General features: G+C 37.9%; 1 long non-coding RNA gene across 1 annotated transcript; it reads right to left on the minus strand.

Annotated features, from left to right (window-relative positions):
• Positions 1-14,391: 14,391 nt before the first annotated feature.
• Positions 14,392-51,029, minus strand: LOC125184478 (uncharacterized). Its single transcript, XR_007168560.2, has 4 exons — positions 50,501-51,029; positions 21,192-21,284; positions 16,446-16,988; positions 14,392-15,162 (listed from the first exon to the last, which is right to left on the minus strand). It is a non-coding gene; the product is annotated as an uncharacterized lncRNA (long non-coding RNA).
• Between the last annotated feature and the right edge of the window lie 21,060 nt (positions 51,030-72,089).

The raw sequence follows: 72,089 nt of genomic DNA on the forward strand, positions 1-72,089 counted from the left end.
CTGTTATGTGACAGAAATGTAATTCACCAGTACAAGCAGAAAGTGTTCACATCATCATGTTGTTGAATTTGTTCTTGACTATTCAGTCAGGGGGTTTATCATACTGAAATGTCTTCTGTGTAGCCAAGCAAAAGAATGGACTTCAACATATTTGTTACAAACCTGCTGTATAATAACATCCAACACATCTACGTGCCTTATTTCTACATACATGCCTATTGAACACACACATTAATAATATTCATAAATTGGACCATGACAAACATCATTGATATACAAATTGAAACGAAAGTCTGTCTGCAAGAAATGTCAAGACAATGCTTAACTAAACTACATAATATTTTTGGCTCAGAGTAACATGGAATTATGGGATGTTTTGGTTGGAAAGGACCATTAAAGTTCACCTAGTCCAAAACCCCTGCCATGGGCAGGGACAGTCCTGTATTATGTATCTGCAGCAATATACACTCCTCAGTAACAAACACAACTTTTAAAAATGAAGCTGTCATGGAGAAAAGGATGGGTTATAACTCCCAAGTGATCTTAATTTTTTCAAAGTCACTTTCAAATTAAGTAACAGTGTAAATTGCAATAAAACCCTTGTCCTCATTTACCGTGCACTGGTTTATCACACTAGATTGCTTGCATGAACACAAATTAGATTCCCTCAATAGGAAATCAAATTTAAAGCTCTGATTCAGGTGTTTAAAAAAAATAAAATAAAATAAAATAAAATAAAATAAAATAAAATAAAATAAAATAAAATAAAATAAAATAAAATAAAATAAAATAAAAACCTACTGTCTATTCCCTAAGACTGATTCAAATACATCATCACATACATGATGGAGACATTCAGCCCAGAAGTAAAAAAGACAAGATTAAATCTAGCCCAAAGAAAATCCCTGAGTGGTACATACCATAGATGTAGGGCCCTCAGCTTCAGTCTACTGATTCTGTCCTACTGTGAAGAATTACATGTTGATGTAGACATAACTGAAGTCTCCTAACCCTCTGGCCAACAGCCAGATCAGCCCGATGAAATCCTAGCTGATGCAATATGGCTGTCAAAGAAGAGGCATACAAAACCTTGCCAAAGATTTGTCTAGCCCTGTATTCAGTCTTCAGCTATGGTCAGAGTTCAGGTACAAATAAAGTAGGTATTGCTATCTCCTATGAATACTTTTCAATTTACAGCTCAGTAAAATCTTGAGACAGAAACACTGTGCTTGTAGGAATAGGAGGAATTCTTTTAGATTCATTTCTTTAGAAAAAAAAAACTCTTCTTTTTCATAAATAGTAAATATCCACAACAAGCAAGGTGTTGTAAAGGTTACCTACAAGCTATGTGCATGTTAAAGAAAAAAAAAAAAAAAAAAAAAAAAAAACTACCACTGGTTTGTTATGAGTCTTACACATGAATCATCCAATAGACCTGTGGAGAATAGTCAGACTTGTTAGTGCAACTGATAAGCACTGGCTTTGGCAAGGGGGGGAGTTGAGCAGCTTGCTTGTGCTCGTCTCATATAAACTTTGTGGATGGAGGTCCACAAACTTGGTATGAGAGACTGCCGAAGGAGGAAGTCCTGTGGTGGCGGGATGGCCCTGTTTTGGCAGTAAAACAGAATCTTGAAGGCCATGGTGCCTGGAGTGAAACCTTTTGTTTGATTATTTGTCAAATGAATATTAAAGTTAACACCGCTGGTTATAATAATGAGCTTAATGAAGTACATGTTAACAATATATAACTATAGTACTGAACTCTCCACACAAATTATGCTAAACATCACCGCAGGGTGGGGGGACAGATAAGGTTATGATATAAAGAAAAACAATTAGTGTTATGGAAAATAGTTACTCTTAGGAAAAATAGTTAGTGTTGGGGTGGGGGTGGGAGGTGGGCAGAAAGAGATTGCAGACCCAGAAGAGGCAGTCAATTCTTCTCCACCAAGACAGGGATGCCTTCTTGGAATGCTCTGCACCTTCACCTTTTGGTGAGGAATACCCAAGATGGTAATTTACTAGCACTATTATTATACATTAGCACTACTGCAGTAAGTGCATTTATCAATGGCAATTCTGAGTCTGTCATAACTGTCACCTTATTAAATACTTTCAAATTTGTGAAACTGTCTCAGTGAAAGTCTTTGGCAGGGCTCTGAACCAAGTAAATGCTTGACTCCCCTTTAACGCGACTGCTCCCTACACTTTCTGTGCAAAGAAAGAAGGTATACCTCTTTTTACCTTTATGAATTTATTGCCCTTTGCTATATAGATTCTTCAATTTTCTTGAAAGAACAGGTAGCTGGAATTTGTCAAAGCACTAAGCAACACCACAATAAAGAGAAAGGAAACATAAAGAACTGTGATACACCTAACCTGACACAGACACTGTTGGTTCCCAGACACTTCCTGGGTGCCATATTTTTTTTCTCCATCAGTAAAAACTGTTATACTGCCCTGCTTTTTTATTACTAATGCAGTTTTTACTTCTCAGTTTCCCAATCACAAAAGTGTATACAATTTTCCCCAGTTTCAGGCTGGATCTACTGTGATTCACAGAGTGATGTTAACCTGCCACTTTGAGGTAAAATTCCCAGCTATGTCTGTTTTTTTGTTTTGCTTTTTTTTTCCTCCGACAAAATGTATTGATTTGATTGAGGCACTCAACCATAAAGTTCTTATTTAGGATGATTTGGAAGTTTATTGCATTAGACAAAAAGACTAGGAAAGTAGGTAGAAGGAAGTGAACATGTATTTGCATGTAGTTTCAATTAGTACTTCTAAAATCTAACCATTTTTCCTCATCCTAGAAAAGACTCAGCATTGCAAAAAATGTTGTCATTTTTTTTACCTGATTTATTCCCCAAATCATTACAAAAACATTGACCATTAGTATTCTCACACTTATCTCAAGGGAACCTACATCGTATGTTGCTGCACTTGCTTTCACTTTGGTGAGAGATGTAAGAAGCCTTCTCAGTATAGGTCGCTTTTTATCCATCCAACATTAGGCACTATCACTGCTTCTGCCTGCCAGCCTACAATTTTTGTTAGTCATTCCTCAGCCATAGAATCACAGAATCACAGAATCACAGAATCGTCTAGGCTGGAAGAGACCTCCAAGATCATCTAGTCCAACCTCAGCCCTAATACTAACAAGTCCTACACTAAACCATATCACTAAGGGCTACATCTAAACGTCTTTTAAAGACCTCCAGGGACGGTGACTCAACCACTTCCCTGGGCAGCCTATTCCAATGACTAACAACCCTTTCAGTAAAGAAGTTCTTCCTAATATCCAACCTAAACCTCCCCTGGTGCAACTTTAGCCCATTCCCCCTCATCCTGTCACCAGGCACGTGGGAGAATAGGCCAATCCCCACCTCACTGCAGCCTCCTTTAAGGTATCTGTAGAGTGCGATAAGGTTGCCCCTGAGCCTCCTCTTCTCCAGGCTGAACAAGCCCAGCTCCCTCAGCCGCTCCTTGTAAGACTTGTTCTCCAGACCCCTCACCAGCTTCGTTGCCCTTCTCTGGACTCGCTCGAGCACCTACATGTCCTTCTTGTAGCGAGGGGCCCAAAACTGAACACAATACTCGCGGCCTCACCAGAGCTGAGTAGAGGGGGACAATCACCTCCCTAGACTTGCTGGCCACACTGCTTCTTATGCAAGCCTCCCCCTCCTGAGGGGGGGGGAGGGGGGAGGGGGAGGGGGAGGGGGAGGGGGAGGGGGAGGGGGAGGGGGAGGGGGAGGGGGGAGGGGGAGGGGGAGGGGGGAGGGGGAGGGGGAGGGGGAGGGGGAGGGGGAGGGGGAGGGGGAGGGGGAGGGGGTGGGGGGGGGAGGGGGAGGGGGAGGGGGAGGGGGAGGGGGAGGGGGAGGGGGAGGGGGAGGGGGAGGGGGAGGGGGGGGGGGGGGGGGGGGGGGGGAGGGGGGGGAGGGGGGGGGAGGGGAGGGGAGGGGAGGGGAGGGGAGGGGAGGGGAGGGGAGGGGAGGGGAGGGGAGGGGAGGGGAGGGGAGGGGAGGGGAGGGGAGGGGAGGGGAGGGGAGGGGAGGGGAGGGGAGGGGAGGGGAGGGGAGGGGAGGGGAGGGGAGAGGGGAGGGGAGGGGAGGGGAGGGGAGGGGAGGGGAGGGGAGGGGAGGGGAGGGGAGGGGAGGGGAGGGGAGGGGAGGGGAGGGGAGGGGAGGGGAGGGGAGGGGAGGGGAGGGGAGGGGAGGGGAGGGGAGGGGAGGGGAGGGGAGGGGAGGGGAGGGGAGGGGAGGGGAGGGGAGGGGAGGGGAGGGGAGGGGAGGGGAGGGGAGGGGAGGGGAGGGGAGGGGAGGGGAGGGGAGGGGAGGGGGGGGGGAGGGAGGGGAGGGAAAGGGAAGGGAAGGGAAGGGAAGGGAAGGGAAGGGAAGGGAAGGGAAGGGAAGGGAAGGGAAGGGAAGGGAAGGGAAGGGAAGGGAAGGGAGGGAAGGGAAGGGAAGGGAAGGGAAGGGAAGGGAAGGGAAGGGAAGGGAAGGGAAGGGAAGGGAAGGGAAGGAAGGGAAGGGAAGGGAAGGAAGGGAAGGGAAGGGAAGGGAAGGGAAGGGAAGGGAAGGGAAGGGAAGGGAAGGGAAGGGAAGGAAGGGAAGGAAAGGGAAAGGAAAAAGGAAAGGAAAGGAAAGGAAAGGAAAGGAAAGGAAAGGAAAGGAAAGGAAAGGAAAGGAAAGGAAAGGAAAGGAAAGGAAAGGAAAGGAAAGGAAAGGAAAGGAAAGGAAAGGAAAGGAAAGGAAAGGAAAGGAAAGGAAAGGAAAGGAAAGGAAAGGAAAGGAAAGGAAAGGAAAGGAAAGGAAAGGAAAGGAAAGGAAAGGAAAGGAAAGGAAAGGAAAGGAAAGGAAAGGAAAGGAAAGGAAAGGAAAGGAAAGGAAAGGAAAGGAAAGGAAAGGAAAGGAAAGGAAAGGAGGGAGGAAGATATATCTGAGAAAATATATTTCTTAGGATTGATGACAGACCCAGTAGCCAATTTGGAAACCTTCGCCAAGCAAAACCTCAGCTGGTTTTCAGTGGTGTTTTGCTTGCATAGATCCCAAACAGTCTGATCCTGACGCATGCTGAGCACATCTGCTAAGGTGCTGAGTGCAGTCAATTACAGTCAGCCCACCTGCCAAAGCCACCCTCAGTTCTGGTATAGAAAAGGTTGGCTCAGGTCATGTTCATGCCTACTTCCAGCCCAGCTGGGGAGTACTTGAACTCATTGCTATACCACAGATACGACAAGTTGTTTCAACATAGCAACAATAACTACACAATGTACAGCTCCATGTGGTAGTTGTAATTGCCTGGAAGATTAGTGTTAATTCTTAACACCTTCATTTTATATTCAATTATCACACCTTATTTGTAGGACTTAGTCTCTGTATTTATATGTTATCAAGCTGTAAGCTTTGAAATAACAAGGATTTCATTAACACCTAAATTGTACCATCGAATTCTCCTCCATACATTTGTTGCCTTTACTGAGAGCTGTGATGTATGATGCAACTACACTATTTAGTGGGGGCTTTTGGCTTTTTTTTTTTCTTCTTCTCAAATTCATTATTACTTTCGAAAAGCACAACATAATATGCAAACAGGTTTGCTTACAGTTATAGCAATGCATATCAAAACTTGTTCTAGTTTAACTGCTTAGATATGTGCATTTGTGTAATGTCTCTTCAGGCAGCTCTAGGACTCTGACAGATGGTAAGTCTGACACACAGCTCTGTGAGTAAAAACTCAGCTTTGCCAAGGGGAGGGAAGGGAAAACTGAGAGGGAGTGAACTGAAATGCAACTTGTCAGCTCTGGAAGGCAAGTGATATCTTTTCTCATTTCATATTAATTGCTTCATTACTAGGAATCTCTGATGAATTGATTTAGAACTCTTACCCTAGGGTATCCGTTCATATTTACATGGTTTGATGCACATTATTAAAGCTACCTGCTAGGTTTTAATACTAGTGTTTTATTTTAATACAAACTGTCAAAAGCAGATGCATAACAAACAAAAAATACTCTTTCCTAACTTGTACAGAAATGTTATAGCCTAATTTTAATAGTCAAATAGTATTAATTCTTGTGTACTCATAGTCCACAGCAATGCTCACAGAGCATACATGTCTATCTATAAGCAACACTGGAAAACAACCTTCCCTGCAAATAATTTCTTCCTCACCATGCTATCAGGAGGACTACATATTCTACAGCTGCAAAATGTTCCCAGATGTCTGATGTTAATCTACAATGTACCTCAGAGGAACTTTAATGAAATCAGTACTTACTTCCTCAGGAGATTAACACCTTCAAAGCACTGACATCATTTAATATATTTAAGTTGCTTGATATGACAGATAACAGTAGATTCAGCTGTTTCGAGAAGGAAAAGCCTTTTTTTTTTTTTTTCTGTGTGTGTGTGTATGTGTGTGTGTGTAATGACGCTTGTCACATGGCAGAGAGCAGGGATTACTGAAAGCAGCAGCTATGGTACAGCCCTAAGGGCTTAAAGAATATATTTTTTTTAACATTCAAATCCTTTACAAATCTGATCTAATAAAGTCCCTAGCATGGACAAAGGAAGCAGCATTATAAATCCATATGAAATGTCAAGAACTATAAGGCAAGTATGTTAAATGATGTCCTAGACACTGGATTAGAACTGAGTCAATACTACCGGTTTCCAGACCTGTGGTCTACTACTATTTTTCAGTTAGTGACCCTGATGGAGGGGTGGTCTATGAACATATTCTGAGTAATCTATGAAAGGAGACCAGAAAAAGCTAGTTAATTTGTATTATTCAGCAATGTGGACAGGTGACAACTCTAAAAGAGTCCTCACCTTTCTTGAAAAATGTAAGAATACAGTTTGAAACAAAAGTTTGCTCTCTTGTCTTGAAATCTACTAGGAGCTGTTTTTGATAACAAAAATCTGCAAGAAAAAATATCTCCACAATTAATTGTTCTGTATCCTTTTGACAAGTCATGTGCTCAAATCTATCATCCTATATGCTCGACACACTGCTTAGATGATAATACAGTTTGTGACTCTTGAGCAAGAGTCTCCAGTCTTTTTTCATCATGGTTTCATTGTTGCCCATTGTACCAAGAATTAACAGCCCAAAGTAACAAGATTAACAGGACAGAGCCATAGAATTTATTTGTTTGAGACTGTACTGAAATTCATATGCCATAAAAGATGGAAAGAAGGATACTTGCAGTGTTAGTGGAAGAGTAGGTGGTTTAGAATGAAGAATTATATGAAATAGGGATATCTGATTATGTGACAGGGACAAATATCCAAGATTTCAGAAGGAAGCCAGTGACTGGTCAACTATACATTGAACTGGTCAACAGCACTCAATACAAAAAGGGGCAAAACAGCCTCACCTCCTGCATTATTTGTATGTAATCAAAGCACTGTAAGCTAGGGGTGAATCAGTACAATTTTTCATGACATTTGCTTTCCCTTTTCATGGTGACAGCCCCAGCACTAAGAGGATACAGTCTGTGTCTAGTTCTGCTTTCTGTTGCAATGCTACAGACAAATAAAAATAAATAATTGCAAGCAAATCCTGAATTCCACCTCTTAGTGAGCTGCTCACAACCTACAGAATAAAAGCAAAATATAAATGAATACACAATAGTTCTGTAAGATACATGTCTTATCTCATATAGAGTAGTTAACATTCACATTTCCAGACAAAACATTTATGATGCATGGTCTGTAATCTTTGTAAAATAGATCTTCAGAACAAATCTAGTTTAATATAAAACCCCTCCCTCCGACAGCAAATCACAAGTTATATTTTCTTTTTATGCCAATTATTTGTGGAACATCTAATTCTTCTAAAAATTGGTACAGCCACATGATTAGTCAGTGAACATTAAATATAAACGATCTCTTTGTAAAGAAGTACTCTCTAATCTAATGGTCTACTGGTTACAACTACATCAAATTAATATGCCCTGCAACAATATACATTATCAACTATACAGTGTGACAACATGCATTTTAATTGCTTTGACTTATTTTAGGTGGGTGAGTTTCTTGTTTGTGCACATATGGCTCTAATTTAGTTTATTTTTTAAAGCAGTTAGTTTTCACAGTTTTTCTTCAAGCTCTTTTAATTAGTTAAGAGACAGGTGATTCTTGGCTAGTCTTGGCTAGGGCATGCTTGGTGTCATTGACACTAACTAGGAGGCACCAAATAAAATTCTTGCAAACCACAACTTCCAGCATAGACTACAGAGTTTTGGAAATACTCTGACACACTCCATCATTACAGACGAAACATAGCTATAACAATGATTCATTAAAAGCAATGAAACAACAGAGATTTACTGTTGACTGAATGCATTATTTCTCTTTGTTCAACCTTCTACTCCTTTTTTCTAGCTTATATATTTCAACTATCAGTTGGGGAAGTGGGGTGATTTCCTTACTAATATTTTTATATCACAACCATACATGAGGAGCTGCAGTCTCCTCTGGATCTCAGCCAACAACACTGCAAATGTAGGTAGTAAGAATGGCACTTTTCACATGCCTAAAAAGCCCCTATTGCTAAACAGCTGACTGTAGATTTAGCTTCTATGCATCTCATGCAGATACTAATATATATCAGAGCCAATCAAAACCACTGATTATGGTTTCGTATATAAGAACACATTGCACATATAATATGTGCCATGTGAGGAAATATACTATGCTGGAGTCCAGGATTAACAGTTTTCCTACTTTTATCTATTGTTCAACCCAAAATGTTCAGGATCTCTTTCCAAAATTAATCAAACAGGAAAAATAGAATTCACAAAGTGTTAGTTTCACTATTTTCATCCCAGGACAGGACTGCTTTCCTAAGTGTTAAGGATTCTAATTTTAAATATGCAGGATATTTTTATGCCACTGTCTCCCATGGTTATTTCCTCAGCCCAGATGAACGATTTGCTACTTTGCCTGAACACCCTTTTAAACTTGAACTATTTTAAATTGCAAGACATCTTCTCTTAGGCTTAAATAACTATCTGCTTTGCTGTTTAATCAGATGTTCACACCTATTTTAGATTAACCAATGCATATTTAATGCATCTAAGCCTCCTTGTAAACTAATTCTCTAATTCTTCCTAATCTAAGTATAATTAGCCACTGATTACAATTACATCCAATTAATTAATCTTTAACAACTACACATCATGAATTATGTTCTAGGAAATATGTGATAATATTCACTCTAATTGAGTGGGCATATTGATTTCATGTGTGTAACTGTGTAGCTGTGTTTTCTTCCCCCTTCTCTCCCCACTACCCCCTTACGTTTTTTTTAAACAAAGTCAGTTCTTACATAAATTATTGCTGAATTCTGGAGTCTGACAGCTTCCATTATTCAATATGAGAAGGATATATAGAACAATGTCAGATGCAAATTCACTTCAGGGATGAATCTACAAATTCACATCTGCTGTCAATTACACTGCTGTTATCTGCATGCTGGCAATTTTTCTGAGACACTTGAAAGAAACTACCGTCTAACTGTGCATAAAAACCCTTCACTCACACTTCAGAAAAAATGACCTAGGAGTGAAAGTTTTTCTATTTTTTTTCCTAAGATGTCAAGTTTACACTCCTGCATGTTTTCATGTTTCCATGAAAGAAGACCAGGAAAAGCTAGTTAATTTAGAGTGCAACTCTACTTTGATCTACAGATTCATTAAAGTGTTAAAATAATGTATTTCCAGCGTGTATTTTCAAAACTATATTCTTTGGAATAAACTCACAGCCTGTTCTCTCTCTCTCTCTCTTTCACACACTCTCTCTCTCATTTTCTGCTAAGAACTTTAACTGATAAACAATATTTTAAATTCACATAGACCTACAGATATAAGTAATATTTTGTCTAAAAACCACCTAAGGTAGACTCAAAAAAATAATTTTATTCTTTAACTTATGATTGAATAAGGTAATTCCAGCTGAAATGCAAATATGCAGCAGCATACACAGCAATATTTATGAATTATGTATTTTGTATATATATACGGTGTATGTGAGAGTTGTAATGCAGGGTCATTTTCAATGAGTTTGTAAAGGATGTTCTAAGTCTTTCAAAGGACAAAATTTAATCCTCCTCAGGTTAATGATGGGCAAGTTTCTTTCCTAGAAATAATTTAATATTGAGATAAATTTAATATGAGATGAAGCTGAAGGTGCCCAGACCATAATGACACCCCAAACATACAGTTTTAAAGATGGCAAAAAGAAAGACAATATAAATTTCAGCCACCTCTGCATGAACAATGAGGAGCAAACATGTAATACAACTATCAAACAAGAGCCAGCTCACTGAATTTATGCTGATTACTCTTCTGCCTGAAAAAATGCTTGCAGCCAGAGACAGCTCAAGATCAAAATTACTCCATGAAATTTATATACAGCCAAAAAAAGCAGCAACTAGTAGTTCCAACACCATGTAAGATATTAACAAACACATTGAAAATATACAAACATGAATTTGCAAAGCTGAAAAGCAGCAGAACAATGAAAGTGTTGAAGTTTTATAGTGCTTTAGAGAAATTTGCCCAGCAGATGAACTCTGAGGCTTAGCTGGGCAAATTTACTATGTGAACTGTGCACCGAGGATTCAAAAGACTGGCATTTATCATTCCAGGAAATCTTAATACAGGACTTGGAAAACATTCAGTACAGAGTTTAAAACACACACAAAACACCAACAAAACACTTCGCTAATTGGGCATTAAAACCAGTTACAGAGTTTCACTGAAACCAGAAAGGGGTATATTTGAAGTTTTCACTATCACAGGAATTTCAACTACTATAGTCTAGTGCATTCAGTTATGTTACAATCTAAGGCCTAAAGGCCTAAAGTTTCAATCCGAATGTTAAGTATTAAAAGGATAAAGCCAACTTGTGAAAGAGCTGAAATTGAATTTAAGATAATGCCATGAATACACTTCACCTAACACTTAGAATTGCATGAAAGAGCATTTTGATAATTAGTAGAAACTGCAAGTTCAGAAGACATACAATCTAGTTCACAACAAAGTATTTGATATTTGATGATCACTGCATGAGAAACAGCACTCCAAAACCAACTAACAATAGTTTAAGTGTCAACTAGGACAGATCTGTACATCTTGAAGTTTTATGAGGACTAAAGCATATTCTTCAATGGCAGAAGAATATCTGAACACCAAACTGAGTAATAACATATGCAGTTAAGCACTGTGGAATAACGAAGTGGATGAACTACAGCCACATAGAGACCAAAAAGAAAAAATAAATGTTCTATTAAGCACTTAGGAGTTTAAGCCACTAAGAATGCTAATTAACCCCCAATGTATGGTAGATTGAAGTGAACTGTTTACCCAGAATTACACAGTGTCTGTTATGGGCCAATGACGTTTTTTATCAACTTTCTTAACTGCAAACAGGATCATCATAAGCACCAGACTGAATGAATCAACACAGAATGATTTCAGTCTTCCTTCTACACATGGTAATATTTTCAGAGTAATATTATAAAAACTTACTATAAAAAAACAACATTTGTGGTAAGATTTGAACCATGTAGCTCAACCTGATTAAATATACCTTTTTCTACATTGAATAGAAATACGAAACATTAGATAGGTAAAAAATGTATAACCATCATCTGCAAATGAACACTATAATTTTAAGCTCCTATTTCTGTTACTAGTTTTTGAAGGAACTATCAACTTATTCTTTCGTAGATAACAGATGAGCAACTGCTCATGGTACAAGAAATCCCCTTTATGTTAGGACCACGTTAATGCAAACATTGTCACTAGGAGGGGAGCTCTGTGGGCTGCCAAGAAGAGATGGAGAAGGAATTTCTTAAAAATCAGCACTTGACCAAGTGAGGAGGAAGGGAACAAGGAATTCATACAGTGTGAGGTCCTGAATTTTCAAGGCCTCTCAGAACAGGTGGTCTTAATAAAATAATACTAAATAACAATGGCCAGGATATCAAATGGTCATCCAATCCATCCTCCATGCTTCCCTTTTCTTCACAGTGATAAGAATTCGAGGGAAAGTATATTTCCATAAACATGAGAAGCACATATTCTTCTAAGTTTTTGATATCCAACCAACTATACAGAACAGCAAGTGAGGAGACAGAGTGAAGTCAGTCTCTAGCCACCCTCCGCATACCTTTCTAGTCACAGAGAAATCCAGAGAGCAAGCCAGCCTTTGATAACCTTATGCAGGGATGGAGGCAAGGGAGAAAAATTGTTTATTTCACATAACCCAGACAGGCTGTGTCAAATAATAAATCAAATCATAAATCAAGCACTTGCAGAAATGTGTGTCTGATTTGTATTAAAAAGCAACTATTCTTAACTGTTATGGGTAATAAATGTAATATGAATAAGCATCATGTCTCAGTCTAATAAATTCACAGTCCATGGTGCATATATTCAAAACAAAACAAAACAAAAAGAGGAAATTTAGAAAAAATATCTATTTTGAAATTTAGAAATCGATAAAAAAAATTCCAAGACTTTCTAAATAAAATATTTACTTCCTTTTTTGGTGGATCTTTTCCTCAAAAGGACATATAAAAATTAGTCCTTTTTTTTTTGTTTGTTTAATCTGATGAGATTGAACAAAAAAAAAAAAAAGGTTTTCTAGTTTCAGTCAACATACAGCAATTCAAAAGGTATTCGTTCATATACTTTTTTATATGTTGGGTACATTCAGTCAGCACATTCAAAATGAAGCAGTCCTTTCTCTGTCTGCAAATATTGTAGCAGTAAGCACCTGAATAAAAAAATCCCTTACATATAATACTTATATTTTTCTGCTATGTTCTATTTTATGCCTCATTATTTAAACTTTTAAGCATGATTTTCATGCATTTTTTTGTCTTTTTTTTTTTTTTTTTTTTTTAAGCTATTAGGAGAGAAAAGCTTTATAACTGTAGAGATAAATGTAACCAGCAGACTCTTCTTGGAACAGACTTCTTACAAGAATCAAAAGTGTAGTAAAAAGAAGTAAAGTTGTTGATCAGAAATAAAAGAACAACCATGAGAGACATATGGGACTATATAACTATACAACACAAGTCTGTTTCACTACCTGTCTCTCCCATTCATACCAGAAAATAAAAATCCCAATTAGAATTAAAAAGTCGTATATTTATTGTCAGTGAGAAAAATATGACAAAACAGATATTCTCCTGTAAGCCAGAAAATAATTTTTTTCATTCTTGATCACAAGCATTCTCTCTTCAAGTAACTTGTCTGATAAGGGTTATTTTCCTAACAGCATTTACATTTATGTGTTTCTAGTCAGATTTAGTAGTGCTTATGCAGTACCACCAGCTGAATCTACTTGCTCAAAAATATGAAGAAATCATTAATAATCAAACCCTTAATGCACATTAGGCATTGCATTTACTGTTTGTTCCCTGGGCTGATTTACAATGAAACCATAGGAATCATTACTAACATATAAAAACACAGACACTTGCCCTTACTGCCAGATATTATCTGCTTAAATATGCACCAAGATTCCTTCTGAATCTAGTTATTTTATGCAGGTCAGACAGTCTCAAAAATACTATTTTCTCTGTAAGAGGTAACACACAGCACCACTTCACTCTAATAGTTTTAGTGGGCTGCAGGTCAGATGGCTGTGGAGCACGTAGTAAATTATGTCTAGGCTTACAGTGTAAGAATTTTTGTTTTGTATTGACTGCAATACCTGTTAAAGCCACACAGGATAACACTGCAAAAAAAATAAAAATAAAAATAAAGCAATAAAAAGGTATCAGAACAGCTTTAGACCTCTTTGAATACTGAGTAAAAAACAAAACAAAACAAAAAGTTTATTTTAAAAAATAATCTAAATTAATTACTCCAGCAGAAATACATTAACAATAATGTAGTGGAGGACTTGTTAGTATTAGGACAGAGGTTGGACTAGGTGATCTTGGAGGTCTCTTCCAACCTAGATGATTCTGTGATTCTGTGATTCTGTAATTAAAATAAAAATAAAAATTGCTTAGCCTGTATGGGTGATAATTCATTTAAAGACCATAGAATCATAGAATAATAGAATCATAGAATGGCTTGGGTTGGAAGGGACCATAAAGATCATCCAACTCAGCTTGGTGTCATCTGCAAACTTGCTGAGAGTGCACTCAGTCCCACTGTCTATGCCATTGATGAAGATATTGAAAAGCACCGGTCCCAAGAAAGATCCATGAGTGACACCGCTCATCACTGGCCTCCACCTGGACACAGAACCATTGATCACGACCCTCTGGGTGCTGCCATTGAGCCAATTCCTCATCAACCAGACGGTCCACTCTTTAAATCAATATCATTCCAATTTGGACATTAGGGTGTCATGTGGGACTGTGTCAAAAGCCTTGCAGAAGTCCAAGTAGATGACATTGATTGGTTTTCCCTTGTCAACTGATGCAGTCACTCCATCATAGAAGGCCACCAGATTGGTCAGGCATGATTTGCCTTTGTTGAAGCCATGCTGGCTGTCCCAGATCATCTCCTTGTCTTGCACTAACATTACCTCCAGGAAGATTTGTTCCATGATCTTCCCAGGCAGGAAGTGAGGCTCACCGGTCCGTAGTTCCCTGGGTCTTCCTTTCTACCCTTTTTGAAAATGGGAGTGATGTTTCCCTTTTAACAGTCACGGGGAGGGGAGGGGGGGAGGGGGGCTTTTTGTTTCAAACCTGCTCAAACCAGTCATTCAGAACAAGTGGTGTATTCACAAGCCTTGTAATATGACTGAGACTGAAACCAAGGCCTTAACACTCAAAAGCTACCTCAACATTTTTCTTCTAGTATTTCTGGGACTGCTCAAGAAGCTGTCTATCTATCTGACTTGTCCATTTCTCAAAGGTGGGCTAAGTTCTACATAAATCAGGAGAAAATAAAATGTGAGGAAAGGCTTCCTATGGAGGATTCCTCTTGAGAAGGTTTAAAACATCATACTAGTTGATCCAAGCTACCATCAATTTTTAAAAAACAGTATCTCAGGACAAATATCTAGTCTTATGCTTGCTTCTTCAAAAAGAAAGTGATCTTGGTGCATCTTGTTGCAAGCCCAGTCCTGGGGCTTTAGCCTTTCTTCTTACCTGCTATGCTATTTTGAACCTGAAAAGGTCCTGGAGAAAAAAAAAAAAAAAAAAGTAAAAAAAAAAAGTTATATCATTCTCCAAAGGAAGAAAAGGTGAATAGGAAATGCAGAGTTAAATATAAGCCACCCTCTAAGAGCACTGAGGGAATCCAGTGGAGGCAAAGGGGAGGCAGACATCAGGAGAAGTTTGGATATAATTAGATGGGACAGGGAGAAAGTCAAATATATTTGACCAGACCTTACAGAGAAAGCATCACTGACATATGGCCTAGATTAACGTTAACTGGGACTAAGAGAGTAAGATAAGAATTTCCAGGACTTGCAGTCAAAGATCACAACACTTTTTAAAGGAAAATTCTCCTTAAAACTTCTGTCATTGAATATATATACATATATATATATTAAAAAAAAAAAAAAAAGAGTATGATGCTGAAATACTGATTATTGAAATAATTATGGGGAATGTTCAAGGTTGGTGCTGGTAACAGAGGAATTGTTGACCTTTTGTTGTATGACTTAAGTCTACATTGGATATTTCTTTCCATACATCTCCAATGAAACATACGTAAGGTTTAATTTCTGTTATGAATACTTAACAATATGTACCAGAGTATTATGATGATTGTATAAAAAATTATCTCAAAAATATTTTATTGTCCATATTTAAAGGAGTTACATATATACCTTAATCGGGCTTGTAGCTGTTAACAAAAGTACACAAAATATAACCTGGATATCCATGTTCTTAAGAGATGCCCAGGTATAATCATGATTAGAGCTAGATAGTTATGTAAATAGCAAACATGGTTGCACGTAAATAATTATCCTCTTCCAGAACAGAAATATTGAGAGATCATTTATAGTTAAGATGTGGAGTATGAGATACTAGAAAAAAAATTACCATGTAAAACTTAATTTTCAGTAGAATTATCTGAGAATTAAACTAGTATAACAGTCACTCAAATTCCAGATCCTATTTTTTTCTATATCTCTTTTGTCCATGAATTAAACAATTTCACAACAGAGGGTCCTCTTACTTTCAAAAAACCTACTGATACAGTATGAACTCCTGATGTGTTATTAGTGTTCTTCATCTGCATATTTACTTAATATCATAACTTGTTTCATCCAGGTATTATAATAAAATTTTATTACTACACCAGTCATGGAATTCAGGCAATCACCTGCAGCTATGCCAGGAAGTAACTTTTGAAAGCATTCAATGTTATATTTTCTGTCCTTCATTTTCAAATTCCTTTCTTCAGTTTTATCTTCAGCCAGCCTACAATTGGCTTCAGAACTTCTACTCACCTTCTTGCATGCTTATATCCAATGTGTATCTTCTAGCTGCCTTCTTTTTCCTGGTGTTTTGCTTTGTTCTGTTTTTCTTTTTCTTCTATTTATTGATCCAGTTCTCATCTTTTTGTTTCTTTTACATTTCTTAACAATTTCTGTACAGTGTCACTTTAGTCAGTCTTTCAACATTTCAAAGTTATCTTCTTTTTGTTTCAGGATATATATGGATTAACATTTCTTATTTTTAAGTTTCTTCTGTATGGGTATTTTGCCTTCTTTTTCTCTAGGTAATTATTCTTTCCTAAAAGTGCTTCATCCATCCAATATTCCCATTTACAAACAAATAAAGTTGAAAAATCCAAAAATCCATCTAAATTCTTGTTTTTCCAAATCACTGTCTAGGGAAAAAAAAAAAAAAAAAAAAAAAGAGAGAGAGAGAGAATAATAAAAATAAAAAAAAGTTTTCTTTCTTCTCTGTGGCTAGATATCCAGTTTTGTCCAGATGGATGAACGTCATTCCAAATCTGTACCAGTATAAAACCAGGTATCTAGAAGTATCTGTGATGGAAGAAGAGAACAAATGTAATATCCCATATGACTTTATTCATTTTGTGATAGGCTGCTCTAAGTCTGGTCTGGTCATCAGTCTCTCTATTTTGTAAGCAAATAATAAGGTTCTGATCCCAAGTAAGACCAGACCACTAATCAGACCAGATCGTACAACTAATTCACTTGGAACAAAATTAAAGTCTCTCCCATTCTCCACAGTTCTTGTCCTACCTGTAGGATAAGAAAGAGAAGATTTATCTCCAGTATTTATCTCCTGATTCATTTACCCCATATTCCAGCAGTCAAAACTGCTACATAATTTTCCAATTAGTATACTTTGTTGAAATTTGGGGGATAAAGTATTTTTTCTTTACATATATAAATCTACTGTAAAGTCTACTAGACACTCTGTTGACATATATACCATCTCATTCCTAGGCATTTTCATTTCCCATGTGAAACTCAAGAAACTAGAACTTTTTCAACCTTTTCTTCTGCTTCACTCTCACACTTTCTACCAAACATGGATCCTTTACACTATCTTTAGACTTGACTGCAATACAACTCAATGTAAAAGTAGCCGATGAGCTATAAGTTATTTGTTTTAACAGTAACAGAAACAACACTATATTCTACATCCAACTTGGGTTCTTTTTTTTTAAAGTCTACGAACTAACAATACATGACCTAAAGTCATGATAATACACCTCGTATATTTACCACTAAGGTTAAATATTAAATTTAAAACATTGTTCTCATTGACATCACTTTTAAGAATTAGAAAACACAAAACAGGCAATTCCAAGTGCCTTATATGACTTCCAATTTTACATTTCAACAATCATCATAGTATTACTAAGTTTAGATTTATCTGTTCCAGGAAAGGCCTAAAAGATTATGATGCAGGATCTGTTTACTGACTGAAATAATAAAATTACTGGATTACTAGGTAGGAATCAGTATCCTTGCATGAAGAAAAACACTCTCTTCTTCTGATTCCAAGTCTGCTCAACTCTGTTCTAGACTGGAAATACATTAAAGCATGGCTACTTCCCATGGCTAGGCAGTATAATTAGTTACTAGGCAGTTCTAATATCTACCTCAATATTTTCATTCCAATATTTTCATTCAGTTGTTGAGCCCTAAGAGTCTCTATCCCAGTTATTTATGTGAGTGTGAGACAAAAGCAAAATCTCCAAAGAAAAGGATAAGACTCATAACTAGCTATTCAGGTCTACCTCTAGTGCAGGTAAGGATCTTCCTCTTTTCAAACTCATATTTAAAAAAGAAAAAAAAAAGTTAAGCACATAATTGTTTTACATTTAAATATTCATGCTACATATGGTCTTGTATCACCAATATGATCTTTTATTATAACAATTATTTGTGTTCTTGCTCAATGTTATGCAAAACTAGATTTCAGGTCTTTATCTAAAATCTCGGTTGAATAAAACAGGTAACCTGCAGAGAGTTTTAACCATCCAGCTCTTGTATAGGCTTTCAATGTCCAATGATTTCTGTGGTATCAGGATTTAAATATATTTAGGGATCTGTATCTTAGTCTCACAGTATCACCACTGTTTGCCAATTATAGAATGCTGCCCAAAATGACAGGGGAGACACAAGAATTACTAGGCACACACATGATATTTCTTTGATAAAAGCTTTTTTTTTTCCTTCTAGATTGATACAAGAAATCACTAGATTTCCATGGGAAACCAGTCCTTTTGCAACAGTCTCTGGAGAAAACAAAATCTCTATTGACAAGTAACATTTGCTCTTTTCCATAGGAAATACACTTCAACATGATTCTGATTACATCTTTGTCAGTACACTTACAGCTGTTGACAAACATACTGACTGTATGGTTCATTGTCCTAGCAAACACACTGGAAAATGAGCCAACAGTTTCTAGAACAACAACAAAATATACATATACATATATATATATATATGTATGACTAGGGTGGGACAAGTTCTCAAGTCCATAGTAATCCATATGCATGCAAAATGGTACAGATGAAAAGATGAAAAGTTTGTTCTGTATTCTCACTCTCAGCAAAAAACAAATGCAAAAGGTTTTTTTGAAATACACAGTGTGTTCAAGATAAAGATTCTAAAAGAAAGCACCACGTTGTCAGAGTGATTAAGAATGGTTTCATCAGAGCCTCCCAGAGTCCAAGCTCTATGACAGCCACAGATCCATTATAATTTGAATTTCACTGTTGTTTCCTGAGAAAAAGGAGATGATCAATTTCAACCTGCAATTTTCTTCAAGTACCTGGAGATTTCCTCTATACCTCTCAAAAACAAGCAAGAATAAAAGTAGGGGGGATGCTAAGGAAACTTTTTCTTAAAACTTTATTATTGGAAGGTTTCATCAGGAGCAGTGACTTTTACTCTCACCATTTCCATTCATTCTGGTCTCAAATTCATATTTCTTATCCTTCAGTTATTCTGTTTTAGTCAAGTTTTACACTTACCTACTATCCTGCCCCTGGGCAACCATTTCAAGGCTCACAACACTTTAAGCTTTGACTGGTTGTACAGTCTTGGGTAGGGTCAAAGTCCATATTTGCACTTCTGACCCCTCCAAGGTGAAAGGTCTCCAACTCATTTTCTTTAATTCATTTTATATTAAGACTGCGTCTCAGCATGTCTCTTGAAGCTAGTCAGACCTACACACCACACTGATTGCTGCTATGTAGTAAAAAGCACATTTCCTTTATATCTGGCTATCTTGTGGCCAGAAAAGTGACGATCTTACCCTAAACATTATACCATGTCAAAGTGACTAGCAGGCCATTTTTGACCGTTCAGCACCAGAAGTCTCTTTTTGAAGAGTTCTGTCTCAAAGAGACAGGAAAGGAGAGAGTCTGGATACCATGCCCTTAAAAAACAGACAACAGATATCAGAGAAGCTCATTTTTGTCAGAAGGCAGGAATCAGATTCTGAAACTGGTGAGAGCATCCCAATGGACTAGTTCAGAGACATAAAGTTTTTTCTTGGTATAAGTACACCGTGAAAACTTCTATTGTTAAATTATTATTGTTTTATTGTATATTTAAGTTTATTCAAATGTAAAATTACTTTTTCCACTTCTCTATAAAATTGACTCAAAAAATAGTAGAAGAAACAATTTTATTTTTTTTTCTGTGCTGGTACCTTGGGTTAACTCAGCCACTAGCCAAGAAACCAGGCTATTTTTTGACTTATCTTCTTTACTGTGAGCTGGAAGATAAGACTACAGATGGTACAAAACAATCAAGAGGAGCAGATAAAATGGCAAAAGAACCATTCTTACAGGACCAGAGCATGAGTAATCTTTGGTTGCATCTTAGCTCTATGTCTGTAATGATCCTTCAGAATCCATCATAAACCTGTTCCAAGAATTAAGCAAAATTTGGTATAGGTTGGCTTTTTAGAGAGGATGGTTTTTCATCTTTGCAACATATTTACAGCACTGGATCTACAAGTAAAATCTTTAGAAAGATATTTGAATGTTCATATGTGATAGCCAAAATATCACACCACCTCAAAGACTGACGCTTTGACCCACACAATAGAAAAATCAGCACTTATTTTTCAGGATTACAGCTTGACTAATTTGTTTTCACCATTGATTTTAATATATATGACATCAAGAGATTTAATTCCCCCATGACAAGACAATCATTTTGAAATTATCATATTGAAAAATTTTAATATAAAACTAAATAGATTGTGGAAACTTCTCTGATCGTGATGAAAATAAAACAGATTAAGTAAATAAAGAGAAATTTAAAATGGAAAAATAGGGATATGATGACAAATAAAGATATTATTTTAAGCATATGATAAAATTTACTGAAATAAATAATACTATTGTGATAGTAGGATTGGATTAGTATACACCTATCTACTTCTAAAATTCAAATAATTCTCTTTCTTTAGTTTTATAATTCATAATTATTACTTTTTCATTGTAACTGTGCTTTACCATCTTACTTGGAATTAAATCAACAGAACACTTGATTCACAGATTCAGAACTCTAACAATGGCATTACTGTAGAGTTTAATTATTTTAATTCAGACTAGTTCACTCAGTATGCATCTATATAATCTCAGATCACCAATGAATAAAGACCTGATTTTATTCTATTAGCTTATAAATGAATCAAGTAAAAAAATATATATTTTCACATTCAAAGTGAATGACAGAGTAAATTACCAAGCACCATCACCATTTTTTTTTTCATCAAGCTTCACTTATAGCTGTTCTTGGATTTTATTCAGGTACAGAATTTGCATTTAGATTGCTCTCCTGGAGGAAAAACAAACAAACAAACAAACAAAAAGATGAAAAGAAACAACAGAAAACAACTTCTGTAATCCTGTGAGTTCTTTTAACCTTGATGCAACAATAATCACTATGATTGCATGTGACTGAAAACATTTTAACACATCAAGCTGCATTTCAGTATTCCCCTTTTAACTAATCCAAAGTTTTTACCTAGGAATATTATTTTACCCTTTTGTTATTCAAACTGAAAAAAAAATGACAATGGACAAGATATTTTATATTATGAAAAGCTAGATAATATTTCCTCCTATGTTAAATATATAATTATAAACAAATAAATTTATGGATTCAATGATAAGAGCAACATGTGACACTTACCTATCTTGAACATTTAAAGAATACTGGTTAACCAGAAGGTCTTACAATTACTGAAATGAAAACTGTTCAGGAGGAAGATACTACAAATCCATCGGAAATTTATATTGGCAATAAATGGCAGACTTACCATGCTTTAGTTTAATTCTTCAAATTTAGATATATTGTCAGCAATGTTAATAATGTCACCATATGATATTATAAATACAGTATACAATTTCTTCTAATCTCTGTAAACTCCCTATAACAACCTGTCATCCCATTTTTAGCAATAAAGAAAATCTGATTAAAGCTTGTTTTTTGGTTCATTAACTCAACATGAAATGTCCATCAATTAACTCTTCCCGTTACTTTTGAAAATATAAAAAAATCTCCTATTAAAAAGTTCTTCAGCCACCATGAAAATATCCAGCAGATTGCACTATACTTTTCTATGAATTCAAGGAATATGAGACACCTATACACAAGAAAACATTCAATTAAAAAAAAAAATTTAATTAATTAATTTTAATTAATTTGGAGATAGAATCTCTATAAAAAAAAAAGAATTAATTAATTAATTTTAATTAATTTGGAGATAGAATCTCTATTACTGCATGCAGTCTCTTGAGGGAGTGTTCATCCCATTTAGAGAGATAAGGGATTGATAATCTGTTAACAGACTGACCTAGGACTTCATACTAATGTAAATAAGCACAAATAAAATTCTACGATGCAATTAAATGAACTGTTGTTACAAGCCAAATGTAAAATGTGGCACTATGCATATCTGTGTACAGAAAGAGAAAAATGAGGCCTCCTCCAGAAATGTTGGCCATTAAAACTAACAAAGGGATTAATGCTATGAGGGAACATATATTCTTTAGAAGAACTGAGTCAGCACAGTCTTGCGTACTGCCTTAAAACTCGATTCAAAATCCATTGAAGTCAACAGTAAAACTTTGCCCTGAAATCTGTTTGATCTGGATTAACTCCAAAGGCTCCACCTAATCGCTGGGGCCCGCATGCGCCAGTGGCCTCCAGTTGCCCCGACCAGCCTATAGCCCTCCTCCTCTGCAACAACTTCCCCTGCTCCTGTCCTGGGGTTTGGCTGCTGTGTGGAAGGCCAGCTCTCATATGGGACATCCGAACCACCCTTGAATGCACTGCAGTAGGAGATGAGCTAAGCTGTCGGCAGGAGCTGTGGGTAAGGCATCATTTTTCTGGAGCACAGTGGCACTACACTAGGTGTAAGAGGGTGATCCAGTCTAGGATCATCCCCAAAATCCTGGAGATGACTGAAGAACAGCTGATGTGTATCAGGTAGACTCAAGGCTGGTCAGGACAGCTGGAGCCTACTGGCAACCCTGGGTCTTGGTGGCTATAACCTGTCAATACTAAGAACAGCATTTGAGGTGCATGCACCCCTCTTTTATATCCAGTGATTCAAAACAACGTGCTAAACAGTACGTTTAGTAGTCATTTACAATTGTTTGATTTAACTAGCATAAGCTTGCTATCCAAGTTAATGTTCTGACCATACCAACAGGAAACATTTTTTTCTAATTTTGTTAGGTGTAGAACAAAAGTCCAACAACCAAGAAGCTACCAGCCACCATGTCATTGATTTCAGGTTAAAAATATAACATTTGGTAACAGCTGTTCATTGTTTATTACTGCTTCTTTTCACTGTCATCAGAATGTTCCTTCATCATTGCATCCTGAGCACCAAAATGAAGAGAAAAGGTCTGTTGTACCTACCCAAAGGAATATTACAACAGAGGCTGAGTTAAATTTGACGATAAGTAAAATAGATCTTTTCAGATTGGGATAAAACTAGTTTGAACAGATGCCATGTGTTGCATTTGGCACAAGAGCATCCACAATACAGCTTGCTGAAAGTACTTCTCACACTCTCAACAGGAGAACATTTATCAGAAGTAGCAGTCACAGATTCTGAAAGTTATAAAGCTGTCAAGAAAATGCTAATTTAATCAAGTGCGGGTTTCTATAGGGTAGAAATTCACCATGATCTCAGTGTGAGTGCTTCAGCAGTAGACAGAACTAGCTGTATATTATACTGCACCTGAGATTCATCCTTCAAATAAAGCAACACTTAAGTACTGAATAAACAGAGCCATGGAGATCAATAAAGTGCATACGATAGCTGATGGGTGACAGTGACAAGGCTGCCCAATATTCTGAAATCTGATCTGCATTATATAGATTTAAAAAATGAACCTTAACAGGTGCCAAGGGCTTGCCTTCCACAGACATAATTCATAAGTAATTTTACTCAATTTTAGTTTAATCAGTAGTTTTTAAGTTCCAAAGCAGCAGTTCAGCTGTACTGGGGATTATATGCACCCTGGATACAAAATAATCTCAAGTACTGTAAGAATGGCTAAATATGGCCTGTATGAGTAAGGGCTAGTACAAACTAGGCCCTCTTGGCTGCTCACACAATCCTGCTCAAGGGAACCAGCTCAGGAGCCAAGGTATCCCTGTAGATCACACTTGCATGCACACATCTACCAGAAAAAAAATCTGTTGAGATACCCAAATAGCTGAAAAATTTTTTTATCACTGGTGATATGCAATGTGCCTCTACCTGCCTAGGGCTAAATGACACTAAATATCTCCTGTAGGTGTCCTTAAAACCTACTCCCTAGGCAGACACAGTGTTTGTGTCCAAAAACATCTCCACACACAGAGTCCTCTCTCAAAATCTCTTCACAGCTCAGTACAGTTAACACATTATTTAAAAAATAAATAAATAAATTGATAACTAAAAATATCTTTTGAAACACGGGAATTAAATACTGAATCAGTTCATGAGTCCCTGAAAACAAGCATCCTGCCTTTAACACAGTCAACACAAAAGCTTCAGAAGGAAGCGTAAAATGTGCACAGATGGAGGAAACGCAATGAGCTTTCATTTCCACTACCTCTCACACTAACCTCTAAAAATTAGCTAGAGGAATAACTTGAGGTTTATTGTATATTAGCAAAACTATACTCATTTATACATATACTTTTTTGGATTTATCACTTGCAGTTGAAAATTAAGATGTACATTTCCCCAATCTTAATCATCAAAAACTATTATTTATATTTTGCTAAATAGTGTTCAACATAAACATCATATAAATGCAGTCAACAAGTTGTATAAGCATAATATGTATGCTTAGCAGCAGTTCACAACAGTATCATTAAAGCCTCAAGCTTCCTAAGATAAACTGAAGAAACATGTACCAGACCATATATATGTATGCATTCATATAAAGAAAACAATTTATTGTTCCAAACTTCTAATGTAACAAAATTGTTAGATTAATTTAGATGTAGGAAATAACACGTCAGTGAGATATACCCTAACATTGAACAAACTGATTGTGAATATAGAATCTGTTTAGAGGCTGTTTATTTTTATTTAATTTTATGTTTTCTAATATAGAAATGAGGTATGAAATTACAGGACAGCAGTTGAAGATTGAAAGGTTCCTTGGAAATACCTTAAGTGAGACTGTATTTCCCAATGAACTAGTAACAGCATTAGGAATTAGGTGAATAAATATGAGCTGACTTAAACTACATTTTTAGTGTTTCTTAATGCAAAGCATGATCCAATGTTTACTTTAGTTAACAACATTCATTTCATTTTACACCAGCAGATTTCCAAAGGGATATAAAGCACATTCATTTTCATTAGCATGATTTAATAACATTAATGTATGTATACTTAAAATCCAGTCTAATACTACAAAGGAAGTGATGCTGAGAAACACTGAAATTACTTTTTTTTTTTTTCTTTTTTTTCCCCCACATCTAATGTACTGTTTGTAATTTGCAGTGTTTCAATGGACAGTGGCAGGTACTGTAGCACCTTGACATTCTACTTCTGTTGTAAAATCAAATACCTAATGTTGCTGTGTATTTGACTGATCATACAAACACCGTATAACCAGATACATTCACGTGAAGCTCTTAAGAGAGTCAACTGTTTTATGAAACAGCTGTTGCCAACCATTTGCCCTTCTATGGATCTGGGATAATTTTATGCATCTGCAACACAAATTTGTGCACCTGTATACACAAATATATACACTGTGCTGACACCTTGTAAACTCTGATATTCATAATTTTTTACTATTTTATTTTTTATAACTTGCTTGCTAATTTTCTACTACTTCTTCAGTTCAGAATATTACTAAAAATGAAGACAGTGCTGATGCACTGCAGCAAAAACTTTCAACCCATGACCTGAAGTTTCTTTTTATGACTTCCTACCTCCTATTCATTCTGTCCCTTAATCAAATCTACAACTGCCATCTCCAATTTATGATTAAATATTCCAATTAGACAAACTTTAAAAAGTGCCCCCAAAAGAGCATGTAATTCCTTCAGCTGCTGTTTTATTACATTTTCTAACTTGCGTCTCACTCTTAGCTATTAATAAAATAGTTCATCATTTAATTAACTGGATTGATTGGCTGAAGACCTTGCTTAATAAGCAGTCAGTGTTCTAGGTGAGCTGACACTAGATCACTTTCCTAACATAAGCTTCAGCTAGTTCCTATGAACCTGGACACTACCGCACTCCGTCTCACTACAGAATCGCAAAATGCCAGCCCAAGCACTGCAGCTGGAATGCTGTTCACGCTTAAGAAACAGAGACAGCTCTGAACAAATTGTATTCTGGAAATTATATGCAGGAAATTGTCATCAGACACAGTACTACTAATTAGCCTGGCTGAACAAGAGTACTGTGATACTATTTCTACAGTAATATGTTTTGCCTTCTTAAATACATGCTATTGACATTGGTTTTGCTTTGCTTTTATTTGGATGTTCAGGTACATTTTTAATGAAGTGGAAGGCTGTGCTTAATGACTTAGGTTTAAATATTGGTTCAGAGAAGCACAAGTCTAAGACTTATTGAACATCAAACTTAAACTTATGAAGTTCAGCTTTTTTTTTTTTTTTAATAACAGCAAAAATAAAACAGGGATTTACTTTACCCGATAACATTAACAATCAGCAGCAAAGGTACAAACAGATAATTAATACAAAAAGCCATGTCTACAGACTCAGCTAGATAAGGGAAATGAGGAGATTTTTGGGGCCTCAGAGCTTTTTGCCAAAATTCTTCTAATTCTTCTGACAGTGAAATGGACCCAGCTTCCCCTAGAGCAACACCTTTTGTACTTACTCTTTAAATAATTCTAAGTACTATGCAATTATTTCCTCTAGAGACTGTTTTTGAGTCTGCCGTTCTTCTACTTAATATTGTGATGAAAACATTTAGTTTTAACAGAACTTTGTTTCAAGAATACTGAAGCATTGATTTGCATCTCTTACATTTTTTGCCTGATGTTAAAATAATCACCAGTCTAGGAATGCTGTTAAACTCAATGTCCTTCAAATTTTAGCTTCCTGCATCTAGTAGGATAATACTAAAAGTACAGACTTGATGAAAACAAGAAAATAGTACTCATTTAGAAAAAAAAAAAAAAAAGGAGGAGGTTTGTAAGCATTTGCATCATTTGCATCATTGATGCAAAGATTTTGTAAATAACAGTGCAAAGAACATCAACTCACATTTAATCTGGAAATAGCTTTAAATCAATCTGTTAGAAGAATTTTATGACACCCACCATTTTTTAGTGTGTCACCTTGTAGATTTTTGAATTATTTAATTATTTTATATTTATAGGCTAGTGAAATCCCAAATATTCATGATACATTTTTGTTTTAAATTCTTACATTTGTTGACTCTTTGTATTAAATAGAAAATGTTTTAAAGTTTGTGAATGACCATTCTTCATACAATATCATTATTCTAATAGATTACAGCATATGAATTGCCAAGTGCTTAATATGAAACCAGAACAAACTTTCAAACATGTTTTATGAATGTTTGCATTTAATTTCTAGTCCCTGTTCCCAAATATGAAATGACCTCCCCTTTAGCATCTGCAAAGCCATTAGGATAGGAATTCCAACTGACTTCAACTAAACTTAATGAAAATGTCATTTACATTCCTATGAGATCACATATTTTTATGTAGAAGTGGCACATGGGATAAAACTTTCCAGTAATACAGAAGGTAATAGATTTAGAAGGAAATTCCTAAGGGATCTGAAAACTGGAGTTCAGAACTCCTAAGGTCTGAAAAAGACAACACTTCTTAAAAAATGTCTCTCTCATCTTTACAGAAGGAAGCATGGCATCCTTGAGGGAAAGCAGAAGAAATATTGTGATCGGCTGGGTACTGATTAAAAGGGAAAGGACTGGGACAGACCCTTCAAAAATGAAAAAGTTCAATAAAAGAATTAGATGATCCTATTATGCATTAATATTTAGTTGTCCCAGGTGATAACTAAAAATGGAGGCTCGATCAAGACATGTTCCTTCCCCCATGTCTTTCTTCCCAAATGTCAAGGATAAAAAGCTTAAAATAAATAGATCACTTCTTGTCTCTGCACACAAAGTCAGATTTTTAAGAAGTGCTACAGTAAGACTTTTCCTCCAAGAACACAAGGAAGGAAAGTTATCTCCTTCCAACTCTCAGATTTATTTCAGAAGTTCCTGTGTGTGTTTTTTTCATTAATACAACCATACACATTGAATAGAAATTTGGTGTGGCATAGTCTAATTTTCTGTTATTCAACATGATAGCAACATTAAAAAATATATGAAGAACAATTGTCATTTTAAATAAATAAATAAAGCTATGATGAATGAAGTGGTTTAAGCTCCAAAACAGAAAACTCTAGAAACTTTAAAGGCCCAGGGGGTAAAATTCTCCCTAAAAGACAAACATTTTAGCCAACAGTACAGGGAATGCAGTAAGAGGAAAACTATTTAATCAAACATATTTGCATTTCTCTAAGTTTTAGTTAAAGTTCTGTTTCCATTATTCATAGAAATAAGTTCACTGGATTGCATGAAAACTGAAAACTCTGTGTATTACTTGCAATTTCTATGGTCTCTAGGGATTTTCTTTAAAAGAGAATCTTAGAGCCAGGTGATTTGCATGAAATCAATAAATAGTTCTTTCCATTGGGAGAAAAAAACAAAACAAAACAAAACACAACTGACGGGAATACCAGAGAGATCTTAGCTACTTAAAAATGCATAAAAAATGGTTTTTGAACACAGAGAGGGAGTCTTCAGATTAACTGAAGCAATGATGCCTAATCCTGTCAGATACCAGTGAAGCAACCTGTGACAGCAGTATGCTGCTGGTTATATTGCAATTGACTCTGTCTTGGGGATGACAGTTTAAACTTTATGGGTGGCCAGAAGAACTAATAATTGAATGTATATGAAAGCGTGGGTTGGAGACCACTGGACTCAGGGTTTTCTTTGTTTGTATGCTTGTTTGGTTTTGGCAAAATCAGTAATTTCACTTTGTCCCTCATTCCTGTGCTTTTTTTTTTTTTTTTTTTTTTGGCACTCAGTTTTTATGTCTTCTTTAGGATGAGAAGCTCCTAGCTTCAGCTGTCTGTGGGCTGAGTAGTTCATTTAAGGACACCACTGAAGCTTCCTTCTTCATGAAGAAAGAGAAACAGATGATAAATGACTCCATTCTAAAAGCGGTGTTTAAAAGATGTAAGTTGAATTGCTCTGCACTGCGCTCTGAGTAAGGCTAGACAAACTAAACTAGATGTGCTTTTTGACAAAAGACAATTTAAGATGAATCCCATCTTTAGTAACTACTCATTCCATGCATGCTGCCTTTCTGCTTTAATCTCCTTTCCTTAGAGCTCATTCAAAACACTGGTGCTAAAAATCATCTTGCAAGTGTACCTCTACTGACGCATTCATAAGATCCTACAATAGTTCTTTTGGAAAATGCACTCCAAACTATTTTCTCATCTTCATCTTCCACACATATACTACTTAATCTTTAGTCATCTCCTCTGCAAATTCATTCTCCCTTTTATGTATCCCATGACCATTCCCTTGCTTTGCTCTTGATAGAGTGCCTTTCCATGGCTGTCACAAAGCTGTATGCTGCATTCCATTTGCTACACATAAGCAGCTATCCTAAATACACCTAATAAGTAACCTAAGATCAAAACTTTAAATAAAAACTTGATTGAGTGGATGACAAGATGTTACTTGTCTTCCAAATTTGGCTAGAACAAAGATATGTATACCACAATAGAAATAAGCTCTCATGAAGAATTCTTGCACCACATGGATATGCTTTTGGATTATTTTTTCTTCAATCACTGGTGCAGTTGTTGCAGGGTTCAGTAAATCAAAATTCAGCCAATGTTAATCATGTTCGAAAATCATGAGTCTTGTGTAGTTTTGAAACTTACAGTTTTTAAACTCTTAGCTTCTGCAGAAAGGACTGTCCTTCCTCATTGTGTAGTACTGAAAATGCTCACATGAGTCAATTAATCATCATTCATGCCTTCAGAACAAAGTTGTGAGGAAAAATTAAATTAAATCCCCAATCCACTTTCTGAGCCTGGAAACATATCTAAATTATTCTGTGCACTTTTGCACAGAGGTGGTAGGAGGATTATGAAGGATTAAAACTGAAAGCAGGAATCTCTCCTTAGGCAATGGAAAAATTAATCTTCTCCTATGCCAAAAAATTGGGCCTACTGTCTTATCATATGTAGCTGCACAGAAGAAGCTTGGATTTACAGACAATGCAACTTTTTTTTTTTTTTTTTTTTTTTAAAGGGGAGTAGGGCATGGGAGAACAGCTTTTCCAGCAAACTTCAGAAACTACCTTGGAATTTGTGTATTTCGTAGTACCTGGAGATGGATATATGCTCCTTCTGCCCTGTTCTTTACCATGATCTTCTTTGTTCAATTCCTCTTTTTTAACTTACAGGGTTTCTTTTTTTTCTTTAGTGTGAAAAACAGGTGTGAACCTAATTTTGCTAAAACACTGAAGAAAACACCTGAGGAAGAAGAATCAAGATGCCAAAAATGAGGTTTTACAAAAGTCAAAAGTTATGCTACCTATTAAGATCACTCAAAAACTCTCAAGCAAATAAGTCAATTCATATAAAATATGTTTTTTTGTTTGTTTGTTTTGTTTTTTGTTTGTTTTTGTTTTTTCTTGGTATCCTGCATATACTGAGTCCTCCAATTCATTCCCCCTCTTCACTGTTTTCTGAGACTCCTGCACCTTGCAAATATTATGGGATTACAGAACAAAAGAAAAGAGTACTTGTATAACTCATAACAGAAAACCAAATGAAGTTTCAAAGTCACTTAAGATATCTCATTTCTTAATCTTTTGGGTGGTTTTGTTTGTTCATTTTTAAATCAAGGAACTAGATATTTAAGAAAGAAAAGAGAACATCAAAAGAACACGCTGAGAAAGCAGTGAACCTAACTCCAACAACTCCAACATTATGCCTTTTTAAAAGTACATGAAACAGTTGTTCAAAATGTGAATAAAAAAAAAAAAAGAGGAAAGAAAATTGCTCACAAATATTTATACAAGGAACAATTATTAACCAGTAAACATTAATGCAGTTAGATGGAGCCTGTATTTATCCCTTATGTTCCACAAAGATAGTTAGGAAATGCCAAAGTTACATTCACTTATTTGTCACTTGTTTCAAAACTGGAGATGGTAGAAAATACCATTGTGATAAACCATTGTTTCATTAAAGTTTCATTAAGCTCTGTAGAGCTTTAACTTATTGAAATTCATAAGGGAAATAACTTTGTACATCATATCAAAAGCAAGCATAGAAAAGACCTGAAGTTAATTATACAGTGAATTATTTTAATGTTATACTGAATTGATTGCATAGCTTTTAAAAAGACTGCACAAAATGCTTGAGGTATAACAACAGAAAACAGAGAAACAAAAAGTATGTCAAGGAAATCAGAGTAAGATGCATTAAGAAAAATAATAATTAAAAAAAAAGCCAAAATAGTGACACCAAAAGCAAGCCAGAGTTTGAAATTTTTGTAGGCTGCCTGCCCAGAATGGGTGTAGGGCAGATCATTATTCAGATGAAGGATGATTTGAATAAACTGTATGTTACAGAAACATAACAGAGTGACTCAAATTTGTTGTCAAAACAGACTTGGGGCTTATATATTATTTCTTAAAGAAAAGCTCTTCAACTGGGGAGGGTTGAAGGGAGCACTGTTCTTGTTTTGGTTTTATTTGTTAGTTTGTTTTAAATCCAGGTGTGCAATTTCAAATAATGCAAGAACCATTACATACTGAAGGTTACTCTGTCATTCCAAAGTTTCCCCTACTAAAAGAATATATATTTCAGTCATGAAGCGCAAGATAATTTATATGACCAACTCCAAATGAAGGAGGAGTTTATACAATGGTAAATATTTGCTGTTCATTTTGCATTAAAGTCTGATTATCTGTCTCACTCTTATATAATTTTCTTTGTTTTTCAGTGTCTGGGAATTGGCAAGTATTTCATGTGTGTTACTCAAAATAAAAAAAAAAATAAAAAAAAAGGCTATGGAAACACAGAACACTTCTACAATACTACATCAGAGCATGGACCATGGTAAAGCATGTCACCACTTTATTTTTAAATGGAAATCATGACTGCATTTTTCCTATTAGATATGAAATGTATGCCCTGTGCAAATTTTCTTTATACTTCCTTTACTTTTTTTTTTTCTTCACTACACGTTAAGCTTACAGAAATAAAATAAGCAACTACACAAACAACATGTGTTAACTAAAAATATTGTGGATATTTCACATTAGAACAGGCAGATTTAAGGAAGTGCCAAAAATATTCTACGTTATTCCTACTCAGTCACATCTTTCTTTGAAATTTTGACAGTTTCTTTTTATTATGATGACAATAAGACTGTGCAATGCTTGATTTATTTAGCTCCTGGATCTTTCTGTCCATTATTGCTAGCAAATACACACTAAGAATTACCACAGAAAAATCCAATATTAGTCAAAACCCAAAACTATTCTGTTCAGTTTGACAAAAGATGAATCCAAACCTGGATATCAGTTTGCTATATGACAGATTTTCCCTGAGTTGTCTCTGTTTAGTCTTTTATTATTTGAAAAGATAATTTTATTCCATCTCAGAGATCAGCTGCTGATCTCCCTTTACTTCACCTTCTACTTTCAGTGCTGGCAGCTGCACTGTTTGAGGCTACCAAGCCCTTGAGGAAAGCGACATCTCTACCTACCTCTCATTTCCCAGACACGTGCCACAGTTTTAGTGCAGAAGAGCACACTTCGCTGTGATGCTTGTAAGGTGCTGTGTAAGATGTTCTCTCAATCAGATTGACCTTATGGTACAATATTGCCCTCTCCTCCAACTTGTGAATATATTAGCCACATTCAATTGAGCCTGATATAAGGGAGCTGCCTTAAATATATTAAATTCTTATAAGTTGCATTAAGAAATAGGTGGCTGAGTAGATCATTACATTAAAATTTATAACTCCGAGCCCTACTTAGTCAAGTCATAGCACCCAGGCAGTAAGTCTTCACACTATAGTTTATAACTATACATATCTGCTGCTGTTTTCCTCAGCCAGATGTTCAGAATAGAGGGTACAGTAAAGACAAAGAAAAAAATGTAGGGGATAGGTGACAAATCCATGGGAAACCTACTGATGTTAGTTCTGCTCCTCATGAAACAGCTTGAGTTCACTTCTACCAGCCAGCTCTAATAATAATAATAATAATAATAATAATGTCAACCCAAAATCTATCTTTTGGAGTCAAGATGAGATTTGTCATTCTAAGAGTTTTTGTTTGGACTCTCTCCTTTCTATCTGTGCACAATGTATTCATTGCAGAGTTTCTGGGATTATGTCTGTCTGTACATTTGTAACCCTCCTGCTGCCAGGGAATGCTTTTTTGTTCCACATTATACCATTACAACAGTTAGTGTGTGAGTCCTTGTGCACAACCAGGTCTTCTAGACAAAAGAATTTAAAAATCCTTTAAATCCTAAAAAAAAAATACTTTATTTGTGGCAGTGAGACAAATAGGTTTATGATGATCTAATACATTTGGTTCTTCTTGTTCATTCTTTCACCACCTAAATTTTCCATTTTAAATTCCTGCTGTCGGACATAGCTGTGCAGACTTTTTGTTTGTTTGTTTCCAGTGGCAGCAATGCTTTGCCTCTCTAATTTGGATGAGACACAGCAGTCAGGTATGGTAGTTGATTCCTGCACCTTTGTTTAGTTTGAAAAAGGTAGACTGCTGGGTTTTGTCTCCAAAGATGCTGACTACAAAGATTATCCAGAGCTCATTGAATGACTGGAAACAAGTGTTTATCAAGACAGACTCTGATAAACTGTCTGAAGCAGAAACCCACAAGGACAATTATATTGTTTGAAGGACGAGTGACTGAGCTACACTGATAAAAGAAAACAAAAGGATTATAATCAACAGTCTACTAACTGCAAACAAAGCTGCATGTTAAAAAAGGGAAAGCCATTACATGTGTCCTAAAACCAACTGAGATGAACCACTGCAGAGTTTGTTCCTAGTTTGTTCCTCACAGGAAAAATCTTGTGAATCAAAGTTGTGCTGCGTCATTGCAAAGATGAAATTTTTTTAGCACCAGTGACTGCAGCAGCAATAAATCCCAGGTCTATTAAGATATTTCAGCCCTGCTATTCAGAGTGATTTGATCTCTGCTACTTCTTGCAGCAATGTGTGTACACATACATTCTACTCAGGTATACCGCAGAGGTTGGTAAATCCCCATCCTTGTAGCTTTTCAAGACTTGCCATTTCTTGACACAAAATCACAGCTGACCTGACCTAGTGCTGAAAATAATTTTGCATCTATTTGTCAAATCACACAGCAAAGAACAACATGTATGTCATCAGCCTGAGTCAGTCCTAGTTCTGGCAAAGAGAAAAAAATATATTTATACCACAAAAGACCGTTTCTGATGGACAGGTCAACCAGCACTCTTTCCTCCCCAAAGATTTTTTTTCCAGACTGTCGTATACAAGTCCAGCACAATTCATTTGTATAAGGTTTCAGGTCTCTTTCCTCTGCACTTTTTTCAAAAAATACAATTCACCTCACTTAACACATAACTCATGCCAGCAAAGATCCTAACACAGTATTTAATCTAATGACAAAACTCTAAACTAAGCATAGATCAAGGCAAGAGAGGGCCAAATGAGGGCAAGCATACTGCCAGTACTCAGGAAGACGGTGTGCTGGTCCACAGCAGTGGCTGGAAAAAGGTCACATGAAGCAAATGGCAATCTGGCACTCTGTATGTCAAAGTGCTCCAGTTCTGAGGCTAATGGCCACAGAAGGCAGCTGTGACAGAAGAAAGTCTTTAAGAGAAACATGAGCCCTTTGTGAAAAAAAAGATCAAGTCAGCTGAAGAAGAGTTCCCTCCAACCAGTTAATGGGGCAGACTAAAGAGATCCTAATGAAAAGAAAAAAGAAAAAAAAAAAAGCTTTTTTGACCTTAAATCCTATATTTTCATCAAGGCAGTGATGCTTGGAATAATGGCAGTGAGCTACGGAAAGAAAGAACAGGAGAGGACTGGTCTGTAAGCAGTGAACAAGTGTTCAGAGTAAAATGCAGAATTTAGAAATGTACTTTCCAAGAAAAATATATATAGTTTCAGAGCCAAATGAACTTCTGTCACAGTTATGCATACATACAATGCACAGGCTCTGGTCCTTGATTTTTGTAACCCTGAGAATGTTAAAACAGGACAGTATGGAGTACTGGTGTATTATTATATGTAAGCCTTCAATAGCAAAACTTAATCCATATCACATTAATAAAGAAATTTTAAAATGTGATTAGTATTGTGTCCTAATTAGGAAATAGGGAAGAGGGAAGGACTTGGAAATGCTGTTCTGACTTCTGGTTAGGAAGATCAAGCATATGGCTTATGAAGCTGATCACAAATAAGAACTGCATATAGTAAGCATTTGTTCACTTCAAGCCTTAAAAAAAAAAAAAAAAAAAAAAAAAAACACAGAAGTGCTGGAGGAATCAGTGCCTGTAATATTTTTGGTCTTGTTAAAACCATCTGTTAAATGCAAGTTATTTAATTTATTTCAAATTTGAAATCCACAGAATCCAGAGACACTTCAGGGAAACAGCCAAGCTGGGTGCAGTAATCTAATCACAGCACTTAACACCAAGGAAGAAGATATTCTTCTGTCCCTCAGATGCTGGCTGTCATGCTGGTTCAGGTGAAAAGGTAAGCGCAATGCAAAGAAGCAAAGAAGCCCAGGCCTGATCTCAGAGTTAGCTTCACTCTAGCAAAATGCCTTTCTCACAAATGGCTAGGTGTATCATCAGAGAATAAAAAATACATACTATTTCAGTCACCCTTAGCTCTTGAGATTTGGCTTTCTCTGTTTTAGCATATAAGTGTGCATGCACAGAGACTTTCTCAAGCACCTACCACTTGTCCTTTCAAGCATACCTCTGAAGCACTGGCTTCAGCATAATCAGTTTTGCAGATTTCCCCTCATCTCATTCTCCATCTCCACAGGGATTCCTTTTGTGTATTCACAAAACACAGTATCAAAATACATCTGCCACTTCTTGTATATTTTACTGAAGTATCTCCTTTATTCTTCTGTATAGATATTTTTCTAGCAGTCCAAAGGTTGTTCAGTTATAGATATCGTCTTAGGCACTGCATAAATATTTCTCTGCTAAAACTGTTAGTCCATATGAAAATCACTTCACACAGTCAAAGAGAAAGGACTTTTATACAGTTCATTGACTATTGTTTTTATTATTTACTACCATTTCCCTGGTGCTCAGTCTTGGCACTGTCTATGCACATAAACCCTGTCTAGTATAATATACAGAGACTTTCTAAAGGTGGAGGGAAGGATCATCTCCTCTGGTCTTCTTTGGTGAGATTTATTTATTTTTGGTTTGTGTGGAGGTTTGTCCTTATTTCTTAAAAAAAAAAAAAAAAAGCATTGAAAAATGAAGATAAAACACTCTTATGATGTGTTGTTGGTAACAGTTCCCTATCCCTGATCATTTGCCCTTAGCCCAAACCCCTGCTTCTACTTTAACAGCACATAAGCCACAGAGAGGAAGTTCTACTTCAAGAGACATCTCCATTTTCTACACACACCACAGATCTACTGAAGCTAATGGAGATCTTGTCCATTTTTGTTTGAACTCCTGCAAAAAGTGTCCAGCAGCTTCTGACATCTCATACTGGGAATTCAAAAGTTTTGAAGGTATCTGGGAAAGCTTCTCCTTATTCATGCTACGAACTCTCCTTCACTAGAAACTGACTCTCATGCCTGACCGCTGTTCTAGTCAGGAGGTTTCACCATCTGAAACTTGTCTCAGAGAGGTGAACAATGTCATTTACTTTAACAAGGATGAAGCTTGCTCTCTAGACTGGGAATATCACAGAGTCACAGAATCATCAAGGTTGGAAGAGACCTCGAAGATCACCGAGTCCAACCTCTGACCTAACACTAACAAGTCCTCCACTACACCATATCACTAAGGGCTACATCTAAACGTCTTTTAAAGACCTCCAGGGATGGTGACTCAACCACTTCCCTGGGCAGCCTATTCCAATGACTAACAACTCTTTCAGTAAAGAAGTTCTTCCTAATATCCAACCTAAACCTCCCCTGGCGCAACTTTAGCCCATTCCCCCTCGTCCTGTCACCAGGCACGTGGGAGAATAGGCCAATCCCCACCTCGCTGCAGCCTCCTTTAAGGTATCTGTAGAGTGCGATAAGGTTGCCCCTGAGCCTCTTCTTCTCCAGGCTGAACAACCCCAGCTCCCTCAGCTGCTCCTTGTAAGACTTGTTCTCCAGACCCCTCACCAGCTTCGTTGCCCTTCTCTGGACTCTCTCGAGCACCTCCATGTCCTTCTTGTAGCGAGGGGCCCAAAACTGAACACAGTACTCGAGGTGCGGCCTCACCAGAGCCGAGTAGAGGGGCACAATCACTTCCCTAGCCCTGCTGGCCACACTGTTTGTTACACAAGCCAGGATGCTGTAGGCCTTCTTGGCCACCTGAGCACACTGCTGGCTCATATTCAGCTGACTATTCAGTCCCACAGAGACAGAAACACATGAGCTCAGCACAACAGCAACAAGCAGTCTTTTAGGTGGGATCACAGGTTGTACCTATTCCCTTTAATAATAAAAGCTGAGGGTCAGCTGATTACATCTAAATATCCTCCAGGTAAAATGGCAAATCAGCATTTTGTTTCCATTCCAAACTGATCTCTATGTGTCTTCTTACATGGTAAAATAGATAGGGAAAACACACAGCAAGCAAAGCTCCACAAAGAACACTGATGATTTTCCATGATTTCATCTCATTAAGTGGGTAAATAGGAACAAGGGTGACAGAAGATGGCTCAGACACTTATTGGAGCACTGCACATGTTTGCTAAGAAGAAGATTCCCTTGAAAAACAAAATGGAAAAAGTTTTAATTCGGTCATGAATAGGAGTGTTTTGATTTCATGTATTGTAACCATATGTTGACTGGCATCTTTTGTGCTTACATAGTTATAAAACAAAGCCTGACTTGAGAACATGAGCAAAACCCCTTCTTAAAATGTTATTAATATTTTAGATCAAACTTTATTTGCATATAAAGATGCACATTTTTAGCTGAGTCACAAAAATGGATGTTGCTCTTTCTATTAAACAAAATAAAAACAATTAAGCAGGAAAACATCAAACTGAAGAAGTGACGATGGTTTTTTTTCTCCATCCATTCCTGAAGTCTTAAAAAGGCAAAATAATTCACAGAACTTCAAAGAATAGTAGGAACAGGTATTTGAGAAGGAAAAAAAAATATCTCTGTGAGGCTGATAGTGTTCTGGAGCTGGTTTTCCTTCTTTTTAAACCTTCACACTGGCCAACTCAACATCCCATGCCTATCTGTTACCTTCTCGTTCCTTATTCTTATGCTTATCCAATATGTCCAAGAAAATCGAGCATTGCTTTTAAAGAACTCTTCCTTGTCTAGCCACATGCTCAGGATTTATGTCTTACACAGCCCAATCTGTATTTCTAGCTCTTTTTTCATCATCCATTTATGTGCAAATACAAGAGTTTGTACTCAAAAAGAAAGTAGCAAAATTTTATTGGTGATACTCTAGCAGGTAGATTAAAAATGGGATGGAGTGAAGGGCAGTCCAACATGTATGTTGTTATTTTCTCAAGTCAGAGTGCTTTTCAGGTCTTGTGCTTTCTCATTAACTAACAGACCACAGATTAACATAAACCCTCAAAATCTTGTGCTGTAATTCACAGAAGTTACCAAAATCTCTCTTTAGCATAAACAGGAATTCAGAGGGAATTCTGCACCATTTGTGCTGTGCTACTTCCTTTCCTCTTCGCTTCCCAACCAGTCTTACTCTTGTTTTGCTTTATATATATATCCAAATCTAAATTTCTGTTTTCTTAGGAGCACAGATATTCACAAACCATCATTTAGCCTACATCAGTCAGGCTCAAACCATGACACTGAAATGGTATATTCCATAAAGAGTTATGCTAAAGTAACAGCTTCCTGCCTCTAAGCTGACACCAGAACAAAGCAAAACTTTAACAAGCAGTTAGGGCTCCATCTCAAAGTATTAAGGGAAGAGTAAACATTACAAAAAACAGTCCCTTTCATGCCTGACACCAGTTTGGATACTTAAGACTAGAGTCTTAACTATTTGAACAGAAGAATGTGAAGCAGTACCACCAAACACAGCAGCACACAGAGCATTTAACTTCAACGATTAGAAAAGTTTTCCAGGGAGTGACAGCAAACATAAAGTTACCAAGCACAGCAACAAGCTTACCAACAGTTTTTGCACAGGTCCACATCCAAGACAGCCAGACTTATTCAGCTAGAAGCAGACCTAGAACTAAAGCTGCAGATTCAGACAAGCCTACTCTAGGTATTGTGTGCTGTTATTATTGTTGTTGTGTTTTGCTGTTTTTAAAGAATTTTAGCACCTTTTCTATCTACAAAACACATCACAAAACCCTATTAAACCTTTGTGTGTCTGTCTTAAATTAACCTTTCATTTGTCTGATTTAAAACAAATGCAAACTTTGTTCACCAAAAGTCTTGTTGTATGGGAAGTTTCCTCTTTTGCCAACAAGATCTTCTACTCTTCCTTAAAACTAGTTGTTATTAAAAGAGAAGATGTGCTTCGCCACACACATGCTGCCCTTCCATTTATCATCCGTTACCCATTCAATCAAGTGTTGAGAACAAGCCTCTTAGCAGAGGATGTGTTGATTCTGCATGGTACAGAGATGAGGATTCAAGTGAAAGCAATAAAATAAGACCCACAGTTTCCTGTATTACAAACACAAAAATTACACTTAGTCAAAACCAACAAAAGGTTCTTTAAAAAAAAAAAAAAACTCATTTTTTCTTATTGTTCTTTGGTATGTCTAAATAATATTTTTAGAGGTGGAAAGGGCAAAAAGAATAGATTGTGCACAGAAATAATCAAAGTGAGCTCAAGCACTAAAATAATGTTGACATTGGTGAGAAATAAAAAATGTTTGCTCTTCGGGATCTGAAATATTTTAAAAGAACCTGCCTCAATTCTGATCCAGCTTCTGATATTGATTTAGACATGCCAGATACAGATATCAATAAACACAGTTAATACTGCCTCAGGGGGATGTCAGAGAGAGATCAGCTTCTAAAACAGAGCATATATAACAGCAGCATTTCCCAGAGGAAGGTTCATTTTTGTTTTTCCTGACACACAACCATTTAAAGCACAGAATATATTAAAAAATAATCAGAATAAATAACTTATTAGACAAAAAAAAAAAAAGAAGGCCTATTATATGAAATGTGAATTTGCTGCTGCACTATTTGGAATCACATACTGAAAATATGTCTAATATCAATTTCAAATAATGCAGCCATCACCAAAATAATACCATACTTTTACAGGTCATACTGTATAAATAAAAAAGCAATATTCTCTTCTTTTTCTACTGCGAGTTATAGACAAAATTTTCAGTACTTAGATAAGCCCCGGTAGAGTTACCACTGGAGAAATCCACACCATTCTATCATAGTTCAAGACTGCTCTTTCCTAGCTCTTTCCCAATTCAGTTCTGAGTCCAGCAAAGGAACTGATTTATGTTCTCATAGTTGCATTTGGAGAAAGCTGACTTCCTTGGCTGCAAAGGGCCCAAACAGGGTGCCTGATGCAGGAACCTGCAGTCGGAGTTCAGAGGCACTGTGAATATTCTTTGTCTATACACACAGCAAAACACAACATAACCCCACGGCACAGTTTGATATAATGAACCATGGTAAAAACCCAGGGCAAGCGGATTCAGATGCATCTCTGTATTGGTTTCACACTGATGACTAGTTAAATTCCACCACACCACTCTCTCACTGCCTTTCCTTAAAGGAACTGGGGGAGAAAATATGATGAAAAAGGGCTCAACAGTTGAAAGAAAGACAGGGAGATTAATATAATTTGTTGCCTATCACTTACAGACTAGAGCGGTGAGAAGCTAAAAGCAAACCAAAAACACCTTCCCCCCATCAACCATTTTCTACCTCCTCCCGCCAGGCAGTGCAAGGGAATTTGGGCTGTGGTCAGTCCCTGGCGCTTTGTCTCCGCAGCTCCTTCACGGTCACTCCCTGCCCCTGCTCCGCGTGGGGTCCCTCCCACGGGATGCCGTCCTTCCCAAACTGAGCCTGCGGGGGCTGCCCACAGGCAGCAGCTCTTCAAAAACTGCTCCCACACGTCTCTGTACCACGGGATCCATCCCCCAGGAGCAAACTGCTCCAGCATGGGTCCCCCACGGGCAGCAGCTCCCCCCAGAGCCCCTGCTCCTGCGTGGGCTCCTCTCCACGGGCTGCAGCTCCGGCCCGGGGCCTGCTCCTGCGGGGGCTCTCCATGGGCCGCAGCCTCCTCCAGGCCACATCCACCTGCTCCACCGGGGGCTCCTCCACGGGCTGCAGCGTGGAGATCTGCTCTGTGTGGGACCCATGGGCTGCAGGGGGACAGCCTGCTCCACCAGGGGCCTCTCCACAGGCCGCAGGGGAACTGCTGCTGCATGCCTGGAGCACCTCCTGCCCTGCTCCTGCACTGACCTGGTTCTCATTCCTCTCTCCCAGCTGCTGTTGCACAGCAGGTTTTTCCCTTTCTTCAGTCTGCTCTCCCAGAGGCCCACCCTGCATTGCTCCCTGGCTCAGCTCTGGCCAGCAGCAGGTCCCTTTTGGAGCCGGCTGGAGCTGGCTCTGATCTGACGTGGGGCAGCTGCTGGGCTCTGCTTACAGAGGCCACCCCTGCAAGACCCCTGCTACCAAAACCTTGACAGGTATGCCCAATACAGGTCAGCTCCATCTGACTTCAGCAACAAAATAACTCCCTTCCCTACAAAATGCATTTTTTGCAGTCAATTGGTTGTTGCAATTTTGTGTGCCCTCCTCTCTTTCCACACTGGAAGTGTAAAGTTTTTTTAAAAATAGAACAAAGAACAAAACCAACAACATCTCATGGAGACTGTCTCACTGACAAAGAAACACAAGTATTTACTGAAAATTTCATTAGAAAAATTCAACCAAACTCAAATTCTTGTAAAAGCCTGACATCATACCCTCATTTCTAGCAATGGTTGAAAATTTTGAGTTAATTTGCTCAATAGACATTTTTTCAATAAATAGTATTTATACCACAAAATCTGATTAAATGTTATTAAAAATATATTTCAAGAGAAATGTGACTGAAAAGAAGTATGCAAGAGTACATTGACCATATGATACTTTATTAGATTTTCTCATCTGTCATACAATTGCTCTGCAGATGTTTCCCATGCAGCTGAGATTCCCTCCAGAAACCTCATGTGAAATTCCAGCCAGCCATGTCACTCTGTCAGTAATTTTAAAACCACTTTGGAGTTCTCAACACAATTTTCTTCTGGACTAGGATTAGCTATCCTGTGCCTTTTTTTTCTTTCTTTTTTCCCCCGCAGTCTACCTTCAAAGGAACACTTCTTGACTTAGTTCAGCTGTTTGGTTTGTTCATGAGTTCTATTTTAGACTGTTAACAAAAGGCTGTATCTCTTTTTAAAGGATCATGAAGCATTGTTGTTGTCCTGTGAATAATGAAGTCCATTGATATGGCTAGTGATGTCTTCACTGATAGTCTACTGCCCCAAAATTTTCTGAACCGTACGTTCTTGGGAAGGTCCTATCCAGAACCATAATCTTATGGATGACAGGTCTACCAAAATCAATAGATTGACAACAGTAAAGTTGTGAACCAAATCTAGTGATCCTGACCAGAAAACCCCTGTACAGCAATGAGTTAGCAATCCATATAACAATTTTATCAAGTAGTCCAAGACCCATGCTGTGCTGCGCTGCATGCACAGCTTGGTCTTCGGGCTGTGCTTCACAAATTCCTTGGCTGCAAGATAAACTCACCCTTCTCACTTTAGTAGAGGAGCCTGCAGACAGCTTCCACTCAGTATTGGCTATTACACTACCTATGTGGCCTTGCCTTTACTGAATAGTGCAGGAAGTTCTCATGATGGCATCATTACTGTTTGACTGTAGACATGATGAGCTATTTCCATATAGGAAAATCTTATAATAGCTTGAATGACCAAAATGGGAGAATCTCGGCTGTCAAGGGGTCCTCAATGTTGAGCTGTGTGGAGGTCAGCATCCTGTTCAATGCTACAATTCTTGGGTGTCCAAAAGAGGCATAAGGTTATATATATTATTCGCTGTTTACAGTGTTAGCTATAATAAATACAGTTTCAAATGAAACCTTACCTACTTTCTTACTGAGGTCATAGCAGACAAGCATGTCCTGGTGCAAAACACCAAACGGTTTAAATGTCTAGAAGATCAATGCCTGAGTGCAAGATGTCAAGTTATCTTGATGGAACATCAAATATAGTGAGAAAAAGAGTATGGGAGTCTATCAGACTGTCTCTAAACCAAATTCACTACAGTCCAAGACTAGGAAAAAAAAAATAAAATCTTGAAGTGATTGACATAAAGGTTTACTCTGATTTCCCAATTTTATTTATTGCCTTTCATCCCAAAACAGTCTTCCAAAAATTTCCTTCTCCCAGGCATGTTCCATAAGCTTTATGCTTCTCCAGTCCTGTGTCTGCTGAGAATTTATCTCTACAGATACAAAAAAGGCAGTTGTTTAAGTAAATCAGCAGTGTGTTTTGTCATGTCAGCATTATTACACCAAAATATTGAGGACTTTGATAAAATCACCATGCCCACTAAATAACCCTGAAGATTAACAAGGCCTAACAGTTTGGCTTGGCTGTAAGATGACAAGACAAAAATTTCCTGTCACAAGTAAAATCTCTGCATCCAGAGACTTTCTGTTCCTTCTTTCCCCATTTAGCTTCTCTTGACCTAATTTTGAATAATTTCTGAGGTGCAGAAACAGTCAACAGTCAGTGGCTGTTGACTCTAAACCACTCAATTTATCCAGATGATTCTTGAACATATTCAGTAAATATGAACTATATTAAATAATCAGAACAGATACAGTGCAGTGTCAAATGAGATATCATTATTAAAAAACTAAACAACAATAAAAAGCATAGCTTAAGGCAACATGGAAGGTGATCTTTTATATCTTTTATTTCCAACTTTCCTTTTTTTTTTTTTTTGGGGGGGGGGGGGGCGGGAGTAAGGGTGGGGGTGGAATTTCACCAAATTCAAATTCACTAGTTTTTTCAGCGACAGATCTAGTAATGATAGCTTGGTAAGAAAATGGCTTTAACAGAATGTTACCATTAACACTAAATTATCCTGAAGTACCCAGGAAATTTCACTTTCTTACAGACAGATTAATTACTTGAGAAACTCATTGCAATATGTCACTGTCATGCTCATTTACACAGCTTTTCTTTCTTCTTGTTGCTGGTACAGATTTGCAAACAGCTATTCTGCAGATATCTGAGATAGGAAAGGAGAGGTCAAAACTCTTCTCAATATAAAACAAACAAGCGAACAAACAAAAGAGCACAAAACCACAACCAGTCTTCTCATACATAAAATTTCTTTTGAGTGTTCACTTGCATGATTACAACCAAGAAATGGTCACTTCTCTCTAGTGAGGGGCATAATAAGAAATAACCACAAGAAAGCAATGGAGCATTCAACTGTATTTTTGTATATTTGGTTGCTTGGTTTGATTTGGTTTTGGGGGTGTGTGCACTTTTTTTTTTTAAACAGGTAAATGCAAGAAATCTTCCCTCTTCCACCAGAAAACATTATCAACTTTCTGAATAAATTTTGTACTTTAATTCCAAAGAAGATGCTTTCACTTTAACAACCTACCTATTTTTCAAGGGAAGCTTGTCTCAGGGGGAGGGGGGCAAAGGCCTTTTATTCAGTGTCATATTCCTAACTGTACTTTGCTGTCTCGGACACAGTTCAGATACTCAGCCTGTGCAAAAGCAATGACAGTGGAAAGTAAGTTGGAGTGTAACAACGATCTGAGAACAAAAAAAGGAAAACTAAAGAGCGTGAAAGTTTCATGTCACTTCATTAGTCCAAGCTGTGACACCCCAACGCATGTCTATATCGTCTTCATCTAATCCTACTATTTTCTATGTTTCCTTTTATTTTTGTAAGCTACAAGACCAAAAATATTTTTAAGCTTTATGCTAGATGGTTCTCCTGTTCTGTTATACTCCTTGTTATTTGCAGTTTGGAGACGTGAGAGAAATTGCCTGTAAATGCCTATGGCACCCTCTTAAAACAAACTTGTCTAAAATGTGATTACATGCATAAAGACATTTTTCAGCAGTTACAGAAAGGAAACAATGTGCAAGGAATATGGCCTCCTGTGCCTCAGCAGATTCTTCAAAATGCAGGTTTCAAAAAAATGGCTGCAAAGTCTTTGGCATGATGAAAAAGCTTAGAAAAACAAATATTGAAGAAAGCTGTAGAGGAAAAGCCTATGTACAAGAAACCTGGTAACAGCCAGCCAACAGCCACTATCTCAATATCGTTCTAACTCTACCTTGTCATTTTGCAAAAGTTTAGAGAGAGACACCACCATGAATTTGTCCAGCTAAAGCTGCAGTGATCAATTGCAACTTCCTATAAACAGATAACACTTTACACTTAATCTAGTATAGAGAATCTAATTCTCTAGTATAAGTGCTGGAAACCTTTCACTCAAACTTTTCCAAAAATATGTATAAGTGATAGTATGACAGCTTTTCAAGCCCACAGTACAAAAGACAAAAAGCTTGGGGGTGGGGACAGTTAAGATTCTAGTATTTCACATAATTCCATTTCATGAAACTATGCACAGATGCACTGGACAGAAAAGTTTCAAAATCTTAAAATGTCAATATAGTGCCATTTTTTCCAGCTACCTCTAGTATCCAGCTTCACCAAACTGTACCAAACTGATGTTCAGTTGCCAGTGATATTCCTGTTATTTCTGCTGATATCTCTGCAACAGAATGTATCTGCAAACATCAAAAGGAAATAATTTCTTATGGTGATGAGAAGAACTTAACACAGTAAAAACAAATATTATCAGTGTGATTATTGTTTGTGGTCCTTACACATTCTCAGACACAGAACTTTCTCAGTCTATTTAATGACAGTTATCAGAAACTTTGAAATCATTAACGATAAAAAGTTCATGAAAAAAATGAATATTAAGGAAAACTGTAGGTGCTGAATTGCCCATGTACAAAATTTTCATGACATTTAATATCATAGATAAGCAGAAAAAAATATTATTAGGTATATCCGGCTTCAGCTGTTGCACAATACTTAAAAGTGAGATTTTTGTGCAGTTTGGCAAGAAAATATATAAGCGAAGAAACAGAGAAGAATAAGTGCAAAACACTCTTCAATTTTGACTTCAAAAGTAACTGTGTTAAACCAAAGTAAATCCAGCAAGATATTTTTTCTCACACATTTTTTTATAGGGAAGCAAAACATAAACTCAATGGGTACATTCAATTATTCATGATAATTAAAAAGAGAATGAACTGGTGAGCTCACAACATAAATAGAATTGTCAAAGTGAAAAAGGAATAAAGCACAAATTGGAAAAATGCAAGTAAGGCACATGCAACTGTCAGAAAAAGTGTTATAAGCAGAACGCAGAAAGACCAAACCAAATGGGGAATAAACTGCTAAGTCAGTCAGACCAGTCAGACCCTGGAGGTTTAACAGACAGTAACCTTAGAGAACTGCAAGCCAATGAAAGTATCACTCAAAAAATATATCAACCAGGGCTTCATTAAAATTAGAGGGGGAGGAGGAGGAAGTGGGGAGAAGAGGGGACACAGAGGTACAGAAGGAGAGTTAAATGGGGGCAGGAATTTCTAAATAACATTCATATGGAACAACACATTTGCATTTGAAGTATGTTACTATTTCAAGCAATATACAGGTGTGAGGTCTTAACAATACCTAATTTAGAGCTTCTTGAAGATGAGGAATATGAGCGCCAGCGCACACAATCAACATACCTAGTATGTAAATACTACATTTTCACACATGCATCCCCTGAAAGTTATGGAGATGCTAAGAACTGATAAAATTTACTTTGAGTTATGAAAATGCATATACTTCCTTTACCAAGATGTTTTTCAACTAACTAGTCCTTGTCTCCAGCCCCCTAAAGTGGATTAAGGTTTTACTTAACCTTCTGCTAACATTTCTATGAGATTTGCCAGCCAAATATCTTCCAGGTGCTTTTATGGAATTAAAAAGTACAATAAAGGACAGCGTTTTCTTGCTGTTGTTTTAATATTTACATGTTCAGTAAAACAGAGTATGTAGACACTGTAAATGGTTTAATATATGTGAACGAGTTTTTCATCAATGATTTTCTGTCATTGCATTCCCACCAGAGAAAATGCCCCACTCCATGGTGGAAAGAAAAAAAAAAAAAAAAAGTGAACATAGCTATGGTAAAGTTAATGTAAGGTATACAAAACTGAAAACAGTCAGGAACTACCTCACTTTGGGGTGAAATGAATTACATCATAGACCCTACAAAACCAGATCAGAAAAAATCATGAAAGACAATCAAGAAAGTGTTAGTTACAATAGCATATCACAGAACTGTTTGGACATACCACACTGGACGCAATTATATAATACTATACAGTACTGTATAACTATCCCACCCCTACACTGATATAGCACAGCACTGAACTGTAAAAGCTCCTGGCTAGCTAGCATTTTTATGACAGAGTGTTTATGCCTATACAACAGAAGGGTTAACAGCAAGGGAATATAACACCACTGTGGAAAACAAGTACTGAGCTGTTACAGATTTCAAACGGCAGGTGCTATCACAGACTTCTAAATTGGCTTGGAAGAATGAAAGATTCATGTGAAGGTGAAGTCCACAGAACTGCACAGTTTGACTACAAAAGAGAAACACAAGAGGTCAAGAAGAAGCTTGTCTGACAGAAGCAACTCCTAAAACATTCACATCGAACACCAGGAAGAAAGGCACTATTTTCATGTTTTACTGCAACAGCTGCAGAAGTATGTCATGGCTTGTGGTCTTTTTAAACATCAGGTAACCAAAACAAAGGAAAATAAGGTTATCTTAACTAACACAAGCACCACACATAATTAACTGAAAGAAACCTTTTTTAACTACAGAAAATTACAAATATTAACAAAACAAAACAAACAAAAAGATTAAGTTGATTTGGAGAGGTGATACACTAACTCTAAATGGCTAAAGCCACTTTACATAAGTGGCACACCAAGCCACGGGAATGAAGGGAAATTGCAATTTCAGGTGCTATTTCTTCTTCTGACAGAAGATGTATATGGGATCACTAACAGGAGTAAGGAAGTTAATAGCAGATGCTATTCTGATGGATGTATTTTGGTCAAGCTTCTGGGCTCAACACAGAGATAGCTGAAGTTTAACAACCTGTGATCTACAAGAGATTACATTAAATGATTCTTCTGGCCCAAAATGTATTGAACTTTTTTATTGCCTGTGTTGCACATACACCTTACTGAAGTTCACCACTTTGCAGATGTAGAATTCAATTGGGTCTGTATTACAGATTTCAGTATCTTCCAGAAGAAGAGAAATCAGTAACAAACTCTATAGGACCTCTTATACATTCTCCTGCAAGTGAACGAAATCTTTCTACAAGTACAAAACAGGGTCTTATTTTATAAATTCTTAGGAACATTTAAATATTGATGGCAATCGCAAGAGTCATTCAACAAATTATTTTCCGATTTCAGAATCAGCATGAGTAAATTAAATTGATTATATCATCACAGAATATAAATTTGGAAATGTAGAACTACATCTCTGACTCATAATATTTGCAGTTATCTGATCAAAGAATAATCCCTGAGCTGTTTCCATCAGATATTTCTTTACATGTCATCAAGATTCACTACAGTAGATGTGGCAAAATACATAATTATGGCTTTTAAAATTTACAAGTGACCACTCATGAAAGACACAGGAAAAAAATAATTTCCTCTTTTTGCTAGGATACCAGCCCCTCCTCCCCAGGCACCATCAACATAGCTCTAGTTAAAACATCATTTCAAAACCTGGTAGCTGACATCCACTAGAGGATTGTACTGGGAACCCTGCAGAAGACTTCAAACAGTAAGTGATCTTCAATAGGCCTTGTCTGCTCTGCTTATCCTTATACATAAGGCTTGAGAAACCCATATGTTAGCATGAGTAGCAGCTGTAAGGAAGTCTGCCAGAGTGCACTGTGCCAGCTTGTGCTGCGCACTGGTGGATGTTAAGAAGAGATAACACCCCAATCTGTCCAAAGAAGATGCATGATTCTGTTTGTTGCACTCAATGAAAGGCACAATGGTATGTGAGGGAGGAGGAACCTCTCCATGAATGGGATTGGCCCAGCATGCTGTGGGAAAATCCATGCACCATCTATCCAATGCTGCACAGAACTGGGATTCCCAGCATCTGAAGGGATGTAAGATTTATTTGCTGCCTAGGTTCCTCTTTTTACTCTATCTTATTAAAACAGCTATTTTATTATGCCATTTGTTGTCAGGTCTTTCTTACTGAGATGCAGTAAGAATGCTGTACCATCTCTCTCTCCTCTCACTCTCCACCCCCCATCATTCCCAGTGCAGAATAAAGGTGCAGATGTTATTCACATGCAGAAGTTCTACAAAGACAAACATCTTATCATTACTCAGCTTCTCAGGTGTCAGTACAGCAAGGGAGTACAACAGCAATGAACATTTTGCTTATCCATACAAACGAGGTTAAACTGAACTCCACACAGACCTTAGTATATACATCTAACTGCAAGAACATAAGAAGATATCACTTCCTATTGTACATTAAACCCTTCTGCCAGAGATGACTGCTTTGTAACAGGAATGATAGAAGTGCTGACTAAAGTGGGGATCATAACTTCTTGAAGAGGACTAGAGGACATTTACAGTTGCAATAACATCCCAAACACTGTAATATTTTTGTTTTAGAGATCATACCTCAGAGCACTAAGAGATGGAGTTACAATGATACCTTTTATATACTTTAAACAATAATGTGAAAAACATAAGGATATGCCACCCACAGACAAGTTTGTCAAATTGCTCATTGTCATGGAATCAATTTTACACGCCTCTCATGTAGCAGTAATTAAGGACTTGTTATACACTTTTATGGTAAATAGCAAGGTTAGATTGTATTGTATTTAACAGCGCTTAATCAGCATTTAATCATCAGCCAGTTTAACACAATAATTTCAACAGAATTTGCTACAATAGAAACAATAACTTAATCAGAGGCTAGAGAATAGTAAGGTTCACCCAAGACTTACTGCAGGGTCCTGGGGGGGTTCTAAACTAGTCGCCTGCTTCCAAAATACTCCCTAGAGTGAATTACTCACCCTGCACACTCATCAGCATTTGTCCACGGACAAGCTTGTTCCTCAAGAAGTCAACCCTGAGATGCACATCCCCTCAGGGGTACCCTGAGAGGCATCCCAGCTCAGGGGGAGATCGAGTGTGCAGCCTACTGCAGTCCCTGGAGAGCTCAAGGGGCTCTTTGCTTAGTACTACTATTTATAGGACTGCAAGATGATTGTTAGTCAGTACTCTTCCATCCTGCCTATGGTTCAGATAAGGCAATTTTGGTATTTTCCACTAACCCTGCCTTCCAGAATGTACAGTTCTGGTACTTCCCAGATAGGGCTTGTCCAGGCTGCAGCGCCCAAGATGCGGTCAGGGTGTGCCTGTTTGTACTCACCCATTATGCTTCTTGTCTATTGACAAGATTGATATAATATTAGTTAATTTTTTGCCATAGCTGAGTTGGGAAAAAAGCTACTGCACCACAGACATCAAGGGTTACAGCCCACTGAGATCCATGAAGAGCTCAAATAAGCTTTTCTCTAAATGCTGTATTTATAAAATAAAGAGATTGACTCATGGTCAAACCCAGATTCCTTACCATGTTCTGGAACTGCTGTGCAAGGCATAGCCAAATTGAGGCCTACTCTGGCTCATAAGCCTGAGCAAGACTTATGTCAAGTGCAGGAGAAGAGCATACCCACCACAGTCATAAAGTTCTTTAAGTAATGCTGCTGCTTTAGCTGTCCAAGAACATGGAGAACACCGATTGGCAGAAGTCGTTTTGCCAGAGAGACATATGACCACATTTTTTAAACAGCAGGAGAGTTTATCAATAATCCAACTTTCTTTAAATTTTAAAACTACAAGAAAGCAATGAGAACAATGGTATACCAGTTTTTCTAGGTTTTATATCTGTACATAACTTTAACACCAATCGCACTGAAGTACATTTTTCTTAATGTCACTTGGAAAGAACCACTGGAAAAAATAAACAGAACACATTGCATATGTAAACAGCTACCAATTACAGTTACCTATTAATCCTCTTTTTAATTTCAGGACTAAGATTCCCCTAAAACTTCTAAATCGGGCCCAGTCAGCATGGGTTTATGAAAGGCAGGTCCTGCTTGACAAACTTGATCTCCTTCTATGACAAAGTGACACGCTTAGTGGATGAGGGAAAGGCTGTGGATGTGGTCTACCTTGACTTCAGTAAGGCTTTTGCCACCATTTCCCACAACATTCTCCTCAAGAAACTGGCTGCTCTTGGCTTGGACTGGCGTACGCTTTGTTGGGTTAAAAACTGGCTGGATGGCCGGACCCAAAGAGTTGTGGTGAATGGAGTCAAATCCAGTTGGAGGCCAGTCACTAGCGGAGTCCCCCAGGGCTCAGTACTAGGGCCAGTTCTCTTTAATATCTTTATCGATGATCTGGATGAGGGGATCGAGTGCACCCTCAGTAAGTTGGCAGACGAAACCAAGTTAGGTGCATGTGTCGATCTGCTCGAGGGTAGGAAGGCTCTGCAGGAGGATCTGGATAGGCTGGAGCGATGGGCTGAGGTCAACTGTATGAAGTTCAACAAGGCCAAGTGCTGGGTCCTGCACCTGGGGTACAACAACCCCAAGCAGCGCTACAGGCTGGGAGATGAGTGGTTGGAAAGCTGCCTGGCAGAGAAGGACCTGGGAGTACTGGTTGATAGCTGAATATGAGCCAGCAGTGTGCTCAGGTGGCCAAGAAGGCCTACAGCATCCTGGCTTGCATAAGAAGCAGTGTGGCCAGCAGGGCTAGGGAGGTGATTGTCCCCCTCTACTCAGCTCTGGTGAGGCCGCACCTCAAGTATTGTGTTCAGTTTTGGGCCCCTCGCTACAAGAAGGACATGGAGGTGCTCGAGAGAGTCCAGAGAGGGGCAACGAAGCTGGTGAGGGGTCTGGAGAACAAGGCTTACGAGGAGCGGCTGAGGGAGCTGGGGTTGTTTAGCCTGGAGAAGAGGAGGCTCAGGGGAGACCTCATCGCATTCTACAGATACCTTAAAGGAGGCTGCAGTGAGGTGGGGATTGGCCTATTCTCCCACGTGCCTGGTGACAGGATGAGGGAGAATGGGCTAAAGTTGCGCCAGGGGAGGTTTAGGTTGGGTATTAGGAAGAACTTCTTTACTGAAAGGGTTGTTAGGCATTGGAATAGGCTGCCCAGGGAAGTGGTTGAGTCACCATCCCTGGAGGTCTTTAAGAGACATTTAGATGTTGAGCTTAGTGATATGGTTTAGTGGAGGACTTGTTAGTGTTAGGTCAGAGGTTGGACTTGGTGATCTTGGAGGTCTCTTCCAACCTAGATGATTCTGTGATTCTGTAATTTCAGTAAGAATATTGCAGGTAGATTTGAATAGACTGTGTACATGTACCACTCAGTAAAAAACAAATTTTAAAATAAAATAAAATAAAATAAATATGGAAAGGTGTATAAAATACAGGAAAGGTTTTTCAAAACACGAAATTCCATTTCTAATAACTTTCTCTTTTTATAACAGCTGCAAGTTGTACCACCTAAGAACCAAAGAAGAATATTTTGTCAAAAACATTTTTTTCTCCCTCATGATAGAGACATTTTCTAAACAGAAGCCTAAAGAAGCAGAAGATGGGTCTTTGAAATCAAAACTGCAAACCCTGCATGGATACAAATAATAAGTACATATACGCAAACAACTTCATCGTCATACAACAGAAAAGAGAGCCTAGATGCTTCCTTATTATTTAACACAAAGACAGCAAGGGGGTTAGGGATGGAGGGAAGAATCTACTGATTTAGTCCACCTACACATGACAGTAAGTAGGATTTACTTATATTAATATGACCGGCAAAACATTACCTGGTTGTTTTGGTTTAACCCAGCAAGCAGCTAAGCACCATACTGCTGTTCGCTCACTCCACAGTGGGATGGGGGAGAGAATCAAGAAAAAAAAAAGTAGAACTTGTGGGTTGAGATAAAGACAATTCAATAGGACAGAAAAGCATAGGAAAATAATAATTCTGATAAAGGAATATACAAAGGAAGTGATGCACAATGCAATTGCTCACCACTCACTGATTGATGCCCAGCCAGACCCCAAGCAGCAGCCTCTGCCCCTTACCCCAGGTAACCCCCCAAGTTTTATTGTTCAGCACAATACCATATAGTATGGAATAGCCCTTTGGTTAGTCTGGTTCAGCTGTCTTGGCTGTGTTCCCTCCCAGCTCCTGGTGCAACCCCAGACTCCTCACTGGCAAGGCAGCAGGAGAAACTGAAGTCCTTAACTCTGTGTATGCACTGCTCTGCAACAACTAAAGCACTGGTGTGTTATCAGCATTATTCTCATCTGAAATTAAAAATACAGCACCATACCAGCTACTAGGAAGAAAATTAACTCTATCCCAGACAAAACCAGGACACTGGTTCTCTTCAGACAGGAGCTGCTCATGAACTACTTGTGATTAGTTGCAATTTTCAGTGCTGTGCTTTGACATGAAAACTGCAGTTCACGAGCAAATGATGAGCAGCACAGACAGATGCAGAAGGGGTAGAGCAGAAAGCTGTGGATGGATCCCATCTGCTTTTTTTTTTTTTTTCTTCCCATCCCACACATCAGCCAGAGACCCCATTATGTCAGATATTTTCATCTTTTTTCTTAATTCTTTTAATTAATATTCTGAAGTACGTTTAGAGCGAAGGCATGCAGCAATATTAAACATAGGTCTAGATTTTTAGAAAGTTACTTTTTACAGCATTCTATTTTGTGTTTTTATGGGACTGTTCAGAAAACTGTCAGTTTCCTATTTCCCCGTTGACACATTGGCTTGTGTGATTTGTCACAAGGGTTGTCTGTGTCATATTATGTGACATAATACAAAGAAGCTGAGAAAATGAGATGTGACAAGCCAACTAATGCACTGAGCCAGCAGGGAAATTTAAAAGCAGTGCATATCTTAAAACAGAGTTGATTTCTCCCTTCTCCCCTCTCCATCCGTCCTGTCCCCCAAGCCCACATGGTTTCTCCTGCAACACAGTGAGGGTCAATTCTTCATTACCTATGTTTAAGCAGCAAATTTTCCTTCCAGCATTGACTGTGACAAATAAGTATTTTCTCATAAGCCAGAATACAGGCAACTAAGTTTTATTTAGTGCTGTCTGGAGTCTGAAATCATGTGTATAAAGCTTCTTCCAAGAGTAAAGAAGTAAGCTATGAAGAAAAAAAGCAATATTCAGAGAAGATCTATGAATAAAATTCCAGTCTGTAAGCAATAATAAACAAGGTTAGCTAGAGAAAATTGCAGTAATCATCAGCAACATAAAAGTAAAGATGCATCCTTTGCACAGGTAGTGTCTTTCAATAGCAGTAAATAATTTTATTATCAGGTTCATTTAGAGTTGCAGTACTACAGCAGTATCTGTTTTTCCCTCCCTTATCACCCAATTCCTGTTGGGTCTGGTTTGTAAAGAAAAACAATGCAACAAATTCCCCATTATCAGTTGTCAACATTCCTGGAATTATAGAGAAACCTATTCTCCCAATACTTGGATATAATACAGATGTTAGTTTGTAGTAACAGTATGAGACAATAAGTCCCTTTTTCACATAGCCTATTCTATACTGTCATGACATTGGAATACTTCTAGGATAGATATTCTAGATTTAGAAATATTATGCTAGAGTAAAAATATTCTTAGAGTAATTTCAATTAAATTTGAGAATTATAGTTAATTGTGGGCAAAGCCTGAATTTTTGTTTAAAGCATTTGATCAAGCTTTATATAGAAATTCTCAAAACATTTGGATGACCAATGGGACAATTTAGAATTATTGTGCCGTAATAACCACCATATGAAAAATATTCTTTTCCGTAATGGAAACAATATGGATTTATAAGAAATCATAAAACAACTTAGAATACAGGAATCTATGTACTCTCAGACTTCTACTTGCTCAGTACCATTTTTTTTTTTTTTTTTTAAGATTGGTTATATACTGGTTGCTTCATAATAGTGTCATCCTTTGCTTATTTTAACAAGTGGTAAAACTGTGTATACTTGGGGAACATATGCAGAACATAGCATTTTAATCACTTTTATTCTTCAGATTTAATGGATACAATCAAAAAAGCATAGTTTAAAAAAAAAAAAAACCTCAAATCCCAAAGCAATGTCTTGATTGAAGCAATTTTAACCCATAGTGTAATAAAATTATACTTTATAGTTCCTGTAAAAAGAATTAGGCAGTGCAGAATATCACTTAAAGTACAATATATTTTAGGACTTCCCATTTAGACTCATTTTATTCATTTCTTTCTTTCTTATTGCAACCCTTATAAAGCTACTTTAAAGTAGAACCCATTAATATTTGTATAAACATTTCCAGATTTCCTCACGGAAACCTCTACAGAGGTGTAAAATAAACATAATTGTTTTGCTGATGTGTGATCTGTGAGGTGGCTGACTTTAGTATCATCATAACAATAATACCTGAAACTTGGTACCAGCAGTCCTGTTACCTCAAGGCTGTCTAACCCTGTGGGGCTGGGACTCCACATACACATCCTGTGTTCCCAAACAGAGGGTAGGTAACTGGGGCTAGATATATATACAGAGCATTGAAAATAATAATAATAATAATAATAATAATAATAATAATAATAAATTTTGGGACCCCTAAGTCTGGATAGGATAGGGTCACAGTTGGCCCTCAGCACAAGAAAGATTTGGACCTGATAGAGCGAGTTCAGAGGGCTATGAAGTCGAGCAAAGATCTGGAGCACCTGTCCAAGGAAGACAGTGCTGGGGCTGTTCAGCCTCGAGAAGAGAAGGCTCTGGGGAGACCTCATTGCAGTCTTTCTGTACTTAAAGCAAGCTTTTAAAAAATATGGAGAGTGGCTTTTTACACAGGCAGATAGTGATAGGACAAGGGGAAATGATTTTAAAGTAAAAGAGAATAGATTTAGATTAGACATCAGGAAGAAGTTATTCACTGTAAGGGTAGTGAGGCACTGGAGCAGGTTGCCCAGAGAAGCTGTGGATGCCCCATCCCTGGAGGTGTTCAAGGCCAGGCTGGATGGGGCTTTGGCCAACCTACCTAGTGGTTGGCATCCTTATCCTATCTTTGAGCCCTCTGCATCATATTTTCTCTCCCTTTCCTCTTGAGGAGGGGGAGTGAGAGTGAGGTTGTGGTAGAGCTCAGCTGCCCACCCAAGCAAAACCACCACACCACTACAACAACTGATATAGAAATTTCATTAACCTCCCTACCACTAAATAAATAAATAAATCAGCAGCATTCATGATGATTTCACTTAAAAACCCTCATGTTTACCTAACACAACCTAACATAAGCCTTTCAGTACTTAAAGGGGGCTTATAAAAAAGGTGGAGAGTGACTTTTTACAATGGCAGATTATAGGACAAGGGGGAATGGTTTTAAACTAAGAGGGGAGATTTAAATAGATGTTAGGAGGAAATTCTTTACCCAAAGGGTGGTGAGGCACTGGCACAGGTTGCTGAGACAAGATGTGGATGCGCCATCCCTGGAAGTGTTCAAGGCCAGGTTGGATGAGGCCCTGGGAAACCTGATCTAGTGGAGGGTTGGAACCTGATGATCTTTAAGCTCCCTTCCAACCCAAGCCATTCTATGATTCTATGACTATGATTTACTAAATGTCTGTAATCAGTTCTTGCTTTCTTATATTGCCTTACCTTGAGGAAAAAATCTTAAGTCTTAAATCATCCTATAAGAAACATACATATTTCATCACAAAGAAGGTGGCTTGCATGACTCTTGACCTTGTAGCAATTAGTTTTGTACACATTGACCCCTGTGGAACTGTAAAAGCAACATGAAAGCATTTTGCTTTCTGCCCTATGCAAAGTATATCTAAGCTGGTCACAGGAATCAGGTCTATGTGCTGAAGACATAATTCAAAGTTACTGAAATCTGAATCTCTTCCATTGGCTTTGCATTAGGTAGATAATTCTGCAGTCAATTATGCCATTCAAACCTTGTTAAGCTGCACTAAGAAAGTGACTGAGATGAGATCCTACATGGAGAGCAATCACAAAAATTATACTCAAAAGACACACTAGGTCCGTATTTGCAAGTCAAATTACTTTTGCCATAGCGTACTAACCATCTTTCTTTCAAGCTAATCAATGCAAGACACATGTCATGTCAGATCCTTTTATTTTTATACCCTCATTGCCCTTAAAGTCAAATGCTTGGTATGAAGGGACAAGCATGATTATTAGACTAAATATAATTAAAAATTGACTAATGACTACTTTGCATTCACACCATAAATATAGGACAACTGAGTCAAGCTTACCAAATGGTTAGAAGTTAAGAAATTTACAAGTAAGATTAAAGCGTTTGTTTGTTTTAAGCACACTACTAAGACTTGTATGGATCTCCCAATCTATTCAGCTAGTGTGAATGCCACATAGTAACCACCTACATTACAGAACAGATGCTGTCTTCAGGATATATAGAAGCTTACACCCATCAAGATCAGTACTTGGAGCTCACAAAAACTCTTACCACCTTGCTGCATGTTCACTAGGTCACAAATGCAGGGACAGGACTGGTGTACTGTGGGGATCCACCAGTTCTGTCTGAGTTACCAGACAGAAGCAAGTAACTTCTCAGATTAGGTCTGAGACAGAAAACTGTACATTCACTTGAGTGGTCCCAGGTCACATAAACTAAAAGTGATAAAACAAGGCAGGTATAGGTTGAAATGTAACATGTAGTCAGCACAGGGGAGACATTTAGGAAGGCTTCTTCAATCTGGCATTACCTGCAAAAGAGGACAAATAATGACCAGCAACCTTGCAGGTAATCCAGCTGAATGAAGGGCAGCAGAATTCAAGTGAAAAAACAATTTACCAAATTCAAAATAATTGCTTCTGTATTTTAACTTACCAATTCCTAACAACAATTGTAAAAAAAATAAAGTAAAATCAATTTTCCTTCAAATGATGCACAAAAACTGTAATCCAAAGACCCATAAATGATCCTTTTTACCGAAATAGCTTCACTATTTTGCCCAAATAATTTCACTATGCTCAGACCTCTCAGAGACTGATAACATGTCAATGTATTATCAGCATTCACACATTCACCTTTGACTTTTGAAATTTCTTTACAATTAAAAACATCACCACTAGACTTGATAGGGCATCCAGAAAAAAGAAGTTTTACTGGGCCTTCACTTACATTTGGTACTTGTTTGTTACAGGGACACTGTGAGTGTTTCTGTAAGAGCAGGGTTCCCTTTTTGGTAAGTTTGCCTTGGATTCATGCAGTATGCTCCTGAATTCATCTCCAGTGGGCTCAAAATAACATCCCGTCTGGGTGAGTCAAGGTTGAAATCATGCACTGGATGACCCCACCTGAAACATAGACAAAGCATACCTCCAACAGAAAGGAAGTACATCTTCTCTAATGTCCTTCAGCATTTGCTCTCTATGCATGCATGGGATTGTAAGAACATTTGTAAGAACAAAGCAATCTGCAATCGCTGTACAGAAACCTATTTCACATCACCCAGTAGATAAAAATGCATAGCATACACCCAGAAGAGACATCTGGCATGAAAATCAGTGCCAGGAAACATGCAACATGGGCATGCTAAAACCCTAATGGATCACACCAAATCAAACTAACTCCAGTGCTCCCCTCTTCACACTATATCAGTTATTTATATAGATACACCTTCTCTGACCAAACAACTTTTTCCAAACAGGAAATTTTCTCTCTTCCCTCAACTTCAGTGATCTTTAGAGGTCACCTCTGTCCTTCACATAATAAAAGAGCAAACTCATTATCATATTCATCATATTTATGTTCTATTCAACGGACTGAATTTTTCATGTTAAAAGTGGAACTGCATGTAGATGGTTACAGAATATTGGTTAAATGAGTTTTTTTTCTGTAGATTGTAGTTAAAGGAAAGTACTTTTTTTTTTCTTGAGAAGAGAAAAACACATAAGAATTAATTATTTGGAGGGAAACATTTTAGGTTGATCAGTTCAAAGCAAGGTGAAAATAGCAGATTACCTCCATATGCAGGTAATAGGAATACACAGGAAAGGAAGTAAACTTCATTATAGCAATAGTTATGGAAGACCTTACATTTTTCATCATTTTACCTCAGCACCAATAGCACCTTCAATGTGATGACAAACCACCTCACAAACACCCCCAAACTAACTTCATTGGAAAATGCTGTCTGACATCTCCCATGTATTTTTGACATCAAAGCGGCAATTTAAGGAAAACTTCTGCCAGAAGTTTAATTTTAAAACCATCAGACAGAGTCTTGAGAGCTGCCAAATGGTTCCACAATAATTTTAGAAACAGAAACTCTTTATATGCTTTACAAGAAGTTCATACAACCTATCTCCCTATGGTGGTGTTTACCCTGATAATTTTTAACATTATTCATTAATGGTTAATTTTCAGTCATAATAGTATTGGAATAGGCCAAAATTAGATATGCATAAATATAGAATATAATATAGGATGTAATTTTCACTACTTCTTAATTGTGAGAGTGAGGGAGACCAAATGAAATTGTAAATGCTATGTAATTTAAAAAGAGTAGGAAAACCGAGAGATTTTTTTCTTAGAACTACAAGAACACATCAGGGAGTAGTAAACTAGTCACATGCGCTGTCTCAAAGAAAAACTAGTTGCATATGCAAGTCAAATTTGGCAATGTAGCTTAGCCTCACTGAAAGAGAGAAATTGACAATATTGAAACATTTTCCAGCAACATTTTAAAAATAGGGCATTTCACTCTAAAAAGTTGTAAAGTTTCATTGTTTATATTTTCAATATAAAACAATTCAACTTTTCAAAAGGTATGTCAGCAGGCAGAATTTCTTTAACAAGGTTTTTAGAAGTCAGAGTCATACAGGAAGGAGAAAATATAATCCAGTCCCTCATCCTATATTCAAACCAAACCAAACACTAAGAGAATGGAACATGGGTACTCAGGACATAGTTCTTACATTATTGCCTAAAATATCAATTCATAGCCGTGTGCCCTATTATGGAAGTCAGTTTCCATTCTTATAGTACCTTCTACTGAAGCTATCACTTTTGTGATGAAAATCTTCAAGTCTTAGTAATCAGATATAGAAATATCAAAATATAAGTTGTTGGGAGGAAGGAAAGAAACATACATTTTTTTCTTACTATTTGACAATATATATATGATCAAGAGAAAAAAACAAACAATAATTAATAATTAATAATTCACCTGCTGAACCAAAACATAAATCCTGAAAATTGTTTCCCTTTGCTTCTCAGAGCAATTTGCATCCATTTTGATTCAGACAAAAGTTAGCCCAAAATATAGAAACATTTTGGAAAAGAAAAAAAAAAGAGCATGTTGTTACAATGCTGAAAACTTATATTTTCAGGAATTTATAATCAAAGAAAAACAGAGTACGGATTAACAAAACTGCCAGAGACAGCAAAAGTATTGGTAATAGTTTAGTTTTCACCCTGGAAAGCCTGTTGTTTCTCTCTGCATGGACAAATACCACCAAATGTAAAACACTGCCAACAGATATTAAAAGCAACCCATCCTAAGACACCTACGTTAGTCAGATCTAAAAACATACACAGCATCTACCACGATTAAGATTATATGTATCACTCTAAAGGTATTGAACATCTGCTTGAAATTGATTTATCAAGGAAGGGAAGTATAGGGCAAAACTACCCATGCAACAGATTCCTTACCAACAGGAATACATCATTTTCAGCCACAAACACTCCTCTATAGCAAAAATATACTAAAGAAATAAATAAATTCATTGCTAATCACCTGCTAAAACGATGCTACAACTGATGTGTGAGAAAATGGATGTGGGGGTTTGTGCAAACCTCAAGAAAAAAAAAAAAAAAAAAACCCTTACACCATTGTCTTTAAATATGTCCTGTTTGAAACCAGACCATGTTATTAAAATCTTACCAAGAAAAAAAAAGTCACTTTTGATTCAAGTGACAGGATTTAATCTGATGGAAATGAGATAAACAAGATTTTATGCTGAAGCAAAACACTCTTTAGGTTAAATAAAATGAATTGGAAAGAGATCATGTTTAGGATTACCCATTCACATCAGCATATGATAAGGGATAAAATGTAAAAAACGTGGTATGAGTGAATGAAATGTTCCAGTACATGGCTTATTAAGCATTCCTAGTTATCTTCAGAAAAGCAGAGCAGTTCCAATAAAACACAGACATGTTGATGTTTTTATACTTTCCAGTTAAATCGTCCCTTTTAGAATTTAAAGAGCCTGAATGAATTTTCCCCTTAAAAATACAGAGCTTCTGTCATCAAAAGCAATCAAGTCAGAGCCTCTTCAGTTTAAAGGACTGATACTGCTTGGGTTACATGCTGTAAATGGTATTCCCCAATTTACACATTCATGAATTAATTTCTACTTGATGGCAAGTAGAAATTAATGGCATACTTTTCTTAAGACAGAGTGCAAGACAGTTATTTTTTATCCTGAGAACACCTGCTAAAACACCTTTGCTGTGCATACACACAGTAAATGGACCAAGATAGACAATAATTCTCAGACAATTGCACAAGAAGAGAAAGCAAACACTGATAAATGTGTCCTGGTTTCCTTCTAGGAAGAGAAGACAGACATTTCATTTACTACTTATAAGAAAGGAGGAGGGGGAAGTAACGAGAAAAGAAATTGAGAAAAAAATGAATATGGCAGCTTTAAATAAATATTAAGAGGTCTGTAACTCCTAAACAGGAGACATTTGAGGATTCAACAGAAAAAGCATCAGAGGAAACTGAAGACACTTGAAAGTACATAGAATATCTAAATTATGCAAAACACTGGACAAAAAGATATTGAAATGATAAGTTTAAATGAAAGTACACATTTTTTACCCTTTTTATTAAAAAAAAAAAAAAAAAAAAAACTATAGATTTGGAAAGCTCCAGAGGAAAAGTGAGAATTTTACTTCAACTCTTTCCAAAATTTTTAATATAAAAGGAACAATATCGGGTATTATAAAACAAGATCACATGGTATAAAATATGCAACTTAACCTGTTCTGTGCTTTCCTATTGTAGTGGGTTTACATGGCAAGGTTTTGTAGCAGGGGGCCATAGGGGTGGCTTCTGTGAGAAGAATCCAGAAGCTGCCCCATGTTAGGTAAGGGCCCCACTGCTGACCAGAGCAGAGCCAATAAGTGATGTTGTTTGCGCCTCTGTGAGGGCATATTTAAGACAGGGAAGAAAAAAAAACAAAAACACTGCCACACATCAGCTGGGAGAGTGAGAGGAGTGTGAAACAGCCTTGCAGGCACCGAGGTCAGTGAAAAAGGAGGGCAGGAGGTGCTCCAGGCGCTGGAGCAGAAGTCCCCTGCAGCCTGTGGAGAGGCCCCTGGTGGAGCAGGCTGTCCCCCTGCAGCCCACGGGTCCCACACGGAGCAGATCTCCACGCTGCAGCCCGTGGAGGAGCCCCCGGTGGAGCAGGTGGATGTGGCCTGGAGGAGGCTGCGGCCCATGGAGAGCCCCCGCAGGAGCAGGCCCCGGGCCGGAGCTGCAGCCCGTGGAGAGGAGCCCACGCAGGAGCAGGGGGTCTGGGGGGAGCTGCCGCCCACCCGTGGGGGATCCAGGTTGGAGCAGTTTTTTCCTGAGGGATGGACCCCGTGGTATGGAGACATGTGGAAGCAGTTCTTGAAGAGCTGCTGCCTGTGGGCAGCCCCCGCAGGCTCAGTTTGGGAAGGACGGCATCCCGTGGGAGGGACCCCACGCGGAGCAGGTGCAGAGAGTGACCATGAGGGAGCGGTGGAGGCGAAGTGCTATAGACTGACCATAACCCCCACACCCCTGTTCCCCCGCACTGCTCAGAGGGGAGGAGGTGGAAGAGGGTGGATGGGGGGAAGGCGTTTTTGTTTTCTTTCCTTTGTTTCTCACTTCTCTAGCTTGTTAGTAATAGGCAATAAATCTTACTGTCTCCCTATGCTGAGTCTGTTTTGCCTGTCACGATAATTGTTGAGCGACCTCCCCATCCTTATCTCAACCCTTAAGCAGTTTGCATCGCATTTTCTCCCCCTTCCCCTTTGAGGAGGGGGAGTGAGAGAGCGGCTGTGGTGGAACTCTGCTGCCCACACGAGTAAAACCACCACACCTATAGGATAGAGTATTTAAGCTTCAGTAAACAAAGCTGGAACAATATTATGAATTTTAAAAGATGCTGACAGGTAAAGAATAATGTAAAAAGCAAATATTTTTCAGAAGCATGATTTAGTTTAATTTATAAATTCATACTGAAGTTGTATCTAAAGAAATTGAAGAAGATCAATTAAGTTACTATTAACATTTCTGCAAACTATGAACCTTTCTTGTATACCAAGAAAGGTTGGTACCACAATGGCATGAGGCCCAGGCCTGCCCCTCAAGTATACAGTAACAGGCTGCCTGGGTATTCCCATTGGTGCAAAGATGGTGTCGAGCGAAGGCAGGAGCATCAGCCAAAAAGCCGTGTGGGGCAGAGACGTTCCCATCGTCCAGAACACAGCATGGGACCCAGACATGCCCATAAACCAGACATCAGCGTGGGACCCAGGCATGCAAATTGACCACAGAGTGGTGTGGCACCATGGCACACCAACCAGCCTGAAAACCACACAGGTCAAAGGCATTCCATTTGGCCCAGCATGCCACGGGGCCCAGGCATGCCTATTAGCAGGACAGCAATGAGGAGTCCGCGGAGGTGAATCCACCACAAGATGAGAAGGAACCAATGGAATTAGATCCATTGGTTTGGGATCCATCCAGGTTTTGTTTGTTTTTCTTATTTAAAAAAAAAAAAAGTTTTTAGTAAGTTGTTCGAGGGGCCAATCACTCCCACTAAAGTTTTTCATTGTTTTTATAGACACCTGTCTTTATGCCAGAGGTCCCTGCTGTTACTATTACCTGCAGTGACAAGATATCTCAAGTAATAAACAATACCACATTTTGTAAAGTAGAACTATGAGTAAAGAGCAAGCCAGTGCACTGAGAAAAAAAGAGAAGAAAATATTTCCATAACTGTAGCTACATTTTCACCAGCACTAGCTCTGTGAAGGGAAGAGAGCTGGTGACATTGGTTTAGAGCAAAGAAGTTTAGCTTGACAGAAATGAAAGCTCTTTCCTATGTACAGGAGTGCTCTCCCATCACAGTAACAGGAAGGAACATCTTGTGATCTTGGAAGAAAAGCTTCTATCCTGCTCTTCTTTCCTCTCCATCTACATCTTCATAAAAGACCAGCTCAGAAAAAGCCTTCATATGGATATTTGATTCTGTCTCTCATTTCCAACTTTTCTTTCCCCACCTCAATTATAACTAATGAAATCAGTTTCTATGTTGAGTTATATTGTCTAACAGCAAGAGCTTGGGGCCCTTTCACAATATCTATATAAATATGATCCACAGCAACCTCCAAATACATAGAAAACATCTCTCCAAGGCTAAAACGTCTAGTCAACTGCTTGCTCCACTAGTACATTCTTTATTTAGAGTTTCCTAAGTGACTTGCTTTTCTTGTTTCCACAACAAACAGTGCTGTTTTCTGTACTGAGTCTGGCTGAGATAGAGTTAACTGTATTCACAGCAGCCCATATGGAGCTGCATTTTATATTTGTGATCAACAAGTGTTGATAACACACCAAAGTTCCAGCTGCAGCTGAACAGACCTTGCACAACATTCGAGACCTTCTCTGTTTTTCACTCTGACACCTGCAGGGAGCAGGGCAGGATTGGGCAAGAGGTTGGGCGGGGACATAGCCAGGACATCTGACTCAAATTGACCAAAAAGATGTTCCATACCATTTAATATCATGCTTAGCCATAAAACTGGTGGGAACCCATTTTTCCAAGGTAGCCATTGGTTAGAGACAGACTAGTCATCAGTCTGCTGGTGGGAGGCAGTGAGTGCTTGCTTTTGCATCACTTGTTTTGTTGTTACTGTTTTTCTGTCACTTTGTATACTGCCTTTATTATTCACAACAAGTTTTCCTTGCTTTTACTCTTCTGTTGCAGTTCCTCACCTGGGGTAGTATGGGGAACACATGAGACAGGACGCAAGCGACTGGGTGGGGGCTTAATTGCTGGCAAGGGTCAATCCATCAAATTTTCAAATGGAGAGAATGTATTTTTTTCTAGAGATCAATTGTTAGTCTTCACAGAAGTATCAGCTTAACAGACACTAATAATTTAGAAGCCAGCATTTGTTAGTGTACATTTTTCTGTAATATCCTGGCACAGATTGAGGATAAAAATGCAAATGTTTATTTTAGCAAACATCTGATCCTGATCTGCACAGCTGTCTACTGAAAATGACGAACTACGGCTGTGAAAAAGTCAGAAAATAACCATTAAACCCCAGAATATGTGAGACACAGCACCATCTCTAATCTTTTGAGTTGCTCCTGCTTAAACCTGGACTAAATTTAACCAATTTCATGAAATAGTTTATTTCCTGAAGTCACGACATTCAACACTGTCACTGAAAAGACTCAGCTAGCTGAAGAAACACGTTCAAGGCTACCTATCTTAGGTTCTGTGATCAATAAACTGCAGAAAATATGGAAAATATTTTCACCTCTCATCACTTCAAATGTAAGTATTTGAGAAACATTTGCTGTATAATTTTTTAAACTACAAAAACGTGCATAACATTCAGATATTTATATCACTACTATTTTCAAATGAGCATACATTATTCATATGGTCTCTATGTCAATAAGAGGATGACTACTACATGCAGTGCTTACCTTACTTATAATACTTCACAGAAAAGGGATCAAAACAGCATGTGTTCTGTGAGGGGAAAAAAAAAAATGAGAGGGAGAGAAATCCCATAATTGACAGGTAATTCACCGTCACTTCTTGACTTTTCCATCTTTGTGTCGTCACTGTAAAACTTAACATTTTTTTCCATCAAAACCTGCATTCCTCTGGGCAGCAAAGAGTTCAGGAGCTTTTTGGATTTATAAGCATACACACACTAACCCTCACCTGAGCAATCTCTTGTAGCAACATTAAAAAAAAAAAAAAAAGCTTTAGCACAAATAAAAATATATTTGTGACAGCATTTTACTTATATTATTTTTATGACTTAGTGTCTGATGATGGGAAAAACATTTAAGAATAAGCTCACTTTTCCTTATCAAACACAAGCCTTTCAGTCTGCTGAAAGAAAAAAAATAAAAAATAATGTAACAGGAATATATGGTTTACTGCATGACACATCTACAGCTGGGGGAAAGGAATTATTTGGCAGTTGTAGGTATATTTCACCTTGGAAAGCCAAATGCATCTTGCCAGATAATCTATCACTATTTCTCCATTTGTCCACAGGGCAGAAATTGGTCTTTCTATTTCTTCATCTCTACAACAATAAAAACATCCTTTCCTGTAAAATAACTCTCAGGATCCTGAGGACTGGAAGTCAGATTTTAAGTGCTGTAACTTACAATTCTGCTTCTGCTAACCTTTTGATAAGCATGTACTCCCATTCTGTAATAAGAGCATTACTACTACTAAGCTATCTAAAAGTTAATTTCAAATTTTAAAGTGTTTGGTTGAAACATACATACATAATAAATGATATTCCATGTATTATCAGCTAAAATGAGCCAATATCTGGCACTGAGGGAAAACAAGCCAAGCAGTACCTGTTCAACTAGCCATGATCCTACTTGGTGCACACACTTCATCCATTGCTTACCAAAAAAATTCACATAATTAATAGTTACTCATGTTCCACTGCACAAGCTAAATACATAGAATATATACACATATGCATAAATTTCTGTTTTTGTGCTTCTCTATACATATATTTAATTACTCAGGCATGAATGAATGATAAAAAAATGTAATATAGATTTAAACTACCTAATAAGTCTGCTTTAATTAACCTTTCTTGTAATTCCTGTTGGTTTAATATCATATAAGTATTGTTCCACAGGGTTGTTTTTGGAAATTGGCATAGTCTGACTAATTAAATTTCCCACAAAACTTCCCATATTAATTAAATATGGGAAAATATGTTCAAGGCATTTAAATAGAAAAAGGGTGCTATACCATTAAGTGTGCTGTACCATCTGACCTACAGTGGAATTAAAACTATTTGTTTCTTCTGCAACTATACTATATGGTTGCTTTATGCATGTCAGTCATTTCCAACAGCCATTTAGTTTTAAATAGTAATAAATAAATAAATAATCAGAAAAGAAATATCTTACAGGAAGTCCAAAAAGAGCATCTGCTCTATACTAGCATTCATATCGGTGACTGACAGTGAATTTATAAGAGGCATAAGTCTCTCTAAAATAAAAAAGCTATTATATTCTACATGTAATTTCAAAGAAGCACAGAAAAGTTGAGGTTGGCAGGGACCCCTCTGATCCAACCATGCAGCTCAAGAAGGGATACCCATAGCGGGTTGCCCAAGATCACATACAGACAGCTTCTGAATATTTCCAAAGAGGAAAATTTCACAACCTCTCTGGACAACCTGTGCCAGTGCTCAGTCACCCTCATGGTAAAGTTTTTCTTGATCTTCATAGGGAAATTCCTATGTTTCAGTTTGTGCACATTACCTCTTGTCCTGTCAGTGGGCACCACAGAAAAGAAACTATCTCCATCTTCTTTGCAACCTCTGTTCAGGAGTTCATATATGTTGACTAGATCTCCCCAGACCCTCCTCATTTCTAGGATGAACTGTCCCAGCTCTCACATCCTCTCCCCATAAAGATTCTCCAGGCCCTTCATCATGTCCATGGCCCTTCCTTGGACTCTCCAGGAGTTATGTGTCTCTCTTGTACTGGGGAGCTCAGAACTGGACCCAGCACTCCAGATGTAGCCTCACCAGTGCTGAGTAGAGGGGAAGGATCACCTCCCTTCACCTGCTGGCAATACTTTGCCTAATGCAGCCCAGCCATACAATCAGCCTGCTTAGCAGCAAGGGCACACTGCTGACTCATGTTCAACTTGGTGCCCATCAGGACCCCCAGGCCCTTTTCTGCCAAACTGCTTTCCAGACACGTGGTCCCCAGCTAGTCCTGGTACCTGGGGTTCTTCCTCCCCAGGTGCAGGGCTTTGCCCTTCACCTTGTAGAACTTCATGAGGTTCTTGTCAGCCCATTTCTCCAGCCTGTCAAGGTCCCTGTGGATGGCAGCATGGTCTTCTGGTGAGTCATCCACTCCCCTCACTTTTGTGCCATTTGTGAATTTACTGAGGATGCACTGTACCCCGTTTTCCAGGTCATTAATAAAGAGGTTAAAGAAGTCTGGACCCATTGTTGACCCCTGGGGTACCGCAGTCATTACGAGCCTCCAAGTAGACTTTGTTCCACTGACTACTACCCTCTGAATACAGCTGTTCAACCAGTTTTTGATCCACTTCACTCTCTGCTCATCCAGCCCATATTTCAACAGCTTCTCTATGAGGATCTTGTGGGAGACAATATCAAAGGCTTTACTGAAGTCCAGGAAAACAATATTCACTGCTTTCCCCTCATCTGTCAGGCTGGTGATTTCATTATTGAAGCTTATCAGGTTGGCAGGCATGACTTCCACTTGGTGAATCTATGCTGACTCTTCCTGAAGATTTTCTTCTTCTTGTGCCTGGAAATGTTTTCCAGGTTTAGCTGTTAAGTCAGCTTCCCAGGGATCAAGGTGAGGCTGACCAGACTATAGTTCCCCATGTATTCCTTCTTGCCCTCTTGAAGATGGGTGCCATTTATTTTCATTCAGTCTTTGGATTTTTCTCCCAGATTCCACAATCAAGTAAAAAATATTGAAAGTGGCCTCCCAATGACATCTGCCAGCTCCCTCAGCTCCCTCAACACTTGTGGGCGCAACCCATCAGCTTCCATGGACTTGTGAATGTCCAGTTTGCTTAAGTATTCGCTAACCTAATCCTCTTCCACCAAAGGTACATCTTCCTTGTTCCAGCTGTTCAACCTGATCTCTGTGACCTGGGATTCCTGAAGGCCAGGCTTGCTGGTAAAGACTAAGGAAAAGAAGGCATTCAGTACCTCAAACTTTTCACTGTCCTGGGTAACCAGGCCTACTGTTTCCTTCAACAGAGGTCGCACATTTTCCTTAGTCTTCCTTTTGTGACTGATGTACTTGCAGATGCCCTTCTTGTTGCCCTTGACATCCCTGACTATACTGAGTTCCATTTGGGTTTTAACTTTCCTAACTCCATCCCTGGATACTCCGACAATATCTATGTATTCCTCATAGGTTACTTGTCTTTGCTTCCACCCTCTGTATGCTTTCTGTGTTTGACAAAAAAGTAATGGCAATATTTTTGTCACCTTAGATTTCTTTTGACCCTGGATGAAGTTTGCATATCAGTTCTCTCTCTGACTAATTTTGCCTTTTGCAAGAGTTAAATTTGCATGTCTGCATTGAGCTGCTGCTGCTCATTTCTGAGAGCACATATCTGGCTGAACAGCAGTTGATACTATACTGTTTTGCACTGGTGTATTAAGCAAGTAGGATTCTTCATAGAACCTTGTCAGCAAGCTTAGTAGAAAAAAGAAAAAAAAAAAAGTAAAAAAAAAAAAAGTTGCACAGATGTGGAGAAGGAAACAAAAACAGATATGAGTGCAGTGAACCTAAATTGCTTTTTGGAGATTGCTAATTGGCAGAGGAGACTAATCTGTAATCCTGAAATGAGGCTGCCACAGCTCCATGCCTCCAGGTCCAACCTGTAGGAAGGCTGAGAACATATTGCCAGTAGGCATGCACACGAACATGAGTACGCACTACATATATGTATGTAGTGGCCAGACACATTTCACAGTAACACAACATGCAACCATGAAATGCCCTTCCCTTATATCTCATAAAGTGTCCTATGCCCATAGCCAGTGACCTCCTCAGTCCAAGAGGTGATCCAGAGACATACTCTTCATGGCTCATCTTGACAGGTTTCACACCTGGACATTGGTGTGAAACTGGTCGTTTGCCTCGTACAGCCCTTGGTTCCTGCCTGTGCTTGTGCCTCTAGGCATATCTGAGTTTGTAGAGATGGACTGCTGATGATCAATGGGCCTGGGAGGAGACAGAGCAAGGTATTACTTGGGCTCTTCCACCTACCATTGTCTGTCTGTGTTTCTCTGTGGGTGTGCAGATGAGTTTATTATTACATAACCTAACACTAATATGTTCAGGAAATATATATATTTATATATATTTGCTACTCATCACTGACCGTAGTCTACACTATACTTGACAAAAGAGTAGCAATGACAAATAAGCTATGCAGTCTAGTGCCAAATCATTTTCTGCCATGTTTTGTAGTGCTATCAAGAATACTATGGTATTGACTTGATATGAGTCTTGCTGATTGTTAAGATGAAAGTTAGGAATTGGTGTGAGCAGTTCCCACATTATAATCACTGATGGCAGTTTTGTTAGCTAACAGAATAAACAAATTTAACCTTCAACATCTCTAAAGGAAAGCCTGCTTTGCCATAATGGGCATAATCGGTAGGCTTTTGACATCAGTGGGAATACTCCTATTGACTGAAAGGGAGCTGGAGCACACATATTATGTGTGTAAGAACTCTTGAAATCTGATTTTACAAACTGATCTCTTGGTGGTACTTGGCTGATGGTTTAAATATGTATTGTAAACTTGTTTCTTTTTTAGTCTTTCATAGGCTTGAGTGTGCTAACTTTAAAAGTCTTAATTCTGTAGAGAGCTTGATGTCATTCTCAATTGAGTCAGCACAATATGCAGGTAAAATGCTTCCCATTTTTTTCCCCTTTTAAGCCAAGCAGTACTAGTAACAATTGTGCTGTAGGAAAGTGTTATAAATGTCAGGCATTCTTAATGGTTTAAGCATGACTCAAAACTCTCCATGGGAACATTTCTGATTGACTGAAATAGAAAATGAGAAGTGTGATAAAACAAATGGTTGTGTGTGTTTTGTGCCTGTGTAGACACACAAGGTGTCCTTTGGTCAGACCGGTGCAGACAAGAGTGTGCCTTATTCCTCTAATTCCAATGTAAGGCACATGAATAAAAGGACAGAGGTGATAACAGAAAAACAAAGCTTTTCCTTAATAACTAGCTTGCAGGCACCATAACATTGCACAGATCCTTGCCTCTTCTCAGTGCCCAATTTACTTGCCACTCCTACCACTGGTCTGGCTGTACACAGCAGTTACCAGGGTACATGTTGCTGAGCCATGGTGCCTCTGCCAGGAGCTGGCAGGGAATCATACTCAATCCTCATGACTAAGATGGATACATCTCTCAGTGAACCCCTGAGACAAGTTGATAATGTACAGAAAAAAAAGCAGGTTAGTAGTATTAATCAGACTTAAAGGGCATGTAATCAAGAAGAGATGCATGGCAACCTTGAGACGAGAAACTTGTTTAGCAGCAAATGAATACTTGTAGCTAATCCTCTAATGGACAAAATGACAGGAAGACTACATGATGGCTTTCTCTGTATACACCCTCTGCGCTTACCAAGTTTCATGTTTTATGCTCCACAGTTATAGCCCATCTAATACTCCAGTGCCTTTTTTATTCTATCTTGCAGAGAGT

This window comes from Anser cygnoides, chromosome 2 (genome assembly GCF_040182565.1).
Source record: "Anser cygnoides isolate HZ-2024a breed goose chromosome 2, Taihu_goose_T2T_genome, whole genome shotgun sequence".
NCBI classification, from domain to species: domain Eukaryota; kingdom Metazoa; phylum Chordata; class Aves; order Anseriformes; family Anatidae; genus Anser; species Anser cygnoides.